This window comes from Elaeis guineensis, unplaced genomic scaffold (assembly GCF_000442705.2).
Source record: "Elaeis guineensis isolate ETL-2024a unplaced genomic scaffold, EG11 Super_Scaffold_1000045, whole genome shotgun sequence".
NCBI lineage: Eukaryota > Viridiplantae > Streptophyta > Magnoliopsida > Arecales > Arecaceae > Elaeis > Elaeis guineensis.
This window is the reverse complement of record NW_027332425.1, coordinates 1239100-1311188: the sequence shown is the minus strand read 5'-3', so window position 1 is coordinate 1311188 and position 72089 is coordinate 1239100. Positions and strand designations below refer to the sequence as shown.

Sequence of the window (72089 nt, the reverse complement as noted above, 5' to 3'; positions counted from 1 at the left end):
TAGAGTTCGCTCTCTGCACCTCTATGTATTTCTACTTGAAGTAGTCGCATATTCTGTTGCTCTATGTAATTGAATATCTGGTAAGACTTAAGCTCCTTAGCAAGGGCTATGGTGCCATTGTCTTTGCAATATAGTGTCATGACATGTGATGGCATGACATCCAGTTCTACAATTAATATTAGAACCAGAATGCATCCTACACATCTACAGTGTACTCAGCTTTCATCAATCGATTGCTTGAAACCCTTCCAAGATATTGACATGATTACACCTATGATGTAGACATTCAAGCTTAATCCCACTCCTAGCTTGATCCTTCTCTAAAAATTAAGAACAAATTCTTAGTTCTTCTCAAGTACTTAAAGATATTTTCACAGCAATCCAGCGCTCTCAGTTTGGATACAACTGATATCTACTTGTGGCATTCATAATATTGACTATATCAGTTTAAGTACATTTCATGATATATATTTACATCCAAAGGGTATTTTATCTGTGAAAATACAAGCATCCAATTGCATCTATCTCTATAGATCTTTATATTCTTAGAATATAAGACGCTTACTTTTGATCTTTCATGGAGACTTCAATATACAACTATATTTTAATTGATGTCAATTTGGACACTTTCACTGACCCTTTTGGAAATACATAATTCTTTATTTCTTGATCAAATAATTTGATCATATCATCGAAATGAATGTTTCAACTCTAAGATTATTGCAGACTTAGTAATCTCTTATCACGAGAACTGAAATCCGTAAGGTACTCCATATAGAAATCTTCAAAAGATATCCAGTCAGGAAAGCTATTTTACATCCTTTTCTTGGAGTCGATGTCTAACATCACCTCATTATAGGTTTTAGAATCAGCTCTATGTCCCCTATCTCCCAAGAGAAATAATTTTTCTCTACATTCTCTGTTAAGTATATCCAAGTACCTTTTGAGAGGATGGGAGATTCTACTGTATCTACGAGATGGAAGAGAAATATACATATACTGGCTCATCATGAATAGGCTTTTTAGATCCTACTGCTTGCTGCTCTTTAGAGACACTCTCTTCGAGTTTAACTTTTCTTCCACTACTTCATCTTGGATAAATAATTTTTCAAGAAGATAACATGACGGGTCACAATCACATTGTGATCCCTTCAAAAAAAAAATAGTATCCCAAACTCTTTTAGGATATTCTTTGAAATGAACTTTATAGACCTATCCTTTAACATATCCACTTGCTGTATTTGACACAAGCCGGACATCCTTGAATCTTGAAATAACTAAAATTCAGTTCTCACCATGCCATATCTCATACAGTATAGTAAGAACAGATTTAGAGAGAATCCTATTCCATAGAAATAAAGTATGTTCTCAAAAAAATAAAAATAAATCAGTAAATTTTATCATGGATCGGACCATATCTCATATAGTCCCATGACTCTTCTTAATTATCTCGTTGAGATGAGATGTACTAAAAGGGGTCCAATATGAAACTATACCATTTTATGAGATAACCAAAAAAATTTTTTCATTGATATTACATCATCGATCTGATCGAAGTACCTTTAAAAATTTTTCAATTTGCTTCTCTACTTTACATCTGAACTCTTTGAACCTTTCAAAAATTTCAGATTTGTGTCTTATATACTTACCCATACCATGACTAATCATCGGTAAAGATAACGAAGTAGAGATAACTTTCTTTATTAGCACATTAAATGGGCTACACACATCAAGTATATACTAGAATAAGTATGTCAGTAGTCCTTTTTCTCTTGTCCCACAAGAGTAGCTTGGTCATTTTTTCTCAAAGAGATGATGCACAAACTAGATATGACTCAATAATCAATGAGCCCAAAAGCCTATATTTCTCCTATTTGTTAATTATTTCTTCTCCTATACGACCTAGCTTAAGGCTCCACATATACTTAAGGTTTATTTCGACTCTGAATCTCTCAGATCCAATGACATTCACTGCTTGTTCAATTAAGTTCACAGATATATCACCATGCAAATGATAGAGACTATCTCTAAGAACTAAATCCAAACAATAATCACAAAGGATAGATACCTATGGCCACAGCAACTCTTGCCCTATTATCAATTTTAAGGGTTACTTCCTCAACCCTTTATCTTTCCACAAACTCTATACTAAAGTGCATAAAAAGCACTAGAGTCTAAAACTCAACTGGAAGAAGAAAAAATTATAAGGATAGTATTGAGCAATTTCGACAAGCCTACTCAAGGCGTGTCTTTATTTCTTTAGGCTCTCCAGGTATATACCTCTAAACTTTTCAAAGTTCCTTAGTTACCAATATTTTGACCAATTCAGATAAGATGCCAAGATGGTCATTCATATGGTAGTTTACTATAAACTACCCATATAAACTAAAAAGGGATCACAAGATAAAATCCACAAACAATTCTTTGTGCATAGTTATGTCAAACCTTTTAAACTCCTTAATGTCCTTGATCATTATCAAATAATGATCATAGACTGACTGTCCATCCCGCATCTCATGCACTGTGTGACTCTGATCACCTCACAACACTTATAGATGAATCAATATGTCGTTGGCAATGAACCTATGCTCATGCATGCATTGGAGTTCATCTAACATGGACTTCAACATATAGCACCTACCTTTATTGTCATTGTCCATCCACTCATCAAGTATAGCTCGTTGATTTTGGGTTGGACAGACTGTTAACATTAGAATAACCTGGTAGATAATATTGCTTAAATTTTTTAAAATTAAGAACGATTCTTAAGTTTGTGAGCCAGTCTATATAATTGATTTCAGTTAAACGGTTGATATCTAGGATTTGAGTTAGAGGGTTGGAAGCTGACACAACAAACAGCAGAGAGCAAATATTCTAGTTAGATATTTGTACTTACTTTATAACTTACTCTAGAGACTTTTAGATATAAAAAGACTCACTATTTTATCAGATCTCTCACACTCTCCGGATGGAGAAATGAAAATCCTAACACGACAACTGAATTTTTAGTGGGTACTGCAGTCCCACCGATGCTGTGCACCTCACCTAATAGTTATTGGTAACATGTACACCGATGCGTAGATAACTCTTTGTCCAGATGCTTCTCTAAGCAAGTTCCAGTGGCTTGGTCTCTAAGTCATATGGGCTCACCTAACAGTTATTGCCCACACTCCTTAATTAAGTCTAATCCACCATTTACAAGCAGATGCAAAGCCATCATTGGGTCCCTCACCTAACAGTTATTGGGTCCAAGCCCATCTCTATCCTGGAGTAACTCTTTGCTAATAGAGTGGTTGCGTATTTTCGATGCAACTGAACCACTGTAACCAGTCATGAACCATCAACGCCGATAGCACGCCAGCACATCTACAATGGTGGAAGATCATTGGACTTAATATTTATGGAGAGATTTTGGATTTAGATCTCATTTAATAAATCATCACATGACTGATCTAATTGGCATGGGCTAAATCAAACCACCAGACAACCATATTTGAGACTCAATCTTTCAAATTGATCAGGTAAGTAGAGATTGATGAGGGTCCCCTCGTTGCTTTTCTTAAATACCAATAAATTGGCCAGATCAGTGATTGGAATCAATTAAATAATTATTTTTTAATTACTAACCTTAGACATCAATTGATTAATTGATCCGATTAGGTTGCTTAGGTGAATCATATTCGAATCATAGAGCCGAATTAGGTCCTTAAACTAATCAATTCTACATATGGATGTCAATCGATTCGATCAATAATAATTGTATGATCTTAAGCTGTATTGACCTAATCCTAATCAACACTTGACTCGGTTTGATCAACTACGAAATCGATTTTGACACATCATGATCAAATCAGAAATCTTAGATGTAATCCAATTACATGATCTAATTTGATCTACCCATGACCAATCCTTCATGCATAAATACTAATTTTAGATCTTAAATCTAAATTTTTATATCTAAATTCTTAGCATAAAAAGTAAATTTTGATCTAGAAATAATTTTCAGATTATACATATAAATATATATCATATACATGAATAAAGTTTAGGTCATAGAAACTGATTTCAATCCTAAACATACTTTCATATATACAAATCAAAATAGATCTCAAAACTCTTTTCAAATCTAAACAATAAAACATATATCACATATACAAAAAAATTAAATCTAAAATTTTATTTAATTAAAAATTTTAATACCATTCTAGGACAACCATACAGTATAACAAGTTATGCTAGGACAGGCTTATGTCAAAACGACATCAAAAACTTTTAGATCTAAAATTTTTCTCTACAAATTTCAGATCTAAATCCTAATCTCATGCATATGACGTGGTTCTGATGTCACTATTGAGATTTAATGATTTCATACATGAAAAAATTTTGAAATGAGTATGCAGCAAAAATTTAAAAAATTTAAATTAAATCTAATTTAATCTAAACATGAATAAGATCAAATCTTAAAAGCACAAACAAGACCTACATATGTGAGATAGGATTCAGATACAAAAATTAAATAGAAAAAAATAAATAGAGAAGATCTAATCTTATATCTTGACACGGATCGATCTATACCACAAACTGATGATCATGTCTTTCGAAGGTCCCTTGAAACTGCACAAACGTCTGACCTCTATGGGTATCCACATGAGACTTTAATCTGATCATAAGCTTTTTGATCTCACTGGGGTGCTAGCTCCTTTGCAGAGATCACATTTTGATGGTTGAAAAATCTTCTTTTCTCTCAAGACACTCTTAGAGAAGAAGAAAAAAATAGGAGGATGATGATCTCTACGCTAAAGATCATGAGAAGAATATTTTCTTCTCTTTCTTCCTAAAATCTATGCACCAAATCTCTATGCTAGAAATATAAGAATATATATCCAACTCTTGGATAAAGAGGAGAGAAAATCCATGTCCAAATTAGGACAAAAGATAGGAAGAAGGCCCTAACAACCAACCTTTGGTTGTTGGTGAGAAAGAAGAGATAAGAAGCCATAACAAACCTCACGCCCTCCCTTCATACCGCGCCTCTCTTCTCCCTTATTTTTCACGCATGCCTCCTCTCTATTTGGTGTCCAAAAACTTGATCACATCAGGTTAGTCACCGCCCCACATGATCCCATGTTTAAATAGAAAGAGAGTTAGGTTTTAGGTAGGAGTCCAAACTCTCTTGGACTCTAGAATTATTGCCGTCACAAACCTTCTCCTTTTGCGCCTAGATATCACACGGAGAAAAGGAGTTTTTCCATGAATTCTTACAGGCAAAAGAGGAGAGGGCATTGAGCATATGTGGCATCCAAAATCTGGCAAGCATGGGGCTAGTTGGCGCATGAGTGGAGGAGAGTCCAAACCACATGAGACTCCTTTTTAGTGGCTGATTTAAAATAAATTCTAATCAATTTTAATTATATTAAAAATTGATTAGATCTAAATAGATTGAAATCCTAATCTGATTAGGAGCCCAAACTATTTAGATTAAAATCTAATCCAATTAGAAATTAGAAGTCACCTAATTAGAGGAGGATTTCTAGTCCAAATAGGAACCCAAACACCTCTTAGTTAGATCATCATCTAATTAGAAATTAAATCAAACCCAAATCCTAATCAAACAAAAAATTATCCTTCCATACAATTTGGTTATCTCATAACCCAATTAGGCTTGATCAATCAAATCCATGTCAAGTCAAATTGAATCTAATTCAATTAGACTTGATGCAAGCCCCATTGCTCAATCAAATTGAACCAATTAGCAATCTAATTAATAATTAATCCTCCTATAACTCACTAACTCTTTAGCGAATTACTTAATTATAATTTTTGTATTAGATTAATCATCAATCAAATTGATAATTAAACCTATCACGATTCATAATCACAAATCGACCATCTGTTAGTCAAAAGTCTCTTTGTGTGAGACCCTATAGATTCTATTATGTCTGATAGTGAGATATATTGTGATCCTATCACAATATCATTAAAACTCCTTTCAATTGGTTGGAACCATTCCAACTCTGCCTATCAAAGATTATCGATCATCAAGATAATACTCGTGAGTCTCACAATCCACTAGTGACACCTAGCAGTATGTAGTGGCAACCCAGCAGAATAAAAGATGATGAACCTCTAAGTGCAGTTAATGTATGATACAGTCCCTCTATCATGAGTCCCGATCAGATGATAGGTTATGGATAAATTATCAAATCTTATCATCGATCATATGATAGATTCAATTAGCTCGAGTCCATGTGTGATTCTCATGAAAATTCTTTTCCATCAATCACACTGCTATGGCCATAGACTTAAGGACTCAGCTTCTTAAACCTCATAGGACTACTTTCTTCTACTATGATCGATAGATTTCATCTAGGTATGTACCCTACTCCTACAGTGGACCAACTATCGCCAACATCTACTACAAGAACTCATTGAGTCAATATTTGTGTAGTCAAACTCCAGCAACCTCACTACGAGCAGCTATAGAATCGTAGGTCAAAAGATCAGTCATACTACTACAACATCGAGAAAGTCACTATTGAGTGAGCAGACATCTATGTGACTTCTTGTGTTGGTCACGCTCAGTGCTAGTTGTTCTCTAACAACCACCTGCACTCTCGCTCTAGTGTCACTACACTGTAGACTCGAGACTCATCTATCCGAAGGAAGCAATCCGTGCACTGATCTAGAAGATCAATCACCATCTCCAGATGATCCTATAAGCAGAAGCAATTTAAAAATTAACCATCGATGACACATGTCTCAAATTCTTAACTCTTTGAAAATATATGTCATCTTATTAATCTCTTAAATAATTCATGGACACAAAATATGAATGATAATATAAGTGCCCATTAAGTACAAAATTATGTCCTAGTAATATGATATGCATCAGCCAAGATTGGCTTCTAGGGCATACATCCAATATCAAGTTCATCAATTTGCAGCTTCTTATATTGCCCAGCCTCATCTATATCTATATTTAACTTTTTGATGGCCCACATAGCTCTGTGTTCAAGCTCTATTAACAAGTGACATGCTTTTCCAAATACAATGCTATAAGAGACATTCCTAAGTTGGTTTTGAAAGTTGTGTGATATGCCCAAAGAGCATCCACTAACTTCAATAATCAGTCTTTTCTATTGGTGCTCACAGTCTTCTCTAAGATTTTTTTGATTTGACGATTTGAAACCTCTACTTGCCTACAGTCTGAGAGTGATAGAGTGTAGCCAATATATGGGTGATGTTGTATTTCTTCACCAGGGATGTAAAGGATCGATTGCAAAAATATATTCTTTGATCACTTATAATGGCTCTAGGGATTCCAAAATGAGAGAGGATGTTTTCTTTTAGGAATTTGACAATAACTTTGCTGTCATTGAATCCACATGGCAGTGTCTATACCCATTTGGATATGTAATCAATAGCCATCAGGATATATTCATTCCCAAAATAGTTTGGAAGTGGTCCCACAAAATCGATACCCCACACATCAAAAATGAGAGAGGATGTTTTCTTTTAGGAATTTGACAATAACTTTGCTATCATTGAATCAATATGGCACTGTCTATACCCATTTGGACATGTAATCAATAGCCATCAGGATATATTCATTCCCAAAATAGTTTGGAAGTGATCCTATAAAATCGATACCCCACACATCAAAAATCTCAACAACTAAAATCAGATTTAATGGCGTCATATCTCTTTTTGTGATCCACCCTACTTGTTGACACCTAGCGTAGCTTTTACAGTACTTATGTGTGTCTTTAAACTAATTAGGTCAATAGAATCCACATTGGAGAACTTTTGCAGCAGTCTTCTTGGATCCAAAGTGGCCACCACAGGTTTGGTCATGACAAAAGGATAGGATACTTTTGATCTAATGGTTTGAGACACATCTTCTAATGATTTGATCAGAATATTGTTTAAACAGATATGGATCATCCCAAATAAAATACTTTACTTGGATAAAGAATTTGTGTTTGTCTGAGTGGTCCAGTAAGAGGAATCCTATCAGTGGCTAAGTAATTGACAATATCAATGTACCACAGTTCTTTGGTCACGGACAAGAGTTGTTCATCAGGAGAAGACTCTTCTGTTGATGGTTCATTAGAGGGTTCATCGATCAATCAAGATAGATGATCAGCCACTACATTTTTCATTTCCTTCTTATCCCTAATTTTTAGATCAAAGTTTTGAAAAAGCAAAATCCATCGGATCAAGCGTGCCTTGATATCTTTCTTTGTCAAAAGATATCTAATTGCTGAGTGATCAGTGTATATAATGACATGTGATCTAACCAAATAAGATCTAAACTTTTCAAGAGCAAAGATGATAGCCAAGAACTCTTTTTCAGTAGTTGAGTAGTTAAATTGCATATCATTAAGGATCCTATTGGCATAGAAAATAACTCGCAGCAGCTTATCAATTCTCTATCCTAAATAGCTCCACTGGCATGAACAAATGCATCACACATGAGTTTGAAAGGTTGAGTCCAATCAAGTGGGTGAATGATGGGTGTGGATGTTAGTGTCTTTTTAAGATATTCAAAAGACTCAAAGCACTCAAAAGTAAAATCAAATTTGATGTCTTTGGTAAGAAGATTGATCAGTGGTCGAGCTATCTTACTAAAATTTTTGATAAATCTCCTGTTGGGTATAAAATACCCACAGCCGAAACCCTCAACAGAATCGGCATCAGAACAGCTCCGCCCGGACTCCCACGGGAGTCGGGCTCCACCGCCGACATCAGAACAGCTCCGCCCGGACTCCTACGGGAGCCGGACTCCACCGCCGACATCAGAACAGCTCCGCCCGGACTACTACGGGAGCCGGACTCCATCGCCGGCATCAGAACAGCTCCGCCCGGACTCCTACGGGAGCCGGGCTCCACTGCCGGCATCAGAACAGCTCTGCCCGGACTCCTACGGGAGCCGGGCTTCGCCGTCGGCATCAGAACAGCTCCACCCGGACTCCTACGGGAGTCAGACTCCGCCGCCGGCATCAGAACAGCTCTGCCCGGACTCCTACGGGAGCCGGGCTCTGCCGCCGGCATCAGAATAGCTTCGCCCGGACTCCTACGGGAGCCGGGCTCCGCCGCCGACATCAGAACAGCTCCGCCCGGACTCCCACGGGAGTCGGGCTCCGCCGCCGACATCAGAACAGCTCCGCCCGGACTCCTACGGGAGCGAGCTCCGCCGTCGACATCAGAACAGCTCCGCCCAGACTCCTACGGGAGCCGGGCTCCGTCGCCGACATCAGAACAGCTCCGCCCGGACTCCCACGGGAGCCAGGCTCCACCACCGACATCAGAACAGCCCCGCCCGAACTCCTACGGGAGCCGGGCTCCACCGCTGACAGCAGCACAGCTCCGCCCGGACTCCTACGGGAGCCGGGCTCCGCTCTCAGTATCAACTGCTGGTAAGCTCCAACCGGACTCCTACGAGAGCCGGACTTCACCCTTAACTTTGATTGCAGTGCAGCTCCGCCCGGACTCCTACGAGAACGGGCTCCACCGCCGACAGCAACGCACGGACTTTGATTGCAGCGCAGCTCCGCCCGGATTCCGCACAGCTCCACTATCCCTGGCAGGCCACAATAACGGCCACGAACCTGCTCCACCTCCTACGACGGATACCATGCGATTCTCCTATCCACTGGCAAGTCACGACAACGGACGCTGCTCCACCCCTCATAACAGATTCCGCGTGGCGAGCCGCGGTGATGGCCACGTGTCTGCTCCACTATCTTTCGCAATCAATTCCCCTGACCATGGGCGGCCCACTACCAGGCGGTTACAAACGTCGCCATCAATCCGTTGCCTCCTCCGCCTATAAAAGGGGACCCAGATACGTTATTCTTTAAGCTCATTTTCTTATCCCAAACTCTGCTAAATTCTCCGTTCGAGCACTCCATTCTTGTTGAGGCAAAGAACTGACTTGAGCGTCGGAGGTCTTGCCGGAGCAACCCACCTCCGGTTTAGACTTCCCTTGCAGGTCCCGGTGGCGACCGCGGCTTCCCCGACTCCAGCTTATCCGGTGCAAGCAGATTTTTGCACCAACAGGATTGGTGCTAGAGGAAGGGGTTTGTGTCTTCACAGCACCCTTATTCTTAAAGGAGTGTTCAACGGAGCTGCCTCCGACCGTTTCTTCGTCATCCACTCCTAATCCTCCCCGCGAGATCGACACCCGATGCCTCCGCGCAAGGCGTCCACCCGACGGTCCACGGCCTCCGCGGCCAGATCTCAGGCTCCGGCCTCCCCTCCCATTTCTCAGCCTCCTCCTCCTCCCCCTCCGACGGCGGCAGTCGGCGCGGAGCAGTTTGACTTGCTGGCGCAGCAGGTCAAAGGCCTCGTCGAAGCCGTACAAGCAATGCAGCAGCAGCAACCACAGGCGTCGGCGCATCCGGAGGGGGCATCTCCGGAATGCCAGAACCCGGTGGTGGGGCGGGCCAGCCGCCCCGTCCTTCATGGGAAGGCGAATCCGAGGGTAGAGAGCCCTCAATCGGACCACGACTCCACCCCTGGAAGATCCCTGCCCCCGTTCTGCCAAAGGACCCTCGAGACTCGAAGTCGAGAGGACTTCCTGGACTGGAGGCTCCAGGAGATGAACCGGCGGATCGAAGAACTCCACCACGTGCCTCCCGCTTATGGTGAGGATATTTGCACTGACCCTCCCTTCTCCCAAATGATTATGCAGGAACCGATCCCGCCGAATTTCAAGCTTCCCCAGTTCGAAAGCTACGATGGGACGTCGGACCCGGTTGATCATCTGGAGGCCTTCCGAACGATGATGCTGCTTCACGGTGCTCCCGATGCCATCTTGTGCCAGGCTTTCCCATCTACTTTGAAGGAGCAGCAAGGAATTGGTACTCGGCTCTGAAATCGGGTACCATATTCTCCTTCGATCAAATGAGCCACCAATTCGTGGCTCATTTTGTCAGCAGCCGACATCCCCGAAAAGGTTCGGAGTCCCTCATCAACATCAAGCAGAGGGAAGGGGAGTCCATACGGGCCTACGTCAACCGCTTCAACATCGCGGCATTGGAGGTCCGGAACTTGGACCAGTCAGTCGCCATGGCCGCCCTAAAAGGTGGCCTTCAGAAGAATGATCTCTTGTACTCCCTGGAGAAGAAGTACCCCAGGGATTTTGCTGATCTACTGGCTCGGGCTGAAGGATACGCCCGAGCGGAAGAGGCCTTCAAAATGAAGGACGAAGAGACTACGAGGGAGCGTCAAGCGGGAGATTCTAGTAAGCCCGTAGTTGAGAAGAGGCCAAAGGAAGCCCGGCCTCGCTCCCGATCCCCTCCTGGACATAAGCGCACCCATACTTCCCCCCGGGCATGCAGGCAGAGAAGCCCGGACAACAGGTTTCGGCGGGGTTCCCCGCCAGGAAAATTCCGCAACTACGCCCCCCTCAACGCCTCGAAGGCCCAGGTGCTGATGGAGGTCAGGGAGCAGCTCCCTAGGCCGGAGAGGATGCGCACGCACCCCGGAAAGTGCAACCCCAACAAGTTCTGCCTCTACCACCGTGACAACGGCCACAACACCGAAGAATGCATCCAGCTCCAGGACGAGATCGAGGAGCTCATCCGGTGAGGTCGACTCGACAGATTCATCCGCCGCAGGCCTGAGGGTAGAGGAGACCGGCCAAGAGCGCTCCCACCGCCCGAATTGCAGAAAAGGGAGGAGCAGCCCGGGGACCGGCCTCCTATCGGGACCATCGACTCCATCGCCGGAGGGCCTCAAGGAGGAGCGGGAGAACTGTAAATATATCACTTACTATTTCGTTTTGAATCTACTTTTCTTTTTAGCTAACGCACCCCTCCTACCTAACGTGGATGTATTATGACTGGATATGACCCCTCCAAAAACAACGGCCATGTCAGGAATAGGAGGAGAACCACGTCCTGACATGAGCAAAGTTAAAGGCCCGATTCTTTTAGACCGGATGGGGGGAGAAGCCTTACAACACCCTAATGTGCCCCCACAGCCCTGTTAGGGACAGGAGGAAAACCTCGCCCTAACTTGAGCAAAGTCAAAGGCCCGGTTCTTTTAGACCGGATGGGGGCAGAGGCCTTACAACGCCCTAATGTGCCCCCACAGCCCTGTTAGGGACAGGAGGAGAACCTCGCCCTAACTTGAGCAAAGTCAAAGGCCCGGTTCTTTTAGACCGGATGGGGGGAGAGGCCTTACAACGCCCTAATGTGCCCCACAGCCCTGTTAGGGACAGGAGGAGAACCTCACCCTAACTTGAGCAAAGTCAAAGGCTCGGTTCTTTTAGACCGGATGGGGGAGAGGCCTTACAACGTCCTAATGTGCCTCCACAGCCCTGTTAGGGACAGGAGGAGAACCTCGCCCTAACTTGAGCAAAGTCAAAGGCCCGATTCTTTTAGACCGGATGGGGGGAGAGGCCTTACAACGCCCTAATGTGCCCCCACAGCCCTGTTAGGGACAGGAGGAGAACCTCGCCCTAACTTGAGCAAAGTCAAAGGCCCAGTTCTTTTAGACCGGATGGGGGGAGAGGTCTTGCAACGCCCTAATGTGCCCCCACAGCCCTGTCAGGAACAGGAGGAGAACCTCGTCCTGACATGAACAAAGTTGAAGGCCCGGTTCTTTTAGACCGGAGGGGGGAGAGGCCTTACAGCGCCCTAACGTGCCCCCACAAGCTAGGCTGGTAACGAGAAGAGAACCTCGCGCCGGCTCGAGCAAAGTGGAAGGTCCGGACTCCTACGGGAGCCGGGTTCCGTCGCAAAGAAGACTTCACCCGGACTCCTACGGGAGCCGGGTTCCGTCGCCAAGAAGACTTCACCCGGACTCCTACGGGAGCCGGGTTCCACCGTCAAGAAGACTTCACCCGGACTCCTACGGGAGCCGGGTTCCGCCGCCAAGAAGACTTCACCCGAACTCCTACGGGAGCCGGGTTCCGCCGCCAAGAAGACTTCACCCGGACTCCTACGGGAGCCGGGTTCCGCCGCTAAAGAATACTTCACCCGGACTCCTACGGGAGCCGGGTTCCGTCGCCAAGAAGACTTCACCCGGACTCCTACGGGAGCCGGATTCCTACGCCAAGGAAGACTTCGCCCGGACTCCTACGGAAGCCGAGCTCCATTTGGCACTTCTGCAGCAAGGGTTAATAATGGTGGCGAAACTCGGCCACATAACAAGGACGGATGAAAGGGAAGAGCCCCCCCCCCACGACGATATCTACGTCGAACAAGCCAAACGACAAGAAAGGGTCAACAGACGACAATATCGTGTTATGCGTGGACAAGGTAACACAAAGCGCTCTTTTTTCCATTTCCAATATGCGTACTACAGGGCCAGGACGGCCAGGGAAAGAAGGACAAAATGATAAAAAAAAAAAAAAAAGGTAATTACATGAAGACAAAAGAGCTCTAAGGAGGTCCTGCTCCCTCCGACCTAGGGTTATCACCTCCATCCCTCAACCAGGACTGCCTCAGGTTCTCCACTGCTTCTTCTAGTTCTTCCTTCTTCCGCAGCGTATCCTGGAGCGCCTGACGAAGTTGTCGGCTCTCTGCCTCTGCTTCTCGACACCGCTTCCGCAGAACTTCAGACTTCGCCTCTGCATCCGCGACAGCCTTCCGCTCGAGCGCCAGTTGGATTTTCACTTGTTGAAGTTCGGCTGTCTTCTCCCCAAGGGAGACGGAAATCCCTTCGACAGTGCCTCTCAGGGCTAGGAGCTCTTCGGTATCTTGGGCGTTAGTAAGCTGCGCCCTAGTAACCAACTGCCTCTGGAGATGAACAACCTCGTCCGCCGTCTGACGGAATCTCCCTTTGTACTCTTCCACTTGCCGGTGCCAGCTGGCCCGCTGCACATCGTGGCTCATCTCAGCATCTTGAAGCTGCTTCTGGAGGTCGGAGACCTTCTGCGACCATTTCTGCTCATCATCAACCCGCACTGGGAGCCGGGATGAGTTTCCTTCCAGCTGGCTGATCCTCCTCTTCGCAGCTGACAGCTCCACCTTAAGGGCGCTGATCCTGGCTTCTTGAGCCCAAGTTCGATCGCTGGCGCTCTTCTTACATTCCTCGAGCTCCTTTGTGAAGTTCGCCTTCCTCTGGCTGTAATCCATGATTGCCTTCACTTGGAGACTCCTAAAGTGGGCGGCCTCAGCGGCGGCCTCGGAATAGCATTTTCTCAACTTGCGGAGCTCGCCCTCCGATTTCTTCAACTTCTTCGTCAGGTGGAGGACCTCCTTTTTCAGCCGTTGGATAGTTGACTTCAGCGGGACCCCCAGGGGCAAGGGGAGTGCTTCAGCAGGGCACTGCCATCGGAAGGTGCAAACGTCAAAGACCGACTCATTACAAGAAGAAAGGCAGAAAAGGAGGAGGAGGGGGAAGGAGAGGCCATCCACAACAAGAAATTCGACTTTATTGATTAATTTTGAAGACAAACAGAAAAGAAAATATGGCGACAAAATAAAGACACAAGATCAGAGGTCTCAGACCTCAGGGGCAGGAGGTGGAGAGCTCGGCGCGGGGGGTGCGACTGCGGTAGCGGCGGATGAAGGGCCGGCCTCGTCTTCAGACTCCCCCAGAAAGCCGAGATCGAGGTCGGGGTATCTGCTGGCCACCTTCTCTCGGCAGAGCTCGAACCCCTTTGTGAACGCCTCCAGGCCGAACTGGACGTTCAGTTCCCTCATCTCCGCGGAGGCCTTGAACTCCTCCACCGCAAGGGCCCTGGCCTCCGAGACCAGAACTGGAGTTTGCTCGGCCAAATGGGCGACCTCGGCCTCCGCCTTCCTCACCGACTCCTCCAAGCTTCGTCTCTCCTCCTCCCGGGCTTGTCTCTCCTCTTCTCGGGCTTGCCTCTCTCCCTCTAGGGCCTCCTGGAGGGCGGCTACTTCGGCCATCTTCGCTTGAAGGCGAGCAACCTCGGCCTGGCAGCGCTCCTCCGCCTGAAGGAGGTCCCTTCTCATGCGGCTCGACGCCTCGACATAGGCGAAGAGCTGGTGCCCAATCTGCAAGGATGGATAGAGAATTACAACAAAGGCCGAGTGACCATGCAAATAAACATTCGCTTACCTCAAGGAAGGACCCCAAAGAATCCCATGCCCGCTGATCGGGATCGGCGCGGTCGATCCTCTCCATGACGTCGGACAGAATGCAGCCATCAAGCAGCCGCCTGATCAGGTCCTTGTCGTTGAAGGGGTTCTCTGATCCCCCCTCAGAGCAGACAGACTCGTCTGCAGCAGCTCGGTGGCTGCTCGCCCTGCGAGCCACCGATTTCCTCCTCCTCCCCACGGCGGGCGCCTCCGTGGGGCGAGCCCCCGGAATGGGGGCCCCAGTCGGCGGGCTCCTTGAGGAAGCCCAGGGGGCCGCTGGCTCGGCATCCGAAGGAATGTCGATGGCCGGGGTCGCCTGGACGGGCGCAGCCAAGCTCGTCTCCTCCACCCTGGCCCTCTTCGTCGGTCCGGAGGCCGTCGCGCCCTTCCTCTTCTGAGCTCTCATGGCCTTGGCGAGCATCCGCGTGGCTTCAGCGTCCATTGCTAAAAAAAAAAAAAAAATAATAGGAAAAGAAAGAAGAAAGAAGAAGCGGCACCGATCAGTCCAAAAAAAAAAAAAAAAAAAGAAGAGAGAAGAGAAAAGAAGAGAGAAAGAAAGAGGAAGAAAAGAGCGGGAAGGAAAAAATAAAGAGAAGAAGAAGGCAAGAAAAGGAAAGATAAATACTTGCTGGATCCTGAGGGCTCAGGCCGATGTTGAAAAGAAGCTGCTCCCTCAGAAGATTAGGAAGGGAAGGAGCGGGATAACTTAGAAGCTTCTGGGCGGCCTGGAGGTCGTCCTCTCCCAGGCTGGGAGCCCGGCGGACGGAATCCCTCAGAGACCCCCAAGGGGGCAGGCCCAGTTCCAGGGTCGGGCAGTAGACGAAGAGAAATTTTCCCTTCCAGTTGTGAATCGAAGAAGGGGCGCCCTTCAGCAACCCCTTCTTACCAAACTGGGGGGAGAAGTACCACCAGTCCTTCGCTGAAGGATGGCGTTTGAAGGTGTAAAAATACCTGAACAAGGAGAGGGATGGCTGGACCTCGGTTATGTGGCAGAGAGAGAAAAACCCTATCAAAAACCTAAAGGAATTCGGGGCCACGGAGGCGAGAGAAATGTCTAAGAAGCGAAAGAAGGCGGCAACGAAGACAGGAAGCGGAAGCCGGAGTCTGGCACGAAATGCCTCCTGATACAAACAAAAGCGACCAGGAGGAGGAGCGCTGGCCCGGTCAGAGGGGCCAGGTAGCTCCAGGTCGTACTCCGGAGGAACCCCGTACCGAGCCCTTATCAGAAGGAGTTCATCCGGAGTCGACGAACATGGAATGGCGCCCGGTGCAAAAATCGGGCGAGGCCCTACCCCGGATGTGGGTTCGTCCGCAGAGACAGGGACCTGGGGGTTCGAAGCAGAAGAACTCTCAGAACTGACGGGAGCAGAAGAGTCGGAAGACATTTTGAGCAGTTTTGGAGGGAGAACCTAAAGGATCCTGAAAAGGTAGACCGAAAGGGGAACGAGACGCCGAAGGCCAACTCGGAAGAAGACACAAAAGTAATGAAGAGAGGAGAAGCCCCTAGTCGGTGAGAAGAAGGTTGGCACTAACCTATATTGCTCTGGGGACCTGGGGAGCGAGAAACGGGAGGCGCCTACGGCTCGAGAAGACGTTCACTAGAGCAGGCTCTCGAAGAGAAGACAGACACCAGCAAAAAATTAGAAATGGAGTAGGACGCCTGAAGGGGGGAGGACGGGTTTAAATAGACCCTGGGATCCGGCGCCATAATGATCGCGAATCCCCACAGGCCAGTCCGCATCCGACGCGTGTCCCACTCCCCGTGGCAGACGGCTAAAGGCGGCTGACAGTTGGCAGGATCATAATTGTACCATACCTAGGCCAGTGTACCTGCGGGATTTTCGAAGCGTCCCCTCGTACCGCTCCAATTCGAAAAGACTCCGACATGCGCTCATTTAATGCCAAAATATCTGGGGGCGGCAGTGTGCAGGATTCGAAGGGACGGTTTCGGCTGTACCCATCTCTCTCTCTCTGTGTACTTCCTTCGTTTGAAATTCAAACTCGGATGTAGGGGGACTGGTGTTAGGTATAAAATACCCACAGCCGAAACCCTCAATGGAATCGGCATCAGAACAGCTCCGCCCGGACTCCCACGGGAGCCGGGCTCCGCCGCCGACATCAGAACAGCTCCGCCCGGACTCCTACGGGAGCCGGACTCCACCGCCGACATCAGAACAGCTCCGCCCGGACTCCTACGGGAGCCGGGCTCCGCCGCCGGCATCAGAATAGCTCCGCACGGACTCCTACGGGAGCCGGGCTCCACCGCCGGCATCAGAACAGCTCCGCCCGGACTCCTACAGGGCCGGGCTCCACCGCCGGCATCAGAACAGCTCCGCTCGGACTCCTACGGGAGTCAGACTCCAATGCCGGCATCAGAACAGCTCCGTCCGGACTCCTACGGGAGTCGGGCTCCACCACCGGCATCAGAACAGCTCCGCCCGGACTCCTACGGGAGCCGGGCTCTGCCGCCGGCATCAGAACAGCTCCGCCCGGACTCCCAGGGAGCCGGGCTCCGTCGCCGACATCAGAACAGCTCCGCCCGGACTCCTACGAGAGCCGGGCTCCGCCGCCGACATCAGAACAGCTCCGCCCGGACTCCTACGGGAGTCAGGCTACACCGCCGACATCAGAACAGCTCCGCCCGGACTCCTACGGGAGCCGGGCTCCGCCGTCGACATCAGAACAGCCCCGCCCGGACTTCCACGGGAGCCAGGCTCCGCCGCCGACATCAGAACAGCCCCGCCCGGACTCCTACGGGAGCCGGGCTCCACCGCCGACAGCAGCACAGCTCCGCCCGGACTCCTACGGGAGCCGGGCTCCGCTCTCAGTATCAACTGCTGGTAAGCTCCATCCGGACTCCTACGAGAGCCGGACTTCACCCTTAACTTTGATTGCAGCGCAGCTCCGCCCGGACTCCTACGAGAATCGGGCTCCACCGCCGACAGCAACGCAGCTCCGCCCGAACTCCTACGGGAGCCGGGCTCCACCACCGACAGCAGCGCAGCTCCGCCCGGACTCCTACGGGAGCCGGGCTCCACCGCCGACAGCAGCACAGCTCCGCCCGGACTCCTACGGGAGCCGGGCTCCGCTCTCAGTATCAACTGCTGGCAAGCTCCATCCGGACTCCTACGAGAGCCAGACTTCGCCTTTAATTTTAAATTGCAGGAGGACTTCGCCCGTGCTCTTAAGGGAGCCGAGCTTCATCTTCGACGCCAACGACTACAGCCGCAAGCAGACTCCGCCCACTCCTACGAGAGCCGGGTTCCGCCCGCAACTTCGGCTCCGAGAGGGTTCCTCCCAGACTCCCCCGGAAGTCGGGCTCCACCAACGACCCCAACCACCAGGAGGACCTCTCCCGGACCTCTACAGAAATCGGGCTCCGGCCGCTGCCGAGCTTCAATCGACAGATCCGCGCCCCCTGACAGGCCATCAAAACGGCCACGACCCTGCTCCACTTCCTGTGGCGGATTCCGCACAGCTCCACTATCCCCTGGCAGGCCACAATAACGGCCACGAACCTGCTCCACCTCCTGCGACGGATACCATGCGATTCTCCTATCCGCTGGCAAGTCACGACAACGGACGCTGCTCCACCCCTCATAACAGATTCCGCATGGCGAGCCGCGGTGATGGCCACGTGTCTGCTCCACTATCTTTCGCAATCAATTCCCCTGACCATGGGCGGCCCACTACCAGGCGGTTACAAATGTCGCCATCAATCCATTGCCTCCTCCGCCTATAAAAGGGGGACCCAGATACATTATTCTTTAAGCTCATTTTCTTATCCCAAAACTCTGCTAAATTCTCCGTTCGAGCACTCCATTCTTGTTGAGGCAGAGAACTGACTTGAGCGTCGGAGGGTCTTGCCGGAGCAACCCTACCTCCAGTTTAGACTTCCCTTGCAGGTCCCGGCGGCGACCGCGGCTTCCCCGACTCCAGCTTATCCGGCGCAAGCAGATTTTTGCACCAACATCTCCTATAGAAGCTAGTATGTCCTAAAAATGAGCATATTTTTTTGACTGATTTGGGTAGTAGAAGATCTGCAAGCAAATCTACTTTGGCTTTGACCACTATAATATCCTTCTTTGAGATAACATAGCCAAGTACTATGCCTTCTTTGACTATAAATTGATATTTTTTTCAAGTAAGTATTAAGTGTTTCTCCTTACACCTTTCTAATACTAGTCTTAAGTGATGTAGGCACTCAGAGAAGGTGGAGCCAAAAATAAAAAAATCATCCATAAATATTTCTAGAAATCTCTCGATTATGTCAGAAAAGATGCTGACCATGCATCTTTGGAAAGTAGATGGAGCATTATATAAACCAAAGGGCATGCATTTATAGGCAAAAATTTCAAATGGATAAATAAATGTGATCTTCTCTTGATCCTCTGGTGCTATAGAAATCTGATTGTAGCCAGAATATCCATCAAGAAAATAATAAAACTCATGTCCGACTAACCTCAATCTCTAACATCTGGTCAATGAATGGTAGGAGAAAATGATCTTTTTTTGTGGCCGCATTCAATTTTCTATAATCAATACAGACTCTTCATCTAGTTTGAACTCTGATCAGTACTAACTCATTTGCTTTATTCTATACCATTGTTACTCCTAATATTTTGGGCACTACTTGAATTGGGCAACCCATGAACTATCTGAAATAGAGTAGATAATTTCATTGTTCGATAACTTGAGAATCTCTTTCTTTACTACCTCCTTCATAGCTGGATTAAGTCTTCTTTGGGGATCTCAATTGGCTTGGCTTCCTCCCATAAATAAATTCGATGTTGGATAATTAAAGGGTTGATCCCTTTAATGTTAGCTATGGTTCAGCTTATGACTTCCTTATTTTCTCTGAGGATAGCTAAAAATTTATCCTCTTAAGTTTGATCTAGATCTGATGCGATGATTACAGATAGAATTTTTGATGGACCTAGATACAAGTATTTGAGGTGCTCAGAGAGTGTTTTAAGTTCTAATTTTAGTGCTTCCTCAATCGATGGTTTATGTATTGGTTTATCTATCCTTATAAGTGGTTTGACAGGTGGTTGCCATTGTGGATGAACTATCTGATCACTAGATGAAAAAATTTTATAAGCTATTTCAGATTCTTGATCTGATCAGAAATTATAGTCAAAATCTTCTTCTCCTAAGTCAATGGGCTCATAGATCTCATCCTAGATTAGATTTACATCAATGAGTTGATCCCTTTTGTTTTCAAGATTGAAAATATTAAGATCAATGGATATATTTCCAAATGAGAGCTTCATGAGTTCATTGTAGCAGTTGATTAGGATGTTGATGGTTGCTAAGAAGTCTTCCTAAGATGACTGGGATGTGACCTTTTGGGTTAGACACTGGTTCAGTCTCGAGATCACAAAATTTACAAGATAAATGAAGTTGCCAACCTTGACTAACACAACCTTGACTAACACATCCTCCATAACTCCCTTGGGGACCCTCACTGATCAGTCTGCCAATTGCAATATGATTTTTATAGGCTTTAATTCTCCTATCCCTAATTTTTCATAAACTGAATAAGAATAAGATATTCACACTAGCCCCTAAGTCTAATAAGATCCTACCGATAATGATTTCTCCAATGATACAAGAAATTGTAGGAGATCCTGGATCTTTGTACTTGACTGGCATGTGGCTCGAAAGGTATGAGTTCACACTAGCCACCAAGAAGGCTTTTTTGAAAATGTTGGTGGTCTTCTTCTTTGTGCATAGATCTTTGAGGAATTTGGCATATGTAGAAACTTGTTGGATCATATCTAGTAGAGGGATATTTACTTTTATTTGTTTAATCATCTCTAAGATTTAATCCATATGACTGAGTGTTTATTAGATCTTAGTCTATTTGGAAAAGGAGCTATAGAATTGATGGGAGATGTCTCAACTCGCTTAAATCCTATGGTGGATTCTGTGAGTGGCTTTGGTAGTTCATTAATCTCTGTTGATTCAGGCTCCTTAGACTCGATCTGATCGATCAATTGCTCATGAGATGGTTCAGACAGTGGTTCATCAGATATACCTATGTAGTTATCTACTTGTCTCCTAGACCTTAAGGTGTGAATTACATTTAATTGATTGATCTGAGCTCCTTATTGCGGTCCTTGATTATTTTGGATCCTAGGGTTGCCTCGGACTGACTCGGTAGTTTATCTTTTTTTCTTTCACTCACAACCATGGCTAATTGATCTAATGCATATCTAAATGAGCAATAGCTTAGATGTTGAAAGTTAAAAGCTGGCCCATGGTCTGCATGAAGTTATTTGGTGTAGTGTTGGTATTGGCAGTTGATTTCATCAGAACTTCTAGACTTTTTTTTAGCGAGTTAAGCCTTTGATCATTATGAAAATCTGATGGGTTATTTGATGATTGAGTGGGCCTAGGGTTGGGCTGAGTGAAGGCAAATCTACTTGTGTTTGACACTTGTGACCAAGAAAATTTAGAATGGTTCCTCCATCCTGAGTTGTAAGTTGGTGCATAGGGGTCATTAATAGGTCTCTGATAAACTGCATTCACCTATGCTACTTCGTTCTCGATTGGGCCCATCAAGAAAGGACATCCTTCCATTATGTGGTTTGTGGCATTACACCTATTGTAAGTGGATGTTGAAAGTTGGTTCACTTGGGTATGTCCTTTAAGTTCTAAGGCCTCTATCCTATGGATCAAAGATGTAAATTTAACCTCTTCAGCTAGGAAAGGTTGAACTTGATGTACACTCCCGCTTGAAGGTGTGAGTCTATCAGGTTCTCTAGTAATCTCCCATTGTAAACTCTTTTCTGCTAGGTCCTCTAGAAATTGCCAGACTTCTACATGCTCTTTGTTCATGAATTGATCCTAATACATTGATTCTAACATGATTCTAGAGTTTGGATCTAGTCCTTCATAAATGATTTAGTATAGCCTTCAAGTTTCTATTCCATGATGTGGGCATTGACTCAAAAGATTCTTAAAACGATTGAAGCATTTCCAAAAAGACTCACCAGAAATGATAAAATTGATTAATTTCATTCCTAAATTTGACAGTCTTATTATGTGAAAAAAAATTTCAGAAACACTATAACAAAATCTTCCTATAACACTATAGATTGGTTAGAAAGACTGTATAACCATTTTTTGATACTATCCTTGAGGGCAAAATTGATCAGTCCAAATTTCACAGCATCCTCAGTGAGCTGTTGGAGATGCATCATGATGCATACTTCCTCAAATGCCCTAATAAAAATGTATAAATCCTCAATTCCGATGAATTTGGGAAGCATATTTATGATCTGAGATTTTATTTCAAAATTAACCTCGATTTGTGGCAGTCAAATATATGAGGGTTGGGCTAATCTAACTAGATAGCAAAGATCTTTCATGACCCAAGATTCATGTTCGAATTCATCCATGGTAGGCTTAACATCTACTGAACTTGATATAGGGTTCAACTCAATTCTAACTAATCATCTATATACCCTTGTCTAAGAAGAAAGTTAGGAATTTTCAGTTATTTTATAATAATTTTTTTTGAAAGAAAAGAGAAGAGGAAGAAGAAATAGATGAGAAGAAAATTCTAAAGATGAATCCTAAGGAGTCCTAAATCTAGAGATGATAGAGAAGAAGACTTTAATTAGGTTAAAATTTTAATAGCAGACAAGTTATCTAATCAATTCTAGCTAAAGATTATCCTAGATCTTGATAGCTCGTAACTGTCAAGATTGCCTTTGAGCCCTCCAAGTAAAAGGTTAGCCACTCAACTGGCTAGGTAAGTATAAGATTGGTGGGGATCCCCCCATTACTTTCCTTAGATATTAATTAAAATTGATCAGATAAGTAAATGAAATCAATTAAATAACCACCTTCCTTCAGGACGTAGTCCCTGAACTACTTTCCTAAATACCAATCAAACTGACTAACCCTAGTTCGATCCAACTCTTAAGATCCCTTGTCCTATTGAGCTCGAGAGTTCTTAGGGGCCAACGTCTAATTAATTTTAAGTTATAATTTAGGTCAATGCAATATGAAGGATGGTAGTTTGTGGGCCAAGAAAAGATGATGAAATCTCTTACCTTATCTTGTTTAGAATTTATGCCCCTAAGATGTTTTATAGAATTATGCAATGCAAGAAGAAAAGGTGGCCAAATTTGGTGATTAGTCGAGAGTAAATTGATTTGTTTCATTTTTTAGATTTTGTGATTAAGTATCTAATTCCTTAAGTAGATTATGAGATGTCAATGTAGAGATTTTTTTTTTTGATTTTGCACGCAAATAAGTTCAACTAAGTAACTAAGCAAGTTAGAAACAAATAAGAAAAAAATTAAGAATAAGACTAAAAATTTTTTTTTAATAAATAAGAAAAATAATCGTACCTAGATCCCCAATAATGGCATCAAAATTTAATCACTATCATAAGCGGTCAAAAAATAAAAACCAACTAAAACTATATAGATAGGGTGAATTGGGATCTATCTACGGAGATTTAAGATAATTATTTTCTTTTTGAAGAAGAAATAAAAAAAATTGATTATGAAAAAATTTAAAAGAAATAAAATAGCAAGAATTAAATTGTAAGTATAAATTAATTTATGAAAAAAAATAAGTCAAAGAGATAATTCAAAAATTTCAAATCTACCATGCAAATTAGATTTATTTTCTTCTTTTTTATTTTACAAAATTAATTCTTGTGATTAAGGTATTAATGTAGCTTATCTCTAAGAGGTACATATCATATCAACATATCACGGCTCATTCTATTGGAGTATAAACTATCTAAATCTAGTTATGAGATATAGGATTTAATCTAATATACCACGATATATCTTTCCTAGGCACATATCGTATCCCAAGATCATGGCATGTCTGTAAACGGTATAAGCCATGCAGGATAGATTAATAGCTCAAAAAAATAAAAAGATATGAAATAAAAGTATAATTTTATTACATAAAAATTAAATATAAAAAAAATAAAAATTTATTTACAAACTTCATCATCTTTCCAGATTGAAGAAATTTAACCACGCATCGACATCTACAATGCTTCCTCCATATTTTTCCCTAAACAAGAGCTAAAAATAAATATTGAAGATTGCTGCTGCTCTTCTCTACTACCTGCTCCCTCTATTTCTCATTTTTTGCTCACTATCTGGATGCCCTTTTCTTTGTTCCCGTAGGTCTCTTTTTATAGAGCCTTAGCGTCTCTTATCCTGGCAACCTACGGACTATTGATCCATCTCAAATTTGCATCTCAGGCATATTTAAACCGAGTCCCAAGTGTCCCAGGCATACAAGACAGTTTCTGGCCATTGGATTGAAATCAAACAGTCCAAATCTCACCAAAAATAACCTTAAATCAATCAAAAAAATATATCAACCATCAGATCAAGCTGGATCATCGTTCTAGACCGTCGGATCATGAAAATCAGAGCTCTGGTTCAATCCTTCGAGCCAGCAATGAGTTCCACCATTCGATCGTGCATGGGATGGTTTTGGATCGTTCGATCACGCATAACTAGTGGGCCACCATTGCTGTATATGGGAAGGCTTACTGCTAGCCATCCGATCGCGTGTTCCTCGCCACCTCAATCATCCGATGGTGCAAATCCAACCCACCTCCCTCGTGCATCGTGATAAAAGACCACCGGCATTGTGCCGATGGACTGCATGTGAACCCGATGTAATGGGATCTATGCACCGCGCGTGAGCTGTGCCTCCTATTTCGATAAGCCGCATGTGGACCACGTGATAGATTTTCGTGCACCGTGCATGGACCGCACGGCTTATTTTGTTTTTCTTTTTTTTTAGCTTTTAGGCTTCGCTCGGGACCTATTTTGAGTCTAATTTTCTTCTTTTTATCCTTCAAATCAGGCTCTTTGTATTGGCAATCTATTTTCCTAAAAAATACAAGCAAAGTATCAATTCTTAAAGAATAAAGATCAATTGATATGTATTTTGATGCTTTTTATGAAATATTTATTATACTTATCAATACTACTAGATGTCACTGGTGGATTATGAGACTAACGAAAATTATTTTGATAGTCAATAATTCTTAATTGATGAGTTGAAATTATTCCAATCCTTTAAAAGGAGTTTCAATGATATTTTGATGGAGATCAAAATATATCTCACTACTAGATAATAGAACCTATGAGGTCACACACAAAAGAAATCTTAACTGATCTGAATATTGAATTATGATTTTGAATCACAAAAGGATTCAATTATCAATATGATTGATGATTGAACTAATATATAAAAGTTACATGAAGAATTTGCTAAGAGTTAGTAATGAAAGGAATATGTCCTACAAGCCAATCGAAATTTATATTTTAATAGATTTTTCTTGTAATCTTTCAGACTCATATAATTGACACTTTAATAATAAAAGATATTTTTTCATCATATGATGCATCTTACTTTTATAATGATTATAATGAACTTCATAAATCAGAACAATGATTTTAGAGTTATGATGAGATTATATCTATGAGACTTAAAATCCTAAAAATTTTAATTTAGAATATTCTTAGTTATAAGAGCATTGAGTAGGGGATCAATGTTCTGGATAGACTAGTACTTCCTATATATGCTCGATGGAGAGGATGGCTAATCTCATAAGCTACTTGTGTGAGATACTAATATAAGGATGTGAGTGCTCATTAGAGAATGAGTTCACTGAATTAATCCGACTTAAGAAATATCTTATAAAATCTACTTATCTGTCAAAAAATATTTTCTTATAGTGGGAGTTGTGCATATAATTCTTTGACCTGAACCTACCATAGAACCTTGTATATATGAATCCATATTTTAGTTCATACTCATTTATGACTTAGTCATGTACGGAGTGATCTGGATATAGTGGAATGTGTATGGAGATTATGAGTAAGTCAATATGAAATCGATCACTCTTGGTAAGAAGAGATCGCATCCTACTTGCTCTAATCGATTGATGATTCAGGAAGTCTTTGATCAAAATAAAATAAAAATTAAAAAAAATTAATATTTTATTAATCGAATCATCATTAAAGATTAAGAGAAATATGAATATGATATTGGATTTGATATCATTCTATATCCAGAGTCATATTCGGGATATAGGAAGATTGCAGGATCAAATTGCATGGTAACTTTTCACTGAAGGATATTTTTGATATTTCTATCAAAATTTTATATCTTCTAAGTAGACATGATACATTGCCAGATGTCAATCTTTCCTTATGAGTTTGATCGAATTAAAGAGTTTATTTCAATTACCAATTAAAAAAGATTCTAATTGCTGAAAACGAATTAGCTCGATTGAATCTAGATCGATTAGATTAAATTCTAATCAAATTAAATCGACTTGCACTCGAATCCACTGCTGGTTAGATGTAGAACTCAATAGGTCACACACAAAGAAACTTGATCAAGAGTCTAATTAGATTAGATCATGTTTGCAAAATTGACATACTAGCACATGTTGCAAATCTTAGCTCCTTATTTTGAATCGGGTTCGAAATTGATTCTAATTTGAGCTAATTAAATCCAAATTAATTCAAACCAATTTTGGATTTGAGTTGGGTCAATCCTTGACTGCATATATTAGGAATTTAGCACCATGTTATCAGGTCCCCATGCATCAAGAATTTTTCTTGCACGTGGGATGCATTTTGTGCGCAAGACATGAGTTGGCATCCCATGAGATGGGACGCCCCTTCCTCATCCTTATCCAATGGTTCCACGATGAAATAATTTTTATGAGAATCATGATTTCATTCTGAGCGTAGAGAAATCCTTCTATGGCTAAATCATCTTCTGATTTAATCATGAAAATTGGTTGAAGTTTGAAGACTAGCCAAGTTAATCCATGCACCTAACTTAGAGTCCATGTTGTGAAGGACTCTAATCTATTTGTCACGCCTCATCTTAATTTTGAATTTTTTCCATGCCATTGTGAAGTTAGCACCTTCATTTTGGTCCATTGGATGGCCAAGATGCGCAGATGAGTGGTGGAGAAAAAATGTGCCAAAGAAAGCCTCGCAACGCATCGGAGAAATATCAAAAAAAATATTTCGAAGAGTCTTTCTATGCGAAGCATCTCTCAAATTTTTTTTCGATGATTGCCTTGCGTCAGAAGCTTTCTGATGGATGTGAGATTTTATCATAAGCCGTGAGATTTTCTGATAGATGTGAGATGGCACGTGGAGAGGGCACGAGACAAGTCCGAAGGCAACCCATCGCTAACTATTTAAAGGGGACTACGTCAGAGATTCAATTCATTCATAATTCTAAACCTATCTCTTCTTTCTTACACTCTCTCTCTATTGTCCAATTAGTCTCTTCCTTCTCTTGTTAGGACAAGTCCAAAAATAGTAAAGTCAAGTCTGATTTTAAGACAAGAGCCTAGAAAGAGTTTTAAGGAAGATAAAGAGAGAAGAAAGATAAGGATAGGAAGGCTAGGAGGAGAGGAAGAAGGTCATGAGGTCCTGCTACCCAAGAAAATTCTCAGTATGAGAATTTTGAAGGAGAAATTATCCTAAGGAGTTGGTGTCCTAATCATAGCTCTATGTGGATCACCGCTGGAGGGCAAACACTTGGATGTCTGATGGAGATTTTATCGAAATTTGGATTAAGCATTGTGGGTATTCTTCTATAGCTTAAATTTTATTATGAAAATATGTTATATGATTGTTAATCATCAAGAAGGTATTGGTTTAAGGATTTAATATTTAAAATTTCATAGTTTAAAATTTTGAAATCCATTATACTTTCGCTATGCATAACCACCCTAAAACCCTAAGTGGTATCAAAGCCGACTTTGTTTGGTTCAATCATATATACATAATGCTTATGTTATGCATATTATGATTCATGCTATAAAATTAATTATGCCATCAATTATGCTTTCATATGATGATATGAATTGATGCATATTTGATCCACCATTTCATCATCTTAACATAAAGTTGTCCTAGCATAACAGGATTATGCAGTAAGGTTGTCCTAGGATGATGTCCATATGTTACACTGACATATATAAAATATTTTAATGCTGATATATATTAGTATGAATTAGCATTATATAGTTAGAATATGCATGAGACCAAAGAAGTCCTCATTAAAAAAATTATATTAAGTGGTAGTGATATGCAATAATGGATTAACCAATTCTTGATCAATTGATATCTCAGAAAGTGCTAAAGATGGTTCTTTAATTGGTTCTGTTGTTTGACCAGATCAATTTATTGGTATCTAAGTAAAGCAACAAGGAGACCCCCACCTTACTTACCTGACCAATTCAGTTAAACGATCTTGATATTGAAAAATCCTAATATTGAAAGCACTACTAGGGGCCTTTCTTCATGCTAGGATAATGTTACATCATGAATTATGGCTAGTTGTTGTGTTACCACAAGACTTGTCATAAAGATTGATATAATATAATTCTGGTGCATAAAAAATGCTTACAACAATTTTGGATGTACTGCTTTGTTGCGTTACCATAAAGGTAGTTATATTCGAATTTGACTGTATTCAAATGAAAGGTCTTACTTAACTAAAATATTACAGCTTGTTGTGTTACTATAAGGCTAATAATATTTTAGAGGCCAAGAAATAATATTGAGAATTACATGAGATGCAATTGGAAAGAGTTTCCTATCTATGAACTCATAAAGATTTATTGTATTAATACAAGATCATTATAAGAAATTAGGATCTCAATCCCACTAAGATAAATATGTAATATATCTCATTCATCATAGTAGAGGGTTATGATGTTCGATAAAATAGTAGAAGATACAATTAAATCAAAAGATCTTATTTAATTATGTAAGTCAACATGAGTTGTTTGCTTATGTAATATTCTTTATTTATTGTAGATTAAATTCTACAAATGGCATCTCATTATATTGTAGGAATCTTAAATTTCAACAAGTTGATCGGTTCTAATTATGTGGATTGATTGAGAAATTTAAAGATTGTACTCACTCAGGAGAAGCTTTTATATATTCTTGATGTCTTTGAACCTCAAGAGGATGGGGATGATGCCACTGAGGAGATATTCACATACAGAATATGAAAGAATGACAGTTTAACTATTAAGTGCATCATATTGACCTCTATAAGCAATAAATTGAATAGGCAGTATGAGAGCACGGATACTCAATCCATACTTCTCAATCTTAAAAAGTTGTATGGAGAACAGAGTAGGACTGCTAGATATGAGATATCTTAGCAATTATTTCGTGCTAGAATGACTGAGGGATCATTCGTACAAGACCATATCCTGAAGGTTATTGACCTGATCACCAGATTGGGTCAATTAGATTTTGTAATGGATGGAGAATTAAATTAAGATTTGATCCTGCAATCTCTTCCCGAATCATTCGCTCAGTTTGTCATGAACTATCATATGAACAAACTAAATACCTCCTTATCTGAACTGTTGAATATGCTCAAGACAGCTGAAAGCCATATAAAGAAAGAAAAAGCTCTACTTTGTCTTGTGAGTAAAACCTCTAAGAAAAAATCAAGCTTTAAGAATTCAAAGAAAGCACTGAACCCTAAATGTGGCAAGATAAAAAAGAAGGGGAAGAAAGTCTCCGAACATGGTATCTACTTTCACTGCGGCAAGACAGGACACTAAAAAAGAAATTGCAAGTTATATCTTGTAACTGTAAAGGCTGATGCAAGCGACGCACTAAAAGGTATGTATGAGATATATATATTTTATCATTAAGTTCTTCCAATTCAAACTCTTGGGTATTGAATAACGCCTGCAGTTCTCATATATGCAAGTCATTGCAGGGGCAGCAGAACATTAGAGTGTTGAGGAAGGATGACTTTGAACTCTACAGCACTAGAGGAGAGTCCATCCAGGCAGAAGCTGTAGGGACATATATGTTGAAGTTACCTTCTGAAAAGATCTTAAAGCTAAAAAATTATTATTATATGCCTAAGATCATTAGAAATATTATTTCTGTACCATTATTATTATAATGAGATTTTAAAATTTATGGAAAGAGCAATAGTTGCTCAATTTTTTTTTCTAATGAAATTCTTTGTCATGACTTTGTTAATAATGGTCTTCTAATTTTATCTAATGATAATATTTTTTATATTGATTAAAGTAAAAAGCAAAAGAGAAAAAAGATTAATAATACTTTACTTTGGCACTGTCGACTTGATCATACAAGTGAGACGAAGATTAACAAGTTATACAAAGAAGAGTTCTTTGATCCTTATGATTGTGAATCATTAGAAATTTGTAAATCTTGTCTTATGGAAAAAATAACTAAGACTCCATTTAATGGATATGGAGAAAGGATAAGTGAGTTATTAGGACTTGTACATACTGATGTATATGGTCCTATGACAAGAGAAGCCAGAGAAGAATACCTTATTTTATAATGTTCACTGATGATTTATCTAGGTTTGGATATGTATATTTTATGAAATACAAATCTGAAATCTTTGATAAATTTAAAGAATATCAAAGTATGGTCGAAAAATAAACTGAAAAAAATATTAAAATCTTTCAATCTGATCGAAGAGGAGAATACTTATCCAATAAATTTTTAGATCATCTTAAAGAATGAAATTCTCTCAGAATGAATCCTCCTTATACACCACAACTAAATGATGTAGCAGAAAGGAGGAATCGCACTTTATTAGATATCGTGCGATCCATGATGTGCTTTACAGACTTGCCTATTTTTTTCTGAAGATATGCCTTAGAAATTATTGTCTATATCCTGAATCGAGTACCTTCAAAATCTGTGTCAAGCACTCCATATGAGATATGAAGAGGAAAGAAGCCTAGTTTTAAGTATCTTAAAATATGGGCTATCTAGCTTATATTAAAAGAAACTTTGGATATAAGCTAAGTGCTAGGGCAGATAAATCCTTATTTATAGGTTATCCTAAAGAGAGTATAAGATATCTCTTTTACCATCCTACTAAACAAAAGGTGTTTGTCAATAAACATGCCACTTTTATGAAAAAAGAGTTTATCTAGAAAAAGGTAGTGGGAAGAAAATTGAACTTGAAGAAGTTCAAGACCTACAAATAGAAATAAAGATAATCCTCAACCAAAAATACCTATTGATAAGGTACAACCATAAGATACACCTCCTCTCCGAAGGTCGAATAGAGTGCGAAATGCACTTCTAAGGTATAGATTCGTTATTTAGAATAATAAAGCCCACATCATTGAGAATGATGAACCTTTGACCTATACGGAAGCTATCATGAGTAGAGACTCAGACAAATGGCTAGAGGCTATAAAATCCGAAATGGACTCTAAGTATTTCAATCAAGTATAGACTTTGGTTGATGCACCAGAGGGTGTAACCCCTATTGGATGCAAATGGGTATATAAGAAGAAGATTAGAGCAGATGACCAAGTTGAAACCTATAAAGCCAGATTGGTGGTTAAAGGTTTCAGGCAAAAATAGGATATTGATTATGATGAAATATTTTCACCTATTGTCATGCTCAAATCTATACAGATTATGCTTGCAATAGCAGCATATCATGATTATGAAATTTAGCAAATAGACGTGAAGACCACCTTCCTTAATGGTTATCTTGAGGAAGAGGTTTACATATCTCAGCCAGAAGAATTTATCTCAAAAGAGAGAACAAATCAGGTATGCAAGCTTAAAAAATTTATTTATGGATTAAAGTAGGCCTCGAAGAGTTGAAACATCCACTTTGATGCAATAGTCAAAGAGTTTAGCTTTATCAAAAATATAGATGAACCTTGTGTATACAAGAAAACTAGTGGGAGTGCCATTGTCTTCTTAGTTTTATATATACATGACATACTTTTCATTGAAAATGATATCCCAATGTTACAATTGGTCAAGACATGGCTATCAAATAAGTTTTTCATGAAGAATTTGGACAAAGCATCCTATATACTAGGTATAAAGATCTACAGGGATAGATCTAAGAAGATATTAGGCTTGTCCCAATCTAGGTACATAGATTTAGTGCTAAAAAAATTTAGCATGGATAGGAGTAAAAGAAGTTACTTACCCATGAGTCAAGGCATACATCTCTCTAAAAGGATATCTCCTAAAACACCGAAAGAGAGAAATAGAATGAGTTCTATTCCCTATGCATCGGTAGTAGGATCGATCATGTATGCTATGCTATGCTATGTTCCAGGCCTGATGTTGCCTATGCCTTAGATATAGTTAGTAGGTTTCAGACTGATCCAAGAGAGGATCATTAGAAAGCAATGAAAAATATTCTTAAGTACTTAAGAATGACTAAAGATATTTTTCTAGTATATGGAAGATCTGATCTTAAACTAGAAGGCTATTTTGACTCTAGTTTTTCAATCAGACCTGATGATAGCAGGTCCACTTCAAGGTATGTCTTTACTCTAAATGGTGGAGCTGTAAGTTGAAAAAATTCTAAGCAGCAGACTGTAGCTGATTCAACCATTGAGGCAGAGTACATAGCTGCAAATGAAGCCGTCAAGGAAGCTGTCTGGATGAAGAAGTTTATCACTGAGTTGGGTGTTGTTCCTGAGATTAAGAATCTAGTACCACTTTACTGTGATAATACTAAAGCAATTGCTAAGCAAAAGAATCAAGATCTCATCATAAATTCAAGCACGTTCCAAGGTGCTTCCATCTCATTTGTGAAATAATGAAAGATAAGATGTAATCGTTGAACGAGCAGAAACAAAGAACAACATAGCAGGCCCATTCACTAAGGCTCTACCACAAGAATAGTTCGATCGCCACCTCGATTATATGGGGATAAAATATAAGGACGATTGGCTTCAGTGCAAGTAGGAGATTGAAAGGAATATGCTCTACAAACCAATCGAAATTTATATTTTGATGAATTTTTCTTGTAATCTTCCAGACTCATGTAACTGACACTATAATAATAAAAGATATTTTTTCATCATATGCTGCATCTTACTTTTGTAATGATTATGATGAACTCCATAAATCAAGACAATGATTTTAAGATTATGATAAGATCATACCTATGAGACCTAAAATTCTAAAAATTCTAATTTAGAATATTTCTAGTCATAAGAGTATTAAGTAGGAGATCAATGTTCCAGATAGACTAGCACTTCCTATATATGCTCGATAGAGAGGATGGCTGATCTCATAAACCACTTGTGTGAAAACTAATACAAGGATGTGGATGCTCATTAGAGAATGAATTCACTGAATTAATTCGATTTAAGAAACGTCTTATGAAATCTACTTAACTGTCAAAAGATATTTTCTTATAGTGGGAGTTTGCATATAATAATCCTTTGACCTGAGACTACCATAGAATCTTGTATACATGAATCCATATTTTGGTTCATATTCATTCATGACTTAGTCATGTACGGGGTGATCTACATATGGTAGAATGTGTATGCAGGTTGTGAGTAGGTCAACATAGAATCATCACTCCTGATAAGAGGAGATACTTGCTCTGATCGATTGATGATTCGAGAAGCTTTTGATCAAAACAGAATAAAAATTAGAAAAAGTTTCTAATATTTCATTAATCGAATCATCATTAAAGATTAAGAGAAATATGAATATGAATTGGATTTGATATCATTCCATATTCAAAGTCATATTCGGGATGCAGAGAGATCGCAGGATCGAATTGCATGGTAACTTTCTACTGAAAGATATTTTTGATATTTCTATCAAAATTTATATCTTTCAAGTAGACATGATACGTTGCTAGACGTCAATCTTGTCTTGTGGATTTGATCGAATTAAAGAGTTTAATCGATCGCTAATTAGAAAGGGTTCAAATTGCTGAAATCGAGTAAAGCTTGACTGGACCTAGATCGGCTAGATTAAATTCTAATCAAATCAGATCGACTTGCATTTGAACCCACTGCTAGCTAAATATGGAACCCAATGAGTTACACATAAAGAAAATTGATCAAGGATTTAATTAGATTAGGTCATGTTTGCACAATTGACATGCTAGCACATGTTACAAATCCTAACTCCTTATTTCAAATCGAATTCGACATTGATTCCAATTTAGGCTAATTAAATTCAAATTAATTCAAATCAATTTTGGATTTGATTGGGTCAACCCTTAGCTGCATATACCAAGGATTTGGCACTATGTTATCAAGTCCCCATGCATCAAGAATTTTTCTTGCATGTGGAATGCATTTTTGTGTGCAAGACATGAGTTGGCATCCCATAAGATGGGACGCCCCTTCCTCATCCTTATCCAATGGTTCCACGATGAAATAATTTTTATGAGAATCATGATTTCATTCTGAGCGTAGAGAGTCCTTTTGTGGCTAAATCACCTTCTGATTTAATCATGAAAATTGGTTGAAATATGAAGACTAGCCAAGTTAATCCATGCACCTAACCTAGAGTCCATGTTGTGAAGGACTCTCATCTATTTGTCACGCCTCATTTTAATTCTGAATTTTTTCCATGCCATTGTGAAGTTAGCGCCCTCATTTTGGTCCATTGGATGGCCAAGATGCACTGATAAATAGTGGAGAAAAATGCACCAAAGAAAGCCTCGCGATGTATCGAAGAAACATTAGGAAAAATATTCTGAAGAGTCTTTTTGCGTGAAGCATCTCTCGGATTTTTTTTTGATGATTGCCATGTGTCAAAAGCTTCCTAATGGGCGTGAATTTTGTCATGGGGTGTGAGATTTTCTGATGGATATGAGATGGCGCATGAAAAAGGCGTGAGATAAGTTTGAAAGCAACCCATCGCTAACTATTTAAAGGGGGCTATGCCGGAGATTCAATTCATTCAGAATTCTAAACATATTTCTTCTTTCTTACACTCTCTCCCTATTGTCCAATTAGTCTCTTCCTTTTCTTGTTAGGACAAGTCCAAAAATAGTAAGGACAAGTCCGATTTTAGGACAAGAGCCTAGGAAGAGATTTAAAGAAGACAAGGAGAGAAGAAAGCTAGGGATAAGAAAGCTAGGAGGAGAGGAAGAAGATCTTGAGGTCCTGCAGTCTAAAAAAATTCTCAGAGTGAAAATTTTAAAGGAGAAATCATCCTAAGAAGTTGGTGTCCTGATCATAGCCCTTGTGGATCAACGTTAGAGAGCAAATATTGGACGCCTGGTGGAGATTCTATCGAAATTTGGATTAAGCATTGCAGATATTCTTCTATAACTTAAAATTTTATTATGAATATATGTTATATGATTGTTAATCATTAAGAAAATGCTAGTTTAAGAGTTTAATATTTAGGATTTCATAGTTTAAAATTTTTAAAATCCATTATGCTTCTGCTATGCATGACCACTCTGAAACCCTACAAGTAAGTTATAGGAGGACTTAATTATAATTGTTGCTAGATTATTTGATTTAATCAAATAATAGGATTGAGTCCTAGTCAAATTAAATCAGATTTAATTTGATTGGATTTGATCTGAATTTGACTCAGATTGGATTTCATAAGTCTAAAAGATTTAGACTGAATCAGATTTTGATTTAAAAGGAAACCCAAACCATCTTGACTCTATCTTTAAAATAGTGATTAACCTACAGAAGGACTCTTCCTAGATCACATGCCTAAAAGAATTATCAGTTGGTTGTTGGCGTAAAGGAGGGTGCACAAAGGTGGGGGAGCAACTTATCTCCCAGAGTCCTAGCCCCCTTGGCTCCTAACAAACTCTAGGTGTTGGTTTAAAAAGGGGATAAGCAGGCACTTCATATGAGATCTCATGATGAATCATGAGAGGGTGTGGCGTGAAAAATAAAAGGGAGAGTGAGGGCATGCACATGGAGTTGTTACCGCACAAAAGAAAGGAAAAAAAGAGGGCACTCCAATCACCCTTCCTCTTTCTTCCTCTCTTCCTACGTCCATGAGATGGATGGATTGGCTCTCTCTCTCTTTGATCTAAGAGTTAGACACACCTATCTCTCTCCTTCTCCTCTATATTCAGTCTAAGAGTTGGATGAAACGAAAAAAAAGAAAAAAGATTTGATCTCTTATTTTTTTTAGATCTTCTTTTCTTTTGAGAAGAGAAAGAAAAAAAGAAATCAGATTAGCTCTAATTTCTTGATCCTCCTACAGATCTTTTTAGTTTCTTTGAGAAGAGAATCAAAAAAAAAAAAATCGATGATCTAAAAAGCAATCTCTACAAAGGAGCTAGCATCCTGGTAAAATCAAGATCTCCTGAATAAATCAACCTCGTATGGATATTTGTAGAGATCAGATATTTATGCAGCTTCAAAGAACCTTAAAAACATTCACAGATCATTAAATCGTGACTTCAACGGACCTTGAATATATCCATGGATCATCGGATTGCGATGAAGATCTACCCAGACAAAAATAAAAATCTAATTTTTATTTATGTACAGATCTTAATTTTGTATATATGATGATGCTTAATTTTATGTTGAGATATGATCTCTATGCATGCTTCATTAGATTAGATCTGATTAATAATTTATTTTAACATCTGATATAAAATTACCTTGGCAGAACATTGATATATTATATTACATAATTTCCTAGAACGATATTAAAAAAAAATAAAATTTTTCTTCCACTGCATATTTTAAAATTTTTGAAATCTTTGCATGCATATTGGATTGCCATGTGATGTCCTTTCCTAACACTATTATGGGAACTTTATTCGAAAGGATCAACGAGAGAGTGAAGATCGATGGGATCTAAAATGAGATCTACTGCTTCATCATGTTCTAAATGATTTCCTTCATAATTACTTTTTCCATAGTTTTAAGGTGATATATCTACCACTAAGATTATACTTATTTACCTCCGTTCAATACTGTGGTGGCAATCTTAAAGAGTGAAAATTGGAGAGGTCCAATGTAAGATCCCGACTGTCACGTGTCTTCAATATGAGTGACATACTACCCCCCAACAAAAAGTATCCGACCTCTTTAGGACCTCATACTCCCTATTGAACACAGCTGACCTTGACTTCTATCGGGAATAAAGTTATTTATCAATTTGAGTTCAATTCTCAAAATATTCAAATTCCATGTCAGCTATTAACTTAATTATCTATGTTTATAAACTTTAAGCTGTTGAATCCAAATATCTTTTGCAAAAGCCATTGTGGCCAAGCAGAAAAGGACAACTAATTTATGTTCAACCTTTTGAATCAAGTCTTCTGCTTGAGCATCTACACACAAACAATGTCATTCATGTTTAGGAAAGATACTGTAACCAATAAAACTTTTTAAATCTCACATTATTTCTTTTTTCTTCTGGATCTATAAGATAATGAAATACCATAGTTAAAGAATTTCAATTACCTGGTATCATTTCTCTTTGGAGAACATCAATGCATAAAGGCTGCATTAAGTGTTAGATCGAGTGAAAGTAATTAAACATTTTAATTAATTGACCAAGACTGACTATTACAATTATTATTTATTTGTATGTCTGTGTTAAAAGTCTCTGACATACGATATGAAAATATGCACACTTATGACTTTTGTAGGTACAGGATTATCAGAACAAAGAAGCTCCATCAGAAATAAACTTGGGTTGTCATGAACTATCGTCAACTATTACATTACATGAAAAGAGAATAAAAAAAGAATAATAGAGAAAAGAACAAAATACTTTTACCTTCTGAAGCCACGTCCAACATGCATTGGTTTGGCTATTTTAATATATAAGAAATACATGGTCCTCAAATTTATTGATCGCCAATATTGTCTGACAGCAACATAAGCTATGATGATAACAAGTTTTTTCCCTTAGCTTTTCTTAGTGACATCCCATTTTTATTTTTCCAATTCTTAATCATAACACTGCCAACAGGCTCCTGCATTTCAAGCCAATCAATGTTTAGTTGCATAGCTGAATGGCCAGCAAAAGATGTCACGTCTTGTGAAGCCAACTAAGTCATCTGCAATGCTGAAACTGTCTACTCCACGCAATCATGATTAGCAAGTAAAATATGCATGCCAAAGATTTCATTGATTTGGTGGCCAATCAGCTCATCAGCAAAGGATGTTTGCTGAAGTTCCAATGGCTCAAGATTTGGTCTTCCATCACTTGGAATCACATCATATCTCAAATTTCCAGAGCAGCTTATTCAGTAGGTTCTGTTGACTTACCTTCGAAAGATGGAAAAGATCAATTCCACAACCATTCATGTCCATTGGAATACCTAGGGTTTGTTTGGAAGCCTAGGTGAAAAAATCCGTAACCCTCTATTTGATATGAAAGATGAATTGATAGAAAGATGGATGAAAGATCCATCCATCCTATCATGTGTTTAGTAAAATATAGAGAAATAAAAACAGAATGGATGATATTTATATGACAATTTTACTAAATTATTTTTTAATAAAAAAAATATATTATTTTCAACTCATAACATTTCTTTATAGTAAAGTAGGACAATGCATAAAAAATTATAATTTTTATAATTTATAATATATAAAAAAATAATATAAATATTTAATTTAATTTAATTTAACAAATAATTTTATAAATTAATTAGTTATTTACATAATTAATATATAAATAATTATTTAAATTAATAATTTTATCATTAATTATTTATACATGAAAAGTTTTGTTTATTTATTTATTATGTAAATAGCTAATTAATTTATAATTTAATTTAAATAATTAATTAATTTTATACTAAGAGTTAACAAAAAATAGTGAATATAAATAAAAAAGATAATTCTAATTATTTACTTATAATTATAAAAATTATGTACTAAAATTAAAATAATCATTGATAAAATTTGATAGTATAAGGTAAATATATAAGTACAATAAAAAGATATAAATAAGTAAAATATATGAAAAATAAAAAAATATTTGAATTTTCTTAAAACTTTAATGAGGGATAATTTTGTTAACATAGAAACCTATCTCTTATACGTTTCATCCATCCTTGCTTACATCCTTCCAAAATTAGAAGGATACAAATTGATAGACCAGAGTGGATGAACAATTCTTCTTTTTCATCTATCTTTTTTAAGATTTTTTGAGTTAAATAATGAATAAAAATTATCCATTCTTCCAACTTCATCCGTCCTCCCTCTTATGACTCCAACGAAACACAAAGTAAGACATCTTGAAAAAAAAAGGCTAGAGGAAATAGTTGCAAATTTGGGGGCAAGTTGTGATTCCACCATCCCTAGGGTTTAAGTTACCAGATATCCTATTTTAGAGGCATTCTTGCATCCAAATGGTATAGGGAGTGGGGAATGGAGAGGCTTCCTCATTGGCTATACTTTTTTCTCAGCTTTTCATACTCCCATTTGTTTCAGATATCAACCGGATAGGACAGCATGAATCCAAACAGGGCCTTGGTCATCGACTATATAGCCATGGGGTATCATCAAAATTAAAAACATTGCATAAGATGTGAATCCGGGTATCAGCAAAGTCCTAAAAACTGAATAGAATGTGATTTTCATTAAATAGTAACACCTTCATCTATGCCTATGTTGCTACCGAGATGTTTTGAGCTGCTTTCATTCTTCACATCGGTCATCTCCACTTCAACGACAGTTCTATTGACTGATTTCTCATGGTCCAACCCCATCATTTTGATCCTTGCCTTCTGTATGGCATGCATCTCACATCTGACAAACAAATAAGAGAATTTCAAACGCATAGGATAACTTCATTCCAAGTGAAGCCATATTGAGACAAAAGGGTGGGAAATATGAATCAACAACAAATTGCTAGAATTTATTACATTCACAGTAGAGTTGGCAAGATTTTGTGCTGAGCTACATGAGAAGGCCCGATGTGGATGAAAAGGAACTGACAGCATATGGATTCACATTCCGAAAAAAGAGAAAGAAAAGCCATTTTCATGATATCAGTTTGTTATTATGTGTGATTCTGTCTAACCAATTACAAGTAAAACATCTAGTTGTCTTCAGTGATAACCTGCCAGGCTTGCCCCAGAGGCATCTGGGACATGGTAGACAGGCAATTTCAAGTGCAGAGACATTTTATGGGAAAGAAATCAGATTGCTGACCATCTAGAAGACTTAGATTCTCACAGTTTAGACTATATGATTTTGACTCCAGGGCTTCCAAGAATACTAATAATTTTATTGCGGGTTAATGTTTTAGGTGTTTGTCTTTGAATGGTTGTAATATGTTGGCTTGGTTGTTCTTCTACCAATAAGAGAAAAGGTTTAATTGTCGAAAACATACCCTCTACAACAGTACAATTCAGTTAACGTTAATCAGAGAAACCAAACTTTCAAATGTTATTATGTAAAGACTACCTTGCAGGGAACAAAAACTCTTGAAATATGTGATTTCTTCCTTGTTTATTTATAAATCGACAAATACCTATTACCAAGAGAACATATTTCTGAGTAAGCAGAGAAGCAGGAGATTAAGATAATGCAGGTAGAGGCCATGAAGGCTGAATGATCATGGTAAAAGCCATGGGGCCAACTATAAAAGGTATACCAGAAGTAGGTGCACCAATCAGACAGAGGACCACTGTTGAAACCAAGGATTCAATTTCCCATCCATACACAGCTATATCTACAATTTGTACTGCTCCAACAGGTTATCGGCATGACAAATGGGGTGAATATCATGTAACATTCATGCTGGACCATATCCTTGGATACTGGCCAACTTTTGAAGTTTCAGCCAAACCACAGGTCCTTTTGGCCAAAATAAATTAGATTCAACCAGAATCAAGCAGAAACTCACCCCCTATATATCAGTTTCAGCTGATCTAGTTTCAGTATTTTCAGCCAAAATAGACAGTTTTGGCTGAAATTAACCAAATGTAACCACAGATTCATTTTAAAAGTTTCATTTTGTCATTTTGTTTTTTATTTAAGGACCAGGCTATGAAGTGTCAATTGTAAGGAGTTCTTTCTTTCTTCTTGTTGAATTAAAGGTTAGATGATTAAAACAAGCTTTGATGGACCATCACCTTCAAAAAGGTCAGTACTTTAATATTTAATAAAGATTAGAATGAAGAGTCACCAAAAAAGGAACTAATGCATAAACTGAGCACAATTTATAATAATAGCATTTTCTCTCGTATAAAATGAATATAACATTTGACATCACCATGCATTTAACTGAATAACCACCAAATATCAAAAGTAGAAAAGATGACCAAACTCAATACATTTGCGAGATCTTCTAAAATTTGTATAGAAAAAGACTCTTGAATACACTATGCACTGAGAAAGCTTCAAATAAATTTCAAACAACTGAATTTGAAGAAACAAATAATATACATATTCACATCCCAAAACCATTATACTCTGCGCTGCACTTATATCCAATATTAACCTCTGCAAATACTAGCAAAACTGTACGATCAAAGAATCTTATAACATAAAATACTATTGTTTTGACGACTTTTATTAGCTTCTCTATGTTTCTTTTTTTTTTTTTCTTTTTCTTTTTTCTTTTCTTTTTTTTTTCTTTGCTTCAGAATGAAACTACTGAAACCTTTGCAAATTCAAAAAAGTCACAACCATATTAAAACTACAATTAAGTTTTAAAACCTTACTATTAACAAGAATTGACAAATATCAAACTAGCGCAGATCAATAGACCGAAAGATAAAATCACATGCTTGTACTCTCCTAACCAAATCAAAGAGTCATGTTTCTATGCAACATACTTTGGAATCCTTCCCACACTCTGTTGTGCTTCCTAGAATAACTAAAATAAAATTAAATATATTTAAACATTGGTTTCTATTGTATAAAAATTTTGCATGTCAAATGGAAGATTTTATCATGAATTTTGACATTTTTATTGTACTTATACACAAAAACAGGAATAGAAACATGAAATGTACATGATAAATAGAAATTAGAACAAAAATGTTAAGTTATGATCCAAAATTTTATAAAGACTAGTCAAATTTTATATGTAATATGCTTCACATACTTCTCTACACCATTATAATAAAATTAAATTGATTATGCTTGAAAATGTTAGACAATCAAAAACTAGTTATAACTCTTTTTATAAACCTGCATTTTTTCCACATCAATCCATGCCAAGTGTGACACAATGTACAACGATACCTTGTACCATGCCAAATCTTGAACAGCAAGAGCATGGTACTGAATGTGACCATTATGTGCTAGCAAAACTAGTGCACATCAACCATCTAGCTCTACCTCAAAACATGTGGTATCATTTAGCATGTGTTCTATGATGCCAAATTCAATAGACATCGTATCCATTTTGTGGGAGGAATATAATTAGGTTCTTTAGAAAAAGCCTGCTTCCAGGGTTGTAATGGCACAATAAGATGATCTGCTCATTACTGTCTCACCATTCTTCCATCATCACCCACTTGGTTTCTCTTTTAATATTTAATTTTTCCTCACATATGGCACTTCTAGATGGTATTCCATCTTCTGTATCTGATAAAGAAGAGGGTCAAGTCTCTCCAACTTATCCTTTGTTTGATAGACGATTCAAAATGTCGAGGTGTAAAGGCTTACCAACCAAGGGTGGGTACAAAACATCCTATAGAGGATCATGCCAACAAAGAGCATTGTATAGATATAGCCCATAATTCCATCAGTCAATGGCCTTTTTTGGCATCCAAAATCTGCTTTTTTTAATTTTTTTCATATTTTATTTCTTAATGCTTTGTTTTTGCAAGGTGAGAGATGATTTGAGTTTCTAAAGACATTAACACGATATGTATCACACAATTTAGAACCTAAAACACATTTAAAACATTTGACAAGCAAAGAAAGAATACATTTATAATATGCATTGCTAATGCCTTATATACTCATCGAACTGCACTGGGTCATAAACATGTGTGATATATGTAATCTGACTTAGCTAGCATATGCCTTAGCTAGCATATGCACCAATACTGAACCCAATAGAATGACGAGCTGGTATGGAGTTGCGAGGCTGTCTAAAGGGTACAGTGATGAATCAAGCTGCCCACCATATGGAGGTGGTGGTTACATTTGTCTAACATAAAACTATCTGTCGTAGAGCCGATTCTTGGATCAAATTTTTAGCAAGAATTGCAGTCTTGTACGGCACTGAATGCCCCATCCAGTCAGCCTTCTCACAATCCCCCATCCCAAGAATTACAACACCAAGCCAAATAAAGGCAAACACTCAAGGCAAATAGAGAAGTCCCACGTATCTCTGTTATTGCAATTCCCACATGATCTGGATACAAAAGACCTATCCAAAGTCTCTGAATCTCACTAAGGAGACACTCCCATAGCTTGCTGCCAAGGACCAGCATATACAGAGATTATATAGACATGGTGGACAACTCCCCCAACCGCTAGGAACTTTCCAAAACCGCTGTCAATCACTGTTAACTGCTCCAAGAAGTTTGGACAACTCCAAGAAGTTTAGAACTGCTGGAAACCATCTAGTATCTAGACTCAAGTCCTGTCGCATAGGTCCCTCATCACATGGCTCATCTCGCCATGCATCCTATGGCACACGCCCATGCATCCCGCCGCATGCTGGGCCACCGTCCCGTCGTGTGCTTGATCGCACGTTCCGCACTGCGCACCCATGCGTCCCACTGCTTGCCTAGCCGTGCATCCCACTGTACGTCCCGAAATGCACATCCGCGCATCCCACTGCTGGCGCCCATGCATTCGGCCAAGTGCCTCCGCACCCCACGCACTCGATCCACCCACATGCCCTACGGCCTAGATCCTTTAGCCTGACTTGAGCGCATTTTGTTTGAACCTAGCATGTGCACTCATTAGGCTAGACACGCGTCTGCACGTGCCCAATCTTGCATGCACCTTTGCCAATGCCGATGCATGCTTTATCTTGTCCGATCATCCGCATACCAAACCAACTAATGGTGCCTTGTTGTAGCCGAGCCTCAACCACGCTCTTGCCCATCCCAGGTTAGCACGGTAAAGGCATCAACCCATGTAAGCCACTAGCGAAGGTCTAACACTATCCCTAATGAATCATGACTAACATGAAAAATATCATGTGCGTACACTATGTGAAGTCACTCAGGATACTCCAAACATCGAAGATGGACCAAGAGTTGGATAGATGCTGGAAAGACAAAAGGAAAAAAGGTTACCCACTATAGTGAAAGAATTGAATGCCTAAACACTGAATCAAGCGAAATCATCTATACTAACATCCACAACTAGTTGTCTCCATCCATACCTATATTCATCTTGATAAGGTTATTAGATGTATATCCTAGAAGCCAAGTGTTGGCTGACACACTTTTATTTTATGACACATATTTGTAGTTAAACTATTGATTTAGTTAATAAAGAACATATTTTCTTTTTCCATTCAAGTGTTATGTGTCTTTGAATCGTCCTTGGAATTGATGTTATGATACATATTCTCAAGTATTAAGAATTAGAGACATGTATAATCGATTCCTATATTGCTCTCGATCATAGGATAGTCATGAAGACGGTGATCCATCCAGATAGACTGACGCACGGTTCGCTTCCTTCGGGATAAATGAGTCTCGAATCTACGGTGTAGAGATACTGAGCGGTAAGTGCGGATAGTTGTTATAGAACAACTAATACTGAGCGTGACCATACGAGAGATCAGATGGATTTCTATCCAATCGTCAGTGATCATCTTGATGCTGTAGTTATGAAACTGATCCTTTGAACTGAGGTATCACAGTTGCTCACAGTAAGACTGCTGTAGTTTAACTACACATAAGCATTAAGTCAATTATGAGTTTTTATAATGGATGTTCGCTTCAATTGGTTGAGCTGTGAGAGCAAGATGTGCATCTAGATGGCATCTATCGACCTTGATACAAAGTAGTCCTATTAGAATTGAGAAGCTGAGTCCACAAATCTATGACCATAGTAGTGTGATTGATAGAAAAGAATTTTCATTTGGAAACACTATTGGACTTGAACTGATCAGATCTATCATATGACTAATGATGAAGTTCGATGATTTATTCATAACCTGCCATCTAGTCGAGACTCACAACAGAGAGACTGTATCACACATTAACTATACCTAGAGATTCTATTTCGATTCTACTGGTTTGTCACTACATATTACTAGATGTCACTGATGGATTGTGAGAGCTCTATAGGATCGTTCTAGATCAATGATCCTTATCAAGTTAAAGTGGAACAATTCTTACCTACTGAAAGAGGTTTCAGTGATACCTATGATAGAGATAATAATATGTCTCACTACCGATCAGAATTGAACCTATAGGGTCACACATCAAAGGGAGAATATCTAGATTAGGTTAAATTGGGCTTATGAAGCATCAATTTATATTGATTTAGAGAAATCCTATTGGATTCATGTTAACCTTACTAGCATCTGGATGAACCCAATACCTCTTGTGATCGGTTTACTTATATGATAAGCTTTAGTCAATTTCTACATCCGGTGATAGTGATCACCGAATCTGCAAGCTGCAAAGATCTATCTATGGACTAAAGTAGGCTTCTCGAAGCTGAAATCTTCATTTCGATGATGCGATCAAATCGTTTGATTTCATCAAAAATGAAGAGGATCTTTGTATTTATAAAAGGATCAGTAGGAGCACACTTGTCTTCCTCGTACTGTATGTAGATGATATCTTCCTTATTGGAAATGATATTCCATACTGACTTCGGTCAAAGCTTGGTTGTTTAAAGAATTCTCCATGAAAGACCTAAGGGAAGCATCCTATATCCTAAGGATAAAAGTCTATAGAGATAGATCTAGAATGATGCTTGACCCGTCACAAAAGCTGTACATAGAGAAAGTGCTTAAATGGTTCAGCATAGAAAACTCCAAAAGAAATTTGCTACCCCTTAGATATGGTATTCGACTCTCCAAGACAATGTCCTACCACTTTTGAGGAGATCGAACGCATGAGTAGGATCCTTTATGCTTTGTCGATAGGGAGCCTCATGTATGCCATGCTATGTACTCGACCTGATATTGCTCTTGCTGTGAGTGTCGCGAGCAGGTATCAATCGAATCCAAACGAAGAGTATTGGATAGCTGTGAAGAATATCCCTAAGTACTTACGAAGGACTAAAGATTTGTTTTTAATCTTTGGAGAAGCATTTGAATTGCGGATTGAGGGTTATACAGATTCGGACTTCATGTCGGATCCCGATGATAGAAAGTCTACATTGGGATATATGTTCATTTGCAATGGTAGTGCAGTTAGCTGAAAGTGTTCCAAGCAGAGCATCATCGCAGATTCGACCACAGAGGCTGAGTATATCGCCGCTTCGGATGCTACAAAAGAAGGCTTCTGATTCAAAAAATTTGCCACGTAACTTGATGTAATGACATCGGATGCCATACCACTATACTTTGACAACAATGGAGCCATAGCACTTGCTAAGGAACTCCAGTTTCATCAAAAATCAAAGCACATTGAATGGCGGTTTCATATCATACGCAACTACCTTGAGAAATAATATGTCGAGATGCGAAGAGTAGACTCCACAGATAACGTGGCAGACCCTCTAACAAAGCAGTTGAGCCAATCCAAAATGAAAGCTCATCTTGAAAAGATAGGACTTAGATTAATAGCCAATTAGCTTTAGTCCAGTGGGAGATTGTTAGATGTATGTCCTAGAAGCCAATTGTTAGCTGACACATTTTTATTCTATAACACATATTTGTACTTAAACTATTGATTTAGTCAATAAAGGATAATTTTTTTTTCCATTCAAGTGTTATATGTCCTTGAATCGTCGTTGAAATTGATGTTACGATATATATTCTCAAGTGTTGAGAATTAGAGGCATGCATGATCGATTCCTAAATTACTCCCGATCATAGGATAGTCATGAGGACGATGATCCATTCAGATAAATCGATACACGATTCGCTTCCTTCGAGATAGATGAGTATTTAATCTATAGTGTAAAGATACTGAGCGGCAAGTGCGAATAGTTGTTAGAGAACAACTAGTACTGAGCGAACCATACAAGAGATCACATAAATTTTTATCCAATCGTCAGTGATCATCTCGATGCTGTAGTTGTGTGACTGGTCTTTTGACCTGCGGTGTCATAGTTGCTCACAGTAAGACTGCTGTACTTTAACTACACATAAGTATTAACTCAATTATGAGTTTTAGTGGATGTTGGCTTCAAATGGTTGAGTTATACGAGCAAGTTGTGCATCTAGATGGGATCTATCGATCTTGATAGAGAGAAATAATCCTATGAGATTTGAGAAACTGAATCCACAAGTCTATGACCATAGCAGTATGATTGATAGAAAAAAAAATTATTTGAAATCACTATTGGATTTGAGCTGATCAGATCTATCATATGACTGATGATAAGATTTGACGATTTATCCATGACCTGCCATCTAGTCAGAACTCACGATAGAGAGATTGTATCACACATTAACCATATCTAGATATTATATTTCGATTCTGTTGGATTGCCGCTATATATCGCTATATGCCATTGGTGGATTGTGAGAGCTCAATAGGATCGTTATGGATCAATGATCCTTGTCGAGTTAGAGTAGAATAGTTGACCTATTGAAAGGAATTTCAGTGATACCTATGATAGAGATCATGGTATGTCTCACTACCAGTCAAAATTGAATCTATAGAATCACACATCAAAGAGAGAAAATCTGAATTTGTTAAAATTGGACTTATGAAGCATCAATTTATATGGATTTAGAAAAATCTTATTGAGTTCATATTAACCTTGCTAGCACCTGGGTGAATCCAATTCCTCTCGTGATTGGTTTGCTCATATGATAAGCTTTAGCCAATTTCTATACTTAATTTGAACTTAATTGAATTTGATTCAATGACCTCCAATGGTTAGATGTTTAATTTATAACTTGGATTAAATCAAGAAAGATTTTTTTGATTTTATTCATCTTGATTTGATCAAGAACCCTTGAAGTGAATTTGTGAAACCATGTGGATTGATTTGAGAACTTTTAATTGGATCCCATATGATAGGATGCCTAACACTAGGTGTGAGCATGGGTCAATAACAGGTGGCCCCATTTACTTAGTCCAAGTATTTTAATGCTAGGACTTCTAATATAATTAGGATAAGGGATCTTAATTTGATTAGGACATCCTTATATTGTCTATTTAAAGGACCCTAACCATACCTCTCTTCATATGACACCTCCCCTCATCCTTACCGCCACCCTTACTGTGCCCAACGCCTCCCCTTCTCTTCCTCTCTCTAGCCCACGCCCTCTCTCTAGACGTCCCCTATTGGATCAAGAAGAGAGGTGGGCGGCATCCCTTTGTTTGGTGTCAAGTGTTGGCGTCAAAATTGTTGGCTTCATCTTCTTTATCTCAAGTTGTTGAGAATTTGTTACAATCACTTCTTGATTGTTGTTCTTCTTGATTAGTTGAGGGATCAAGAAAAGGTCTTGGCTTCTTCAAGAATCAAGAAAAAAATATCAAAAGGATTCAAGGATTATTCTCTATCCAAGCTTGATTCAAGCCTATTCAGGCTTTAAGTTCAAGTGAGTTGTATCAAGAGGAGCTTATCCAGATTGGCCATGTGGATACACGTATAGACAAGACGCTTGTGCTGCTAATTCAGAACCTGCTCAACCCCAGATCCAGGGATTAAATTGGATTCAACCTCAGTTATAGATTTGAAGCAAAGAGAGCGATTCAGATATGTGAATTGATCATAGACTTTTCTTTATTCATCCTAAAATCAGTTTATGTTAATTTCAGCAATATAAACTAGATCCATATGTGCTTTCATATGATGAATGCATGCTTAGATTGGAAGTATTTTAATCTATTTTTTCTGTTGTATTTTGAATTTAAAAATTTTTGAAATCCATATGCACTAGCACCTGTAAAAAATTCAAGTGGTATCAGAGCCACATGTTCATATATATGAAAGTAGCATAAAAATTTTAAAAATTATTTTTAAAATTCTAATTTTGGCTCATACATGCAATATATGTGTTTATGTTCAAATCTGAAAAGTGTTTTAGTTCTGATTTTTACTCATATATGCGATATATGAAAGCATGCATAGGTGAAATTAAATTTCTGCGATCTGAATTTTTCGTATATACGATATATAATGGTATGTCTAGATCTGAAATTGATTTTTGAAAAATTTAAAATTTTTTATGTACATGATATATGATTACATGCATATTCTGAAAGTATTCGGAATCAAAAACTTTTTATATAATGAATTTAGATCTGAAAATTATTTTTATGATCTAAAATTAGTGGGTGCATGAATCGTTAGGCATGGATAGTTTTGCATTAGGATTGCATCTTAGGTTATGATTAAATCATATTGGATCGAAATCGATGTAGCTATTGATTAAACCAAATCAAGTGTTGATTTAGGTTAGATCAATTGAACTTATGATTCTGCAAGTTTTGTAGATTGAGTCGATTAAACCCCATATGTAGAATCGAGTCAACTTAAGGACCTAATTCGGCTTTATGGCTCGAATCCAATTCACCTAAGCTGACTAATTGAAACCAATAAGCCATTTGGTGTCTCGGACAAGTCTCGATCGGTGGTTTTTCATTGGGAGGCTACTCACTTAAACAATTAAACCTACGACGAGTTAATGACATACCCTCCCACCGATCTCACTAATCTAGCCAATTGGATGATTGGGTTCATTAGTTGCTAAGGCGTTTTGGTTTAGCCCATGCCAATTAAATCGGTCATGTGATGACTGATTAGATGATACCTGACATAAACCTCTTTAATCAATATTAAGTCTTATAGTCTTCCATCGTTGTAAAAGTGCGGATATAGTACTGACATTGACTGTTCTCGGCCGATTACATGGTTCAGTTGCATCGAGAATACACAACCACTCTATTAGCAAAGAGTTGCTCCAGGGTGAAAATAGGGTTGGACCCAATATGTGTTATCTGAAAAACTCAATAACGACTTCACACCTGTTTGTGAACGGTGGGTCTAACTTAACTAAGGAGTGGGACAATGTGTTATCTGAGCTCTCATGACTTAGAGACCATGTCGCTGTAATATGCTTAAAAAAGCATTTGAATAAAAAGTTGCCTACGCATCGGTGTACATGTCATCAATAACTGTTAGGTGAGGTGCACGGCATCGGTGGGACCGCAGCATCCACTAGAAATCTTACATTGATCGCGTCGGATTTTCGCTTTCCAACCGAGTGTCAAAATCCAAAACATTAATGAGAGTCTATTTGCATCTAAAAATCCATAGAGCAAATATAAATTTAAATACAAATATCTAACTAGAATCTCTACTCTCGTAAATAAACAATGTCGGCCTCTAACCCTCTAGCCAGCATCCTTGAAACCTGCCGTCTGACTGGCATAAATTTTAAGAACTGGTTCAGAAATCTCAAGATAGTCTTGACATTCGAGAAGATTGGGTATGTACTCGACCAAGATGCCCCAACCTTACCAGCCCATCCTGCAGCAAAGCAAAGAGCTGCTCTGAATAAGTGGACAGATGATGACCTTAGGGTAAAGTGCTGTGCTAGCTTCCATGTTAAACGAGTTGTAGAGCCAGTATGAGCACATACCCATTGCCCGTGCCATGATCATTCACCTGCAAGAGTTATACGATGAACAGAGTTGGATTGCGCGCTTCCAATTGTCCAAACGATTATTTAACATGAAGATATGCGAGGGACAGACAGTCCACGCTCATTGTATGATAATGATCAAGGATCTTGAGAAGCTTGAGCTTACTATGCAAAGGGAGTTAAAGGTGGATTTGATCATTCAATCCCTGACTAGATTGTTTGGATAATTTATCGTAAACTACCATATGAACTAATTAGACTGCAACTTACTCGAGTTGGTCAACATGCTAGTTACTGCTGAAGGTACCTTGAAAAGTTCAAGAGACTGTTCTTGCTGTTGAACGGGCACCTTCCAAAAAAAAATCTCAAGAGAAGAAAAAAATAAGCCTGCAAAGAAGCAAAAGGAAAGCAAACCTAAGAAGGACACTCCGAATAAAGCTATGAAGAAAGAAAAGTATTTCTACTGCAACTCCGACAACCATTGGAGTTCAAGTGCTGTTCCCTATCCAGACTTGGTTCAAGTCTACTAAGACTTTGAGTTCAAATGAGTTGTATCAAGAGAAGCTTATCCAGATCGACCTTGTGGATATCCGTAGAGGCAAGACATTTGTGCTACTAATTTAGAACCTGCTCAACTCCAAATTCAGGGATTAAATTGGATTCAACCCCAGTTACAAGTTTGAAACAAAGAAAAAGCGATTCAGATATATGAATTGATCACAGATTTTTCTTTATTCATCCTAAAATCAGTTTATATTAATTTCAGCATATGAACTAAATCTATAGATGCTTTCATATGATAAATACATACTTAGATTAAAAATATTTTAATCTATTTCTTCCGCTACGTTTTAGATTTAGAAAATTTTTGAAATCCACATGCATTAGCACCTATAGAAAATCCAACAGTGACATCAGAGCTACATGTTCATATGTATGAAAGTAACATAAAAATTTTAAAAATTATTTTCAAAATTCTGATTTTAGCTCAAATATGCGATGTATGTGTTTATGTTCGATCTGAAAAGTATTTTAATTCTGATTTTTATTCATATATGCGATATATGAAAGCATGCGTAGGTTAGAAATTAAATTTCTGTGACTTAAATTTTTTGTGCATACGATATATGATGGTATGTTTAGATCTGAAATTGATTTCTAAAAAATCTAAAATTTTTTATATATATGATATATGATTGCATGCATGTTTTGGAAGTATTTTGAGAACCAAAAACTTACTTTTTATGCAATGAATTTAGATCAAAAAATTATTTTTATGATATGAAATTAGTATATACATGAATCGTTTGGCATAGATAGTTTTGCGTTAGGATTGCATCTTAGGTTATGATTAAATCATATTGGGTTGAAAACGATGTAGCTATCGATTAAACCAAGTGTTGATTTAGGTTAGATCAGTTGAACTTATGATTCTACAAGTGTCGTAGATCAAGTCAGTTAAACTCCATATGTAGAATCGAATCAACCTAAGGATCTAATTCGGCTTTATGGCTCGAATTCAATTTACCTAAACTGACTAATTGAAACCAATAAGCCATTTGGTGTCTAAGGCAAGTCTCGATGATGGTTTTAAATTGGGAAGCTACTCACCTAGATAACTAAGCCTACGATGAGTTAATGACGTACCCTCCCATCGATCTCATTTATCTGACCAATTGGATGATTGGGTTCATTAGTTACTAAGGCACTTTAGTTTAACCCATGCCAATTAGATCGATCATATAATAACTGATTAGATGAGATCTGACCTAAACCTCCCTAATCAATATTTAGCCTTATGGTCTTCCACCGTTGTAAAAGTACAGACATGGTACTGGCATTGATTATTCTCGGCTAGTTATAGTGGTTCAGTTGCATCAGAAACACGCAACCACTCCACTAGCAAAGAGTTGCTCCAAGGTGAAGATGGGGTTGGGTCCAATATGTGTTATCTGAGGGATTCAATGACGGCTTCACACTTGTTGATGAACGATAGGTCTGGCTTAACTAAGGAGCAAGGCAATATATGTTATCTAAGCTTTCATGACTTAAAGATCAAGTCGCTGCAATATGCTTAGAAAAACATCTGAGCAAAGAGTTGCCTATGCATCAGTGTGAATGTACCAATAACTGTTAGGTAAGATGCACGACATTAGTTGGACTGCAGCACCCACTAGAAACCTTACATTGGTCACGTCGGATTTTCGCTTTCTATCCAAAGAGTGTCGAAATTCAAAAAATTAGTGAAAGTTTATTTGCATCTAAAAGTCCTTAAAGCAAATATAAATTTAAGTACAAACGTCTAACTAAAATCTCTACTCTCGCAAATAAACAATGTCGACCTCTAACCCTCTAGCCCACATCCTTAAAACCAACCGTCTGACTGGTACAAATTTACGGACTGGTTCAGAAACCTCAGGATAGTCCTAACATCCGAGAAGATTGGGTATGTACTCAACTAGGATGCCCCAGCCTTACCAGCCTATCCTACGATAGAGCAAAAAGCTGCTCTGGATAAGTAGACGGATGACCTAAGGATAAAGTGCTATGTACTGGCTTCCATATCAAATAAATTGCAGAGTCAATATGAGCACATGCCCACTGCCCATGCCATGATCACTCACCTGCAAGAGTTGTACGGTGAACAGAGCCAAACCGCGCGTTTCGAATTGCCCAAGCGGTTGTTCAATATGAAGATGCACGAGAGACAGTCAGTCCACGATCATTGTATGACAATGATTAAGGATCTTGAGAAGCTTGAGAAGCTCAGTCTTGCTATACGAGGGAGTTAAAGGTGGATTTGATCCTTCTATCCCGGACTAGTTCGTCTAGGCAGTTTATCGTAAACTATCATATAAACAAATTAGATTGCAACTTACCCAAGTTGGTCAACATGCTGGTCACTATTGAGGGTGCCTTGAAAAGTTCAAGGAGCTCTGTTCTTGTTATTAAGCAGACACCTTCTAAAAGAGTCTCGAGGGAAGAAAAAGAATAAGCCTGCAAAAAAACAGAAGGAGAGCAAACCTAGAAAAACACTCCAAAGAAAGCTGTGGAGAAGAAAAAGTATTTCCATTGCAATTCCGTCGACCATTTGAGGAGAAACTGTCCGTCTTACCTAGAGAGCCTGAAGATGAAAAAGGGTGAACAACCTTCTAAAAATATGCTCATAATAAAATCTAACCCAACAGTTTCTTTTACTTCTAGTTAGGTATTGGATTCTACTTCTAGTGCTCATATATGTACTTCAATGCAGGGTTTAATAGGAAGTAGGACATTGAGGCAAAGTGACATAATCCTTCGGATCGACAATGGAGCAACAGTTGTTGTAGAGGCTGTTGGAATCTACCCTCTTCGATTACCGTCGGACTTTAGATTTAAAAGATTGTTACTTTGTTCTTGTAGCTAACCGAAATTTGATTTCGATTTTTGTACTAGCACAGGATGGATTTGTTTTTCAATTTAATAAAGACTTTTGTTTATTTATTTATGAAATAAATTGATTACATCTGATTTTTTGATTGACAGTCTTTATTACTTACATATTGATGCTAATATAAATCTAAACGAGTAAGTAGTGAGTGCCGTAGGCCAAAAGAGATCCAGAGATGAGTTTAACCATAAGTATTTGTGGCACCATAGACTTGGCCATATTGGAGAGGATAAGATAAACAAACTGAAAAAAATGGGATCTTTGACTTGGTTAAATATAAGTCAATTTCGATTTGTAAATCATGCCTTCGAGAAAAAATAGCAAGATTATCCTTTATGGGATAAAGAGAAAGGGTCACTAAGTTACTAGTCCTAGTACACACCGACATGTGTGGCCTATTTGATGTGCGGACCAAAGATGGTTATAGCTACTTTATTATCTTTACTGATGATCTGTCACAGTACAGGTATGTATTTCTTATGAAACATAAGTCTGAAGCCTTTGAAAGGTTCAGAGAATTCAAACATGATATAGAGAAGCAAACAGGTAAATCCTACAAATTCCTACGATCTGATCGAGGAAGGGAATACCTAAGTGCTGAATTTCTAAAATATCTTAAGAAGAACAGCATAATCTCTCAATGAACTCCTCCGGCACACCTCAACTCAATAAGGTATCAGAATGAAAAAATAGGACCCTACTAGAAATAGTCTGATCTATGACAGTACTGATTTACCCTTATTTTTTTAGGGACATGCCTTACCGTGATACATATTTTAAATAGGGTTCCTTCTAAATTCATTCCTACCATACCATATGGATATGACACGGTAAGAAGCCGAGTTTGAGTTATCTTAAAACTTGGAGATGTCCAACCTATATCAAAAGACAGAAAGCTGACAAATTAGAAGATAGATCTGTTGTAACTCGATTTATAGAGTATCTAAAGAAATCTATGGGATACTACTTTTACTTTCCATATGATCACAATATGATTGTGAGTCGCAATGCCATGTTTCTAAAAAAATAGTTTATCCAAGACGGTGGTAATGAGAGGTTAGTTGAGCTCGACGAGAATGTTTCTGAAGAGCAACGAGTTATAGATCCTCAGAAACCCATCCATGATGAGTCAGTAGTTAATATTCCACCTCCACCTCATAGATCAAGTAGAATCTCCCATCCTCCTAAAAGATACATAGGTATGCTAAAGAGAATGTAGAGGAAGCGTTCCTTGTGAGAGATGGAGCCATGATCATGATCCTAGTACTTTTGATGAGGCACTATCTGACATTGATTTCGAAAAATGGTTAGATGCAATGAAGTCAGAAATTGACTCAATGCACCGAACCAGTTATGGACCTTAGTGGATCCACCTGAGAAAATTGTTCCTATTAGGTGTAAATGGATCTACAACAAGAAAATAGATGCAGATGATAAGGTAGAGACCTATAAGACAAGATTGATGGTGAAGGGTTATAGTCAGCGCGAAGGCATTGACTATAATGATATTTTTTCATATGTAACCATGCTGAAATCCATCCACATATTGCTTGCTATTGCAATTTACTATGTTATGAAATCTGGCAGATGGATGTGAAAATTGTTTTCCTAAATGGATATCTACAAAAAAAAATATTTATATGGAGCAATCTCTGGATTTCACGTTCGGTGATAGTGATCACTGAGTCTACAAGCTACAAAGGTCTATCTATGGACCAAAGCAGGCTTCTCAAAGCTGAAATCTTCGTTTCGATGATACGATCAAATCGTTTGATTTCATCAAAAATAAAGAGGAACCTTATTTTTATAAAAGGGTCAGTGGAAAGGCACTTGTTTTTCTCATCCTGTACGTGGATGATATCCTTCTTATTAGGAATGATATTTTAATGCTGATCTCGATCAAAGCTTGATTGTCTAAAAAATTCTCCATGAAAAATCTAGGAGAAGCGTCCTATATCCTAGGGATAAAGGTCTATAGAGATAGATCTAAAAAGATACTTGGCCTTTCATAAAAACTGTACATAGAGAAAGTACTGAAGCGATTCAACATGGAAAATTTCAAAAAATACTTGCTACCCCTTAGGTATGGTATTCGACTCTCTACAACGATGTGTCCTATCACTTCTGAGAAGATCGAGTGCTTAAGTAAGATCCCTTATGCTTAGGCGATAGAGAGCCTCATGTATGCCATGCTATGTACTCAACCTGATATTGCCCTTACTGTGAGTGTTACGAGCAAATATCAGTCGAATCCAAATGAGGAGCACTGGATAACTATGAAGAACATTCTTAAGTACTTACAAATGACTAAGGATTTATTCTTGATCTTTGGAGGAGTATCTGAATTGCAGATTGAGGGCTATACAATTTCGACCTTCATGTCGGATCCCAATAATAGAAAATCCACATCGGGATATGTGTTCGTTTGCAATGATGGTGCAGTTAGCTGAAAGTGATTCAAGCAGAGCATCATCGCAGATTCGACCATAGACTGAGTGTGTCGCCACTTCGAATGCTGCAAAAGAAGACTGCTGGTTCAAAAAGTTTGCTGCGGAATTTGATGTAATGACATCGGATACCATACCACTGTACTGCGACAACAATGAAGCCATAGTACTTGCTAAAGAGCTCCGATTTAATCAAAAATCAAAGTACATTGAACGGTAATTTTATATCATATGCGACTACCTCGAGAAGCAATATGTCGAGATGCGAAGAGTAAACTCCGCGAATAACATGACAGACCCATTAACAAAGCAGTTGAGCCAATCCAAAATAGAAGCTCATCTTGAAAAGATGAGGCTTAGATTAATGGCCAATTGATTTTAGTCCAAATATAAGATTGTTAGATATATGTTCTAGAAGCCAATTGTTGGCTGACACATTTTTATTCTATAACACATATTTGTACTTAAACTATTGATTTAGTCAATAAAAGATAAGTTTTCTTTTTCCATTCAAGTATTATGCTCCTTGAATCGTTCTTGAAATTGATATTACGATACATATTCTCAATATTGAGAATTAGAGACATATACGATCGATTCTTAAATTGCTCCCGATCATAGGATAGTCATGGGGATAGTGATCCATTCAGATAGACCGACACACAGTTCGCTTCCTTCAAGGTAGATGAGTCTCTAATCTATAATATAGAGATACTGAACGGCAAGTGCGGATAGTTGTTAGAGAACAACTAGTACTGAGCGTAACCATACCTCGATCACATGAATTTTTATCCAATCATCAATAATCATCTCGATGCTGTAGTTGTATGACTGATCCTTTGACCTATGGTGTCACAGTTACTCACAGTAAAACTGCCGTAGTTTGACTACACATAACCATTAACTCAATTATAAGATTTTGTAATGGATGTTGGCTTTAGTTAGTTGAGCTGTGAAAACAAGATGTGCATCTAAATGGGATCTATCGATCTTGATAGAGAGTAGCCTTATGAGATTTGAGAAACTGAGTCCATAAGTCTACGGCCATAGCAGTGTAATTGATGGAAAAAATTTTTATTTGGAATCACTATTGAACTTGAGCTGATCGAATCTATAATCACTGATGATAAGATTTAACGATCTATCCATGATTTGCCATTTAGTTGGAACTCACGATAGAGGGACTGTATCACACATTAACTATATCTAGAATTCTATTTCGGTTCTGCTGGGTTGCTACAACATATTGCTAAATGTCACTGGTGGATTGTGAGAGCTCAATAGGATCATTCTGTATCAATGATCCTTGTCGAGTTAGAGTGGAATAGTTTCGATCCACTAAAAGAGGTTTCAGTGATACCTATGATAGAATTCATAGTATGTCTTACTACCAATCAGAATTAAACCTATGGAGTCACACATCAAAGGAGAAGATCTGGATTGATTAAAATTGGACTTATGAAACACCAATTTATATGGATTTAGAGAAATCCTATTAGATTCATGTTAACCTTGCTAGCACCTAGGTGAACCCAATTCCTCTTGTGATTGGTTTGCTTATATGATAAGCTTTAGCCAATTTCTACACTTGATTTGAACCTAATTGAATTTGATTCGATGGCCTCCAATGGTTGGATGCTTAATTTATGGCTTGAATTAAATCAAGAGTTTCTTGATTTTATTCATCTTGATTTGATTAAGAATCCTTGAAATAAATTTATGAAACCATGTGGGCTGATTTGAAAACTTTTAATTGGATCCCATATGATGGGATGCCTAGCACTGGGTGTGAGCGTGGGTCAATAATGGGTGGCACCTCATTAATTTGGTCCAAGTATTTTAAGGTTAGGATTTATAATATGATTAAAAGAGATCCTAATTTGATTAGGACACCCTTATGTTATCTATTTAAAGGATCCTAGCCCTATCTCTCTTTATATGACACCTCCCTCATCCTTGCCGCCACCCTTACTGTGCCCAACGCCTTCCCTCCTCTTCCTCTCTCTAGCCCATGCCCTCTCTCTCTCTAAGCATCCCCTATTGGATCTAAAAGAGAGGTGGGTGGCATCCCCATGCTTGGTGTCAAGTGTTGGTGCCAAGGTTGTTGGTTTCATCTTCTTTATCTCAAATTGATGAGAATTTGTTACGACCAATTCTTGATTGTTGTTTTTCTTGATTAGTTGAGAGATCGAGAAAGGTTCTTAGCTTCTTCAAGAATCAAGAAAGAAAGATCAAAAGGTTTCAAGGGTTGTTCCCTATCCAGGCTTAGTTCAAGCCTATTCAGACTTTAAGTTCAAGTGAGTTGTATCAAGAGCTTATCTAAATCGGCTTTGTGGATATCCATAGGGACAGGACGCTTGTGCTGCTGATTCAGAATCTGCTCAACCCCAGATTCAAGGATTGAATTGGATTCAACCCCAGTTACAGTTTTGAAGCAAAGAAAAAGCGATTCAGATATGTGAATTGATCACAGATTTTTCTTTATTCATCCTAAAATCAGTTTATGTTAATTTCAGCATATAAACTAGATCCATAAATACTTTCATATGATGAATGCATGCTTAGATTAAAAGTGTTTTAATCTATTTTTTTCACTGCATTTTGAATTTAGAAAATTTTTGAAATCCACATGTACTAGCACCTGTAGAAAATCCAACAGAGGTCATATAACAACCTCCCCTTTCTCTTACCCACGACGTTCTTTTAGTAACCCCTCAAGGAAGTGAGATGGTTAACTCCCACACCACAAAATGCACCCTCACTAAGGCAATCAAACTAAACCTCTCATATTAATGGTCTTAGTCTTAAAAGTTATGACACCACATAAGTCAGCCCTGCCCTACACCACCAATACTACTGTCATCAAAGCAGTTGCTAGTGTCTTCTGGACTAGGCAGACCAAAATTAGAAAACTCCATGGTCCTGGTGTCATCATCACAGATTCTTACATCATCTACCATCTCCAACAGATCAAATGGGATGTTTGCTTTGGCACTACTATTTTTAGTACTAGACTTACAAATGGAGGTATCCTCATTCCCCTGGTGGGCGTTGATGCTCTAAGTAGTAGCTGCTCCAACAAGATCTGTATCATGGCTCAGCAACTCCGTATCTTGAGGACTGATGGAACCAGCATACAACACTTCCAGTCCTTGTCCAGATCCTCAAAGTGGTCATCATCACCAACCATCCTCCTTTAATGCTACTTGCCTGTATCTCGGTTATTGCAAATAAAATTTGATCTGCCCCTAACAGCTCAATTTGGAGATCGGTTTGAGAGATTCAGCTGCAATTCTTATGGTATTTACCCAAACTAACAACCCCTTGGTACAAGGGGTTGGCATGGTATGTATTAGCGAATATGTTATTGACTGGTATTTTGAACCATCATTGATCCTGCTGGAGATTAGCTCCTATGCATATGGAGTTCCCACCCATGCATCCCCATAATCCCTACTCATGCCTACTCTCCATGAGAGACCTGCACTATGCATCTCAAGGATCTTGTAGTAGTAAAATAGCCTTCATTTCGAATGAATTCAATTTGTATCTGATTCCTATGGAAACTCTTTTTCTGCTCAAAATGTGTGGTGTCTCATCCTAAGTGCCAATGGAAAAAATAGCTAGATTATTTCTTCTCTCTCTCTCTCTCTCTCTCTCACACACACACACACACCCACCCCTACTTTCCTCACTTTTGGACAGATTTCACACCAGTTGGGCACTCACACAGTCAAACTCCTTGCCACAAGTTTCATCACTCATTTCCACCATCTACAGGGTCCTCACATAGAGTCCTTCACATCTCTAATAGCCCTTAATGCAAAGCCATCTATTCATATCACGTCTTTTGCTTCCACACTTTCATATTATTACAACAAACAGGGTTACATTTTTCAAACCCACAGCATATAGGTACGCAATTTTCTCATCACACCCAATAGCCTCTTAAAGAAAGTCCAAATCCCAATATGCCTTCTTTAGCTTGCATTCAGGACTATGTCTTCCTTAATAAATATACTCAGCTTAAGAAAGAGAAGATTGTGGTTGAAGTATCCAAGAGTTTAACAAAAGTATGATAATATTAGGATCAATAAAGTCCAACATATGGTATACCAAAAAGTCCAACATGTATTTTTATTTGGTACATGATTCAATACTAGCAATTGAGTTACTAAAAATGCAAGATAGAAGCTATAGAAACGTTGACCCTCTTGTGTTAAACTCCATACAATTCATCAACATGTATGTGCACATGTTAATTGCATTTTGCACGCACATGGATACATTTCTCGCTCAAGACCTGTTTTCTTCAACCCTTAGTGTTATCTCATGTACAATGTTGTTCAACTAAATACTCATACAGCATTTTTCATGGATAACCTGGCTCATAACTATAACATATATTTTAGTATAGCTCATGAACATATCTATCATTATGAGAGGTTTTTTTTCAATGAATTATAAAGAAAATATTATATTGCAGTATAATGAAATATTGTTAAGAAATGTAATACCAAGGACACATTTTCATAAATGTCTAATCAGTTACTCTTTTCATATAACTATTTATACACTTTTGGTTCCTTATTCTACAACCCTAATATCTACTTTACATGGCAAAAGTAATTTTTGATTATATTGTTTTAGTTTGATTAAAGTGCACACCTTGCACTACATAAGATTTCGAAAAATCATAATATGACTTTAGTTTGTCACATTGGCTTTAATTTAATCATATTCATGAATCTTTACTATTTTTGGCATTTTGTGAGAATAATGGTTAAAGCACTACCAATTAGAATTACCTAGGTCAAATGCTTTGGCAAGAACATTACCAAGATTTGCATTCAAAACCTCAATGCAGGAGGAAGCAACCACTGGTTATCATGTGATTTAATCATTATGAATTTCCTACCTATTCAGTGATGATCAATTTTTTTGTAACAGATGCCTGTGCCTTAGATCTTAACCTTATAGGCCTGTGTACATACATAGATACATGCATGTATGCATACATATGTACATGTTTGTATATGTACACATACAAACATATATACATGTATATACCTACAGATATATGCTATAAAACAAGATTATAGCTGGTGATGAAAACAATTTCTGGTTTGGCATTCTTTGATCATTGTCCATCCTATGTCAAATATATGTAAACAGAGCAACTGCAAGAACAAATGGTGAAAGAACTTACGGGGCCACATAGCTCTTAACAAGTAGGAAATATATTCTCCAGAACTGTTCCTCCTTTAGATGACGGGGACACAGAATATATCGAAGTTGCGCAATTTCCTACAACGACAATCATTAAATCATGACACCAAAGACCCTGCAACAATTACTGGTAAAATGCATTAAGCCAACTTAACATTAAAGTTGTAGCGGTAATAACAAGCATATAAATCATTTCAAATTAACTTGCCACTTTCTGCAATTAATATCTTTTACCGAACCCTTAGTTACAGAACTTTTTTTAACCAGATAATTTCCCGGAGTATAATCCATAGCTTGATAAATAAGTATTGCAATTGATTGTACAGCTATATCTTGTTTCTTAAATTTCAATCCCCCACAAATGTATACTAGGCTTCAAGAATCTTTCTACTTGTTGAAGACCATTCCTTTCATATAAATTATCGTGTTTCAGTGCACCATATAAAGACTGTAGAATTTCAATAACCACCTCTAGGTGAAGTTTTTTGCAGGGCTTATGCATCAACAGGAAAAAAATACATTGAAATGAAATATTTGTATTATGGCACAGCAACAAGTTTTTCTACCAATCTTCTATATCTTTCAGATCATGCGCTATTCTCCTTGATTAAGAACAAGCTTCACGTGCAGATCTATCAGAGATACTGTAAACTTGGACCCAAGCATATTTATCAGGGGCAGCAATGGGTTGAGTTTAGTCTGGTTGTAGCTGGGTTGTAACATCATGGTTAATCTGACCAAAATGTTAACTAAAGCCAAACCTAATCAAGAGGACCTGTTTATTAAATAGGTAACATGTCCCATCGCATGTAATTCAATAAACAGATTGTATCAGGCCACATCTAAGATGAGACAGTTAACCTGTAAAGCTAAATTGACTTGGTTAAACTGGTCTGAAATATTTAAACCAACAATGACACAGTTAATCAAATACATTTTGCTAATCCTCCAATTTGACATTCTATTGACATGTTGCTTTATATAATATTTTAAAAACTGTTACTTAAATATATTCTGCAGTTACATAAATGGCTAGGTACTAAGTCAATTTTTAGGTTTCGTTCATGATCATGTCAAGGCAACCTAACTACTAGATGAGCTTATTCGGGTCAGGTAGTCAAGTCAAAAGCACAAGCCTAACCCTTTGAATAAGCAGATTCTTGGGTTGACTCATTATGACCTAAACCTGATTCAGCTTAACTTCACGTTGCTTCCAAATAAGGTTAGTGGTTGAGTTAAGGATTTCCAGTCAGGTTTCATTGAAAAGACCATCATGCCTCTCATCACTGGGCTCTTCGATATCTGTAGCTGAATTTGACATTGTTAAGATGTGATCTTTGTAGAACCAACTTGTAATAATCTTGCAAATAATTACAACTTGTAACCACCCTAAAATTATCAACTTAATTTCTTAAAAGATATATTATTCTTGAAGTTGAAACACTATTAATTTGCATTTTCCTATGTCCATCACATCACAAAATACAAGAAACAAACATTTTAACTTTCGATATTCCTATCAATAATTTACATTTTATGGGTTCTTGACAAGATGCAGCCAGCTGCTGGGAATAATTAAGGCTTCATTCGGGCTTCACATGGATTTCAATCAGAATGAGTGAGAAATGAATAAATTCAGAAGGCCAATTTTGTGTCTGGATCTAATGCAACATCATTGAAGATCTATGTTCATTCTTCAAGCACAAAGCATTCAGAAGAATATCAAGCTGGTCAAATTAAATATGATTCTTTTTATGGTTTTCACATATTTTTGTTCACAAGATTTTTGAAATAATTTTTCTATTTTCTTTCCTATCTCATAATTTATTTAGTGAAATTGGGGAGATTTGAGAAATACAGGCAATCTTCTCTTCTCCAGGAGTTCTCCCAGATAAGTGGTCTACTTCTCTATCCTAAGAAGAAGAGACTAACTTCTTGTAAGGCAGATTTGAAGTGACAACTCCTTTTATTCAAACCTTTCTTCCTCTATCCCCCTCCCTTGTTTCTCCAACTATGATCTCCTTCTTCCTCTTCTTGTTTCTTCTCTTCTATCTCTACAGCATATCAAAACCAGCTGTCTCCATGTAAAATTTCTGTCATCAGCTCAGCAATCAAAATCATTCACTCCAATCAACTAAAACTATTCCTATAAGACTTAGATGTAAATTAAATCCTAGTCTCTAGTTCTTTTGTTTGCAATACCTATGTCCCCCTTTATCAACCTCACCAAGATAAATCCTGTATCAGGTCTATTAATGGATCTGACAGATTTTCTAGCTGAGACCAATGAACAAATTTTATTACCCACTTCTTTTCTGCCTGCAATCCTAAATAATCAATCACTAGTTATTTTATAAAAACCACTTTCTTCATCTTATTTTCGCTCTCTTATTGTGCTTTGCTACTCAAAATCTAAACATAGAATTCCCAGACAGAAAGCATATCAAGCGAGGAAACTCAATCCTTTGACAGCTTAACAAAAAACACCTATCACTAGGGCTAGAAATAGGCCCAAGTTGGGCCAGCTCTGGATCAGGCTTTGGGCCCAGGCTTGCAAAGGTTCAGGTCAGGCTTGGACTTAGAAAATGAGGCTCAATATAAATTTCAGGCTGGGTTTAAATCTAGTTTTGGTGTAATCTTAGCCTGGGTTGAAACCCAAGCCCACATCCTAACCAAGGGCACTAATGTATGCGAGCACCTAGGGGTCCTTTTACCAACCAAGTGTTCTTTGCTACTCCCATCTCTCCCTCTCTCCAAAACCCTCAACCCATCAATGCCCTTTGAGTTCTCCAAAAACTATACCCACTTCCCTAGTCCCCTAGCTTCGAAGCCATGCAAATGCACGGCAGTGGAACGGATGACTTCTTTGGGCAGATCTTCTCCATGCCACCAACAAACACTAGTGGTGACAGCAAACTATCATCCCAATGAGTTCCTTTCCTTGCCTCCTCTCTTTCTATCCTTGAAACACCATCTCTCTCAATCACCGCCTTCACCCTCCTCTCCCCATCTTCTTTCTTCCACCATCCCCTTCCTCTCTTCTACCATCTACCCCACCATCCAATTTCTATCCTCCTCTTTGAGTACCCAACCTCCACCCCCTCCCTCTAACTCTAATGTCACACAATCCCCCGCCAATTCCTACCAATGCCCAAAAAAAGCCCTAAAGATTCAGGAGTTCAGGCTGTTTGGATCTAGGTTGGGCTCGAGTTCAGGCTTTGGATGGACTGCAAAAAAATTTCAAGCCTAGGCCCCACTTAAAGCCCAAAATGTTTTTCATGTCAGGCTACTCAAAAAAACAAAGGCCACCCTTGGTTCCAATCATACATATTACACTAGTCCTAGAAATTGCAACTTGGAAATCTCTTAATAGGCACAAAGAACTTCTCCAATAATAATAAATAACATGCTCCAAACTTTTGTGCAATTCTATTAATTATACCGTTCTTTTATCGAGATGTCTCTAGTATTCTTCTGTTGGATTTCTTGTTTTTTTCGATCTCTTAAATTATGTCAAATAATTATTTTTAAATTTAGGAATTCTTCCATCATCATATTAAATCCCAAATTATAGTGTAGATGGACTAAATACTTATAATTTTAAGGGACAACATTATGAAAAGATGATGATCAAATCATGGTGAGTTTAAGACTTAGGTAAGGAAAGAAGCTCCTGAGTACTTTTGGTAGTAAAGTTTTTAATGTATGTATGTACCTACCTATATATGTACGTATGTATGTATGTAGATGTGTGTTTCAATAAATAGTCAGCGAAACAAATAAATACACCAGTACTGAATTATTATAGAGGCAGCTAAAAAATTAATAATTTGTGTGGACAGTGAAGCATGGTTTTGGTTAAATTTCAAAAAGTGTGTTGAATCTGCTCAATAGATATTCTGTGAAGGAAAATTGGAAACTCCTTTATGTGCAAATGGTCCAGATCTAAGCGCACATGTTGGACAAAGTTATTTTTGCAAAGTTATCATGTATAACAAGATCCAACTCCAACCAATACAAATAAATTGAAAGCAGTTGCATAAATACTTGGATGTGGTAGAACCATGTAAAAGACTGAGATCACCCAAAACAATAAAAGATTGGAGAGCGTCGAATTTGAGTCATTTCAGTATGGGTAAAGTTCAGAAACAAAGTCTAAAGGACTTCCAAAACATTTCAATTCCAAAACACAGGTAATTGTAGCCTGAAACCATAACAATGATGACAATGATAGTGGCAGTAGCAGCAACAACAGAAACAAAACAAAGAGACCCTGTACTGCCATAGTTTATATCAATGTGGAGAACAACCATATTTCGGACAATTCATCAATAACTTGTTCAGTTGTAACAAAATATTTTCTTTGTGCATCAATAATAATCTATATACTTTTTTGGCGAGGGAGATAACTTCACCATCAAGTCATAGATATCTGACATATTCATACCTAAGAATTTTCCATAAAGTGGTGACAAATTGATATCTATTTATGAAGCTAAAAGACAGCACAACAGCAAACTACTTTGTGAAATCATTGAATAATCTGAGGAAAGTAGTTTAATGACTACATGTTGTAAAGAATAGTTTATATTAGGTAATGAGAATTATATTAAGATGTCATATAGTTTAAAATCAGCGGCCAGCTGAAAGCATATGATAATAAATCTCAGATCTACTACGAATATATCAAGCCCCACAAAACAGCAGAATGAATCTATTTATGATAAAAATGATAAAAATGTTTCAGTAAAGACGCTTGTACAATTAGCTGGGACCATCAGGTGTTAAGGACAATTGAGGCAACTATTTTTAGATACATAGACAAGGTTGACAGTGGTGAGCAGCTCATGGGCAAGTCAAGAAGAAGAAGAATCCAATAGATTATTAGCAGCAGATTGGTAGAACTTTGGTGTCCAATATTTATGATACAATGATAGAGATCCAGTTGCCTATCATTGTGCACCAAAAGCCAAATAAAGCCAAAGAAAACATAGGCATATGGGATAGAATTAAAGCAAGCATAAGGAAAGGGAAGATGTAAGGGACATAAGCCTATGGAGGACAAAGGCTTAGCAACATCTGATTTATCAAATTGCACCGCTGCCTTATCAATTAAATCAAAATCACCACCGAAATATATATAATTCTCCTTTAAACAATTCATTGTGCCAACTAAATCTTCCTAAAGCAGTAGAGATCTGTAAGCCCCAACCTTTACCATCCAAAAAGAGGCAGGAAAATAAACAACGCCTATATAATTCTATATAATTCCCTTTTAAAGAACTGACCTTGACTTTGGATAGAACCAAAGTAGCATGCTTCTCCTGCCACTCCGTGAGGTCCTTGCGGACATTAGTCGCCGTTGATGGAGTGGACCCATCAACAAAATCCACTGCCCGATCGTCTGTAGCTCGATGTGAAGGACGGAAATTAGAATTACAAATTCGTTGGAAGGGAACGGCAAAAGGGGGGAAAGCGTAAATGGAAACCTTCAAGGGGAAAAGTTTTGAAGGTATCGACGCTGAAGACCTTGACGAAGTCGCAAAGCTGCTCCGTTACTCCGTAATCCTGGAGATAGCCCTCCTCTTCATCTCGAATATTCCCCTGCTTCTCTCCCTGATCTCTCAGCCAAAGCCTCCCCTTTCGAAAGAACATCGCAACGGGATGGGTCTCAGAAAATGTTGTTTCTTATTCTTCTCCTTCGAGCCCTCCGCCGATCCGAAGCTTGCACGTTAGCTTCGCTGCAGGTATTCATGAATTAACACAAGGGGCCTGGCCTTCGATTCAGGATGCTGCACTCTACCTGGCTCGACGATGATTGCCAATAATATTGATGCACGTAGTATATTTAAATAAGGTCGGTCATTTTTTTTTTTCTCTTCAAATTTTTAATAATAAAAATATGTTTTATAAAATAAAAAAAATTAATATTATTATTTTTTAATATTTTATAAATATATATATAATCTTTTAAATGATATAAATATTTTTTATATTTTTATGACATCTTGAACAACATACGTGACATTTCAAACAATATATATAGCTTCCTAACGTCTTATATAACTTCTATAAATATATATGATATCTTGAATAATACATATGACTATCTGTGAATATATATGGTCTCTTAAATAATATATGAGACTTTCTAACACCTTATATGACTTTCTATGAATATTCTGAACAAAAAGTCATATATATTGTTAAGGATGTCATATATATTCATAAAAAATTATATATATTATTTAAGAAGTCATATAAGACATTAAAAGTCACATATGTTGTTGACGATGTCATATATATTCACAAAAAATTATATATATTGTTAAGATATCATATATATTTACAGAAAATCATACAAGACACTAAGAAGCCATATATCTTGCTCAAGATGTCATGTATATTCATAGGAGGTCATATATATTATTTAGGAAGTTATACAAGATATTAGGAAACTATATATATTGTTCAAGATGTCATAAATATATAGAAAATCATGTATATAGTTCAAGACGTCATATATATTTAGAAAAATTATACAAGGCATCAAGAAGTAATAATATTATTTCTTCTTTGTTCTACAAAAAAAAAGATATTTTCATCACTGAAAATTGGAAGAAAAAAAACTTAGGCAACATTAAATGCCTATCTCATCATTAAGTACTCTACGTGCTCCAATGTAATTAGATGGTGCACTCCATATCAATTTTATTACACTGCATGCAGTGCACAAAGACTTTCTCATCTGCCCAATTTTATGCTTGTCCTGGTTAGCCCAGCCCACTAGCTTGAGCTACTTCAACCGAACCAAACGGTAGGCTTTGATGTCTTTGCCTTCACTTATACTTTTGTATATATTATTGAAAAATGTATCCTAAAGCCAATCATCAGTCTATTGATGGTAGTACTATTTGATGTAATTATATATGAATTAATTAATAAAATATTTATTTGATAATTTTTATCATAAACTTGTACATCTTCTACATCGAACTTCTGTGTTATGATGAAAGTCCTTAGGACTATTTTAAATCGATAAAGGAGAATTTATCATTTAGTCCTTAAATGAGTTCACGACCAAATGATATACTTTTACTAGGATGATAGACATATCAAGTATAGGTCGTTGTGTGCATATAGGTTGGTTGGCCTCTTAACCAAGGAGCGTGAAGATGCTGGTATGGCATGCAGGTGAAATGTAGGAGTATATTTCACTGAACGTGACCAACTCCAAAGTACTCTGCTATCAAGAGTCACTCTGAAAAGATATAAGTGTCCCTCCGACCTGAATCTGTTAGATGTGTGCCCTAGATGCCAGATTGGCTGACACATTCCTGTACAAATGTAAGGATAAATTTGTAATTTTGACTATAAATAAATAAAAGGGTTATTCTACTATCACATTGTATACATTATGTCTGTGATACATCCTTTGAGTTAGTAGGAATGTTAATTTATATTTTTAAGAGTTGAAAATTTAAGGCATGAATTTACATAACTAACTCATAAATAGCTCCTGACCATAGGATCATCACGAGGATGGTGATCGATCTGGAAGGTTAGTGTACGATCGCTTTCTTAGGGTAGATGTGTCTTGAGTCTACGGTATGGAGATATCAGAGTGAGAGTACAGATATTCGTTAAGAACGAGAGAACTGAGCGTGACCACCTCGAGCAGTTATAAGGAAGTCTACCTTCTCATCGATGACTAGCTCGATGCTGCAGCTGTGCGTCTAGTTCTTTGACCTGAGGTACATCGATAGTTCACCTTGAGTGTGTTATAGTTTGACTACACCATAACTCGATCTCTTAGCCATTCGAAACTCTAAGGTGTATGTTGGCTGTAACATATTCATTGTAGGAACCAGATCGCACCAAGAAGGGATCTATCAACCTCGGTAGATGAGAGTAGTCCTATGATGATCAAAAGATCGAGTCCTTAAGCCCATGGCCATGGCGGAGTGAAATAATGAAAAAGAATTTTCTATTAAGATTTCACATCGGACTTGGATGATCGATTGATTCATATGACTGATGTTGGATTTGACGAGTTCACCTTCACCCTAATTCAATCGGGACTCATGATAGAAGAACTCAATCACACAGATAGCTGCATCGAGAGGTTTGTCTTCATTTCTGATGATTACCACCATATACTGCTAAGTGTCACTGGTAGATTTTGAGAGCAATTAGAATGATCTTGATGATCGATCATTCTAATTGTCTGAATCAGAAGAGTTTTGGTCCATCGAAAGGAGTTTCGATGATGTCGATGATGAGATCACGACATATCTCATTACCATATGAAAATAACCTAACTGGATCACACAAATAAGAGTTAGGGTCTGGATGTCATCAATTGAGCTAGTCCAGTTCGATTGATTTGGATTAGATCCAATTAGGTTCAAAAAAATCGTGCTAGCACACGATTGAGTCTAACTTTCTCCTCATGTAAGCTTTTCTATATCGACTGAGCCAAATATGATTTGACTCACTCAGAGAACTTTGAGAAGGTTTCTCATAGTCTGACTAGAGCCAGTCCAACTTAGAAAAGATTTGTCTTAATTCATGAGATGAATTTAAGATAACATCTGCTAATTGTCATCTGTCATTTCCGTTTTAGGACATTGGTCAAATGTTGACCCATGGACCTTGGACTGAAGGCCACTTGGCAAGAGATCATTGAAGATTTTTTATGGAGTATCCATCTGCTAAATTGAGCCTTAAAGTGGGTGCCATATTCAGATTGGGCATGCACCCCAAGTGGATAAGGATAGAGTCCCATGAGATGAAGACTCTGATCCCTTGATCAACTTGGACTGTGGGGCGCAAATCTCACTGTGCTTATCCAGTGTTGGCACCAACAGTAGGAGGGATTATGGAGATTCTTATCTGATATGATCAGATGACATCACTCTATCAATCAAAATTTTTTCAAAATTTTTGAAATTTTTTGATTGGTCGAATGATGTGGCACTGTATGGTGCAGCAGGTCTATTTAAACCCTGTCTGTGCCTAGGGTTATGAGACTCTGTGCAATAACCAGCAAAAGCCTGAATCCTCTCCACTTCTCCATGCCCCCTCTACTCCTCTCCCTCCCCTCTTCATGTCCAAGAGGTTGGGCATCCATTTGGTGCTTGTCCAAGGCATGGTGGCTTCCTGATTAGAAGGTTGCAGAGATTTGTCGAGAAGCTGCTGCTCCAGCTTCAGAAGATCTTTTGAAGATCTTTCAGATCATATCCAGATCTGATTTTTAGAGTAAAGATTTATGAAGAAAAGATGATCTAGATCCTATTCAAGTGGATACCGGTAGAGGTCAGGTGACTATGTGGCTATTTTAGAACCTCGAGCATTACTGCGATCATCTACAGGTAATCTAGTTACCCTAGAGTATTTCTCTATTCCTCATATTTTTAGATTTAATTTTAGATTTAATATCAGATAATAGGAATTAGATCTAATAGATCTTAGATCTAAAATATCATAGGATAATTTTTTTTTAAAATATTCACCCCAGATCTCATTAGATCTAGAAGATCCTACAAGGAAAAAGCCAGTTTTTTCTTCAACTGGTATCAGAGCCAGGTTGATGGCTCTATTTCAGATCTAATTTAGATCTAATTTTTATTTTTATTTATCTAATATTAATAGATTTTAGATATCACATCAGATATGATAGGATCTAAAATCAAAAAAATTAAAATTAAATCTAAGTAGATCTAACATGTATGGATGCATGACTAGACTAGGAGTAGTTTGATCTATGAATAGTCTTATAGTTTTATATTTTAATATGATTAAAATATAAATTAGATTTAATTTATTTCTATTTTTTTGATATTATAAATATTATATTTAGATCAAAAAATAAAAAAAAAATTTAATTAATACATAAGATTGATCTGTTGTATGCCTAGACTAGTTGTAGAATTGTTCTAGTAACTGTCTAGAATAGATTTTATATTGAATAGTTCAATTTAAATCTTATTTTTTAGATATTATATGTGATGTATCAGATCTGAAAGCATGCTAATTAGATCAGATTTTAATACATGAGATGTATGTAAACATGTATAAGTTAGATCTGAAATTATATATGTGATATGTAACTTAGATCTAACTAGTTTTGTAGTTAAATTAATATTTCTGATTAAGGTTTCCTCATGACCATCCGGTCATAAGAACAAAGTAGAGTTTAACACCCTCTCCTCTCATTCATGGGATATTCTTATGTAGGGGTGCTGCGCGTTCATCCTTAATCAGAAATCAAAATTTACTTTTCTGCAAAACCTAGATCCTGAAATCCTAGAATTTATTTTACATGTTTTGTTTATGAACCCAAGACTTAATTAATGAATTAAGCTTATGGAATCAAATTAGATCTAAAATTGAGAATTTCAGATCTAAGCCATTTTTATAAAATTGAGTTCGGACTTGGGTAGCCCATTTA

General features: G+C 38.4%; 1 protein-coding gene across 1 annotated transcript; it reads right to left on the bottom strand.

The window, feature by feature from the left end:
• Nucleotides 1-39330: 39330 nt before the first annotated feature.
• On the bottom strand, nucleotides 39331-67445 carry LOC105034973 (uncharacterized). The gene is made up of 4 exons (XM_010910340.3): nucleotides 67126-67445; nucleotides 66925-67040; nucleotides 61617-61714; nucleotides 39331-39624 (listed from the first exon to the last, which is right to left on the bottom strand). The coding sequence occupies exons 1-4, from the start codon at nucleotides 67289-67291 to the stop codon at nucleotides 39456-39458; spliced, it is 549 nt and encodes a 182-aa protein (XP_010908642.1). The 5' UTR covers nucleotides 67292-67445; the 3' UTR covers nucleotides 39331-39455.
• Nucleotides 67446-72089: the final 4644 nt, after the last annotated feature.

What these genes read in the sequence shown, in the direction of transcription:
- LOC105034973 (XM_010910340.3), bottom strand. Translation starts at nt 67,291, where the DNA reads ATGTTCTTTCGAAAGGGGAGGCTTTGGCTGAGAGATCAGGGAGAGAAG. An exon ending in CAAAACTTTTCCCCTTGAAG is followed by an intron (nt 67,041 to 67,125) that starts GTTTCCATTTAC and finishes ATCGAGCTACAG; the next exon opens with ACGATCGGGCAGTGGATTTT. An exon ending in TGGTTCTATCCAAAGTCAAG is followed by an intron (nt 61,715 to 66,924) that starts GTCAGTTCTTTA and finishes TTGTCGTTGTAG; the next exon opens with GAAATTGCGCAACTTCGATA.